The 72,089-nt window shown below is 43.4% G+C and overlaps 2 protein-coding genes and 1 pseudogene across 4 annotated transcripts; all 3 read right to left on the reverse strand.

The window, feature by feature from the left end:
- Positions 1-610: 610 nt before the first annotated feature.
- Positions 611-7,261, reverse strand: LOC118362621 (guanine nucleotide exchange factor C9orf72-like; annotated as a pseudogene).
- Positions 7,262-14,661: 7,400 nt separating this feature from the next.
- LOC118362622 (leucine-rich repeat and immunoglobulin-like domain-containing nogo receptor-interacting protein 2) lies at positions 14,662-56,504 on the reverse strand. Of its 3 annotated transcripts, none has more exons than XM_035743115.2 (2): positions 56,025-56,504; positions 14,662-17,836 (listed from the first exon to the last, which is right to left on the reverse strand). In XM_035743115.2, the coding sequence occupies exon 2, from the start codon at positions 17,763-17,765 to the stop codon at positions 15,930-15,932; it is 1,836 nt and encodes a 611-aa protein (XP_035599008.1). In that variant the 5' UTR covers positions 17,766-17,836; positions 56,025-56,504; the 3' UTR covers positions 14,662-15,929. The 3 variants fall into 3 exon arrangements, with proteins under 3 accessions (XP_035599008.1, XP_052342300.1, XP_035599009.1); XM_052486340.1 differs by lacking the exon at positions 56,025-56,504 and adding an exon at positions 55,679-55,726; XM_035743116.2 differs by lacking the exon at positions 56,025-56,504 and adding an exon at positions 55,571-55,641.
- Positions 56,505-60,293: 3,789 nt separating this feature from the next.
- Positions 60,294-66,997, reverse strand: LOC118362624 (eukaryotic translation initiation factor 4E-like). Its single transcript, XM_035743117.2, has 7 exons — positions 66,844-66,997; positions 65,968-66,074; positions 62,906-63,001; positions 62,668-62,731; positions 62,366-62,479; positions 62,060-62,199; positions 60,294-61,832 (listed from the first exon to the last, which is right to left on the reverse strand). Exons 1-7 carry the CDS (start codon positions 66,859-66,861, stop codon positions 61,718-61,720), a joined length of 654 nt encoding a protein of 217 aa, XP_035599010.1. The 5' UTR covers positions 66,862-66,997; the 3' UTR covers positions 60,294-61,717.
- Positions 66,998-72,089: the final 5,092 nt, after the last annotated feature.

Here is a 72,089-nt window from a genome sequence, read left to right on the forward strand (position 1 = left end):
GCTTTCCACTCTTGGTGAAGCATCACGTTTTAAGTGCAAGCTTTCAGCTTGCGTGTGTATTTAGTTGTATACCACAGTTGAAATTCTGTTACCCTGTTAGGGACTCATCTGGACTAAGATAAATGGTGAGTTTTCTCACTCTGTTGTCTGAAAGACCTCTTTGTTACAGCCTCTCTCATAGGCTGTTTGGCAACCTTTTAGAAAATGAAAGAACGTTGGATTACCTTGGTTCTGTGTAAAGTAATGGGTCGCCAAGCTTTCATGACGTTCCTCCCACCTCTATACTTCAATTGAAGTAATAGTAAGTCACGCCACACCACTTTTTCAGTGACAGTTTATGTGGGTACAGTAAAGGTGTGACTGTATACATATTTATCTCAAACACATTGCGTGACAGGAAGGAGTTCACATGACTTGTTTGGCAACCCGTTACTCTACTCAGAGAACCAAGGTAATCCAAAATTCTCTTTCATTTTCGTAAAAGGTTGCTAAACAGCCTATGGGAGGGGCTGTACCAAATAGGTCATTCAGACAACACTGGGAAATTTCAAGGCACATTCTGGAAGACTAGTAAATGTGTGTAAACTAATTGTAGTAAATATGCATACCATTTTGTATTGACAAATGTTTTTATCATCATGGATGCATTTACAAATGTTAGAGAATAACGCTGCATCAGCATGAAGGCAAGTGGGGTTAATAACATTATGGTTTCACTAGTATATACCATTAACCACATCTACCAAATGAAAGCTAGTGAGAAAATACTGTAAGATAAGGCCACTGTGAGATGAGTCAAAGTTGCCACATGAAAGCCTTACACACATTACGATACATTTAGTATCATGTCAAACGGTAATTATGACAATTAAATTCTATACACATGATGTACATGTCAAACTTAAACAAATCTGTCTCTAGTCAACAATCAGCATGAATGCTCAGACATACAGTGGGTAATACATGGTTCATAACCTGCACTTGGCTGTTGTGGTCATTCAGTCATAGATAGAGGAAGTACCAATTGTTGTACAATCAGTGTGCTATTATTGATATAGATGGTATCCAAACAATTAAGTTTCACAAATAAAGTGGAGTCCCATCAAGGGCTTGTTGTACAACACAGACATGGAAGACACTAGACTCATGCTTTGAATAAAACAATGAAGATCAGCAATAAAGGACAGCAGCACAAAGTTTTTGGACTTTAAATGGGCATCTGATATTCTGGTTGTCATACTGTATTTTTAACACTTCTACCCTCTTTAGTGGACAAAACATGTAACCTAGTGAAGGCAGCTTTTGGACAAGTCATATGTCAATTTCTTTCCCATTTCTTAAAAGCTGATAAACATGTCATGAGAGTAAGAGTCAAAAGCTCATGAGCACATCTCACTCCTGTACACTGGTGTAGAATTGCTTCCCAAATACAAAGGAGTGCAGTCCAGCCCTTTGCTTTTCAGCCAACGCCATGATGATATTCAGGTCGCCTTCCACCATCAGGCCGAGGTCGGTCTTCAAGCTGCGCAAGGATCGGAAAGGCTTCTTTCCCTTTTGCCTGTGGGTGAGGAATTCAAACTGTTATCAAAAGTTGTACTACATGGTGTGCTGCTGTGCTGTGGCAAAAGTCATTAAAACCAATTACATCTGCTTCCATGGTGAGAGGTAACTCATGGTGAGAGGTAACTCACGTCTCATCTTCAATGTATTTGAGTAGTGTGAGCGCCTTCCTGTGAAGGATCAGCAAGAACTGGGCCAAGTAAGTACTTCGCAGATTGAGACCTGGCTTCAGCATGAACACCTGGGAACAAAACAGAATTAACTAATACAGTTGGCCCTGATAAGCCATTAACGGCTGACAAATGACAACATTTTTCAAACCACAAATATTGTTGCTTACTTTGTGCCGGTGTCTTACCTCATCTATAAATGACTTTACCAGGGTGTCTTTATGCATAACATCCTGAAAAACATTTCTGAGGAAAGAGTGGAGCTTTTAGTGGTCAAAAAACAGAATAACATCCATATCTTTCATTAATGTAAATGTAAACAAGACAAATTCAAATTTGATACATTTCAAATCAATCAAGCAATGAGTTATGCAGCACAATAAACATTGCCAATTCCAATCTAATTGGAAGAACAGAACAGGAGAGAAGAGAGCATACAGGTCGGGGGTGAAGGACTCTTCGGTGTGGATGCCGGTGTCAGTGGCGATGTCCTCTTCGCTGGCTGCCTTCCAGAGCGCGTTGAGCTCTGAGCGCATGTAGCGCCGCTGAATGTGTGTGTGCTCGTGGCAGGGCGGCATCTGCTTCACCGTGTTGATGTCCACGTCGATGTGCGTGGTCGGGTAGGGTGAGTACAGCACCTGGCGGAAGGGCAAGACAAAACTGCCCATGGAGTCCTGGGTGGGAGAAAGGAGTGGGAGAGTAATGAGGGGGATCACAATGCCAAAGTGGCAGTCTGTTCTAAAGGTATGAGCGTTTGTTCATTTTTTGAGGCCTTGGTTTGAATAAAGACTATTCATTTGCATTACATTTACATGCACTTACAATGGGTTAATATCGATGTGAGTAAAACAAGGCTTTAATGTATCTCTCATTGAACCGAAGCTCATTATTAGTTTATTATTTGAAACAGGTGTGTTAGTGCTGGGCTGGCACACCCAGTAGGAAAACTGTAATTTAGAGTGGCGTTGTTGGGTACCTTGAGGCCTTGTACAAACAGTCCTGTGTCATACTTGAAAGTAGAGTCAGCTTTACAGAACCGAGAGCACTTCCTCTCAGCAGGGGTGAGGAAGAGGCACAGCGTGAACACTACCTAGAGCGCAAGAAAACATATGAATGAATATCAATGTGGAATACCTCTCAACAACATCTGCATTTCCGAGGGAGAGAGAGGATTTGGAGGTGTGTGTGAACCGGTATTGTGGGATTTTGTATGCTGTATTATTTTAGATACACAATAACATATGCAGTCACATCTGTGTGTAGAACATTAATGTTGATACAGCTAGTGTGTGGATGAGTGTGAATACATATGCTGATACATCAGCCAGTGTATGCATGTGCTTAGCACAGAGTATTGGCAGCCTGTAAGTACCTTGTTGACTTTGTCTGGGTTGCTTCCGACCACCATGGAGCAGCCACAAGTTTAGAGATGAGAACTGACTGCCCTGAGAGACGGAGGCAAATTTCATTTGGTGTATTATTTATTAATGACAAGGATGAGAGATGGTCACTTGATATTAATTTAGTATAATGAGAACATGAGCAAGATTAAAATGTAATGAAATGTGTCCGTGTGTGTGTGTGTGTGTTTGTATTACTATCCTTGTGGGTACGAGAAATCCCCAAAAGTCCAGGGACATTTCCCAGATTCTCAAAAATACAAAGGCTTTTTTAGGTTTGGGGGTTAGGTTAAGGGTTACATTCGGGTTAGGAGGTTTAGGATTTTGAATGGAAATGAATGTTATGTCCCCACAAAGATAGTAAAAGATTTGCTGTGTGTGTCTGTCATTCAATATCGGTCTCTAAATATCCAAATGAGAGGATTAATCAAATACATCTCATGACACAAAAGTGTTTCCTGACTACTGCAAGAACACTCAAAAGCTGAGTAAATAAATTGTGACTTGCAGTGCATTTGTCATCTCCACAGGCAGCTAAGATAATTGTTCCGACAGATCTGTCAGGGGTGCATAACTGCACTCCACTGATAACTATGACCTAATCACAAATATAGTGTGCAAGGTAAGGAATGTGTACCCAATGGACCAACCCAGCTTGGACAAAAAAGCAGAGGAAAGGTGCTAAACTGAGGGAGAGTGAAACATTCTTCAACCCTGTGACTATCCCAGAAAATAAAACCACAGGAGCACTCAGTTGTTTCTTGATAGTGGGCAAGTAAGATTACTCATAATTTTTGGTTAAATATGGTGAAATAATAGTTTTGGCCACTGCAAAAATACCAGGTAGACAACTCGCAAGCAGATGCTTCCAATTTTCATAATTACATTTCTATACCAGGTAGGCCTAGGACTGAATCCCAGACAGAGTTTCCTAAAAGTGTTTACTTGTGCAGGAAATCTTCATGATAGCCGTCTCCGATGTCATCGTCATTTAAGATGGTGTCCTTGATCTAGCAATCAGGGAACAAACACGGTTCTTGGTGAAATAATCAACACGAAGGACAAGATACATTTTTTTTAAAAATTATACCTACTATAGCGAGACATACAGTAAATTAAAGTGGAATAGTGAGTTAACAATTTGTCTCATTGATGAACATCAAAATGTTAATTAAAGCTTCAGTCAAGCCTCAGTGGTTAGAACTTTAAGCTTTTTTCACATAGATGAATGATATGGAGGCTTTGAAGTTTTTAGTTTCCTTTTCAACATTATTTTGGGGGGGTGTAACGAAAGCAGTGTGAGACTTTTTTAAAAATCAGTGAAACTAGTTCGATGTCATTCTTGGATGTAATAATGTGACAATAGTGATAATAGTCTCCTTCTCGTGGACGTAACTGTTTAAGAAAAGTTCCTACATAAATGGGTGTGCATAGTTCTACTGTAGTATTTGCAAAGTACTGTTTTGCATGATGAAAGTGTTGCCCAATGTGCATGATCGCTTCAGATACTCACGTCTATGTCCTCTGGGACACTGTGTGTCTTCATGGATGACAGCAGCTCCATGATGGGGACAATCTCTGATGACAGCACAGAAATTATGTTGTAGCCCTGTACATCAATTACAAAAAAAGGCATGGCATGCTTCATGATTCAGGTGTTAGTGCTGACTTACTTGATTTCAACCATTTCGCTCTTTGGGGAGCATAGATCATTCACGTACTGGGTTAGAACAAGAACATCAATTTCCCTAGGAATGGATTGAGAAACACTGCCTTAAGGGGATGGCTTAGTGTGAGGCAGATTTGGAACATGGCGTCTGAATATACTTGCCTTCTGCATCCAGATGCGTCCCTTGCGGATTATGTGTTTGAGCCGATCCACACAGACAGTGTGCAAGGGCAGGTAGAAGGCCAGCTCTGTTTGCGGCAGGATGATGGACAGGGCACAGGTGTTCTTGTCACCCTTCAGCTCGCCGTCGAAGATGAGCGAGATGATGATGACACCCTCTTCAGCTAGGACGAAGAATTTGACGTCCACGGCGCCGCACTCTGTGCTGCGCAGAATCTCCCCGTTCAGTGTGTGATTGGCCAGGAAGGTGACTTCGCCATCGCTCAGCAACAGTGGTTGCTCGCACCTGGGAGCCCAGATGTGACACACCCGCAGGCCCAGGATGTTGTCCCAGTAGGCAAAGGTGGCAGCGAAGATAGGGCATTCTCCTTTAACAGTCACCTCTGTCTTAGGGCGACTGAGGTGGGCCTGAAGACATGTTACTGTAACTATTACTGTTCCTGGGAGGGGGGGTCAAGAAGAAGACTAGACAGGAGGAACATAGTGTGACCAGGCCTAAGACTGGTTGGTAGAATTATGTAGCTCTTTATTGTTCAACCTGCGTTATAGGAAGATAAAATAAACATGTTAGAATATAGTATCACCTATAATACTGCACTCTAGCACCTTCACAAATACAAATCAATCACCATCACAAAACACTTTTGAAATCTATTTTGACGGTTTAGGGTTACTGTCTACAGCGTTCAAGGTTCATGTTTTTCAGGAGTTTAATAAATGTGAAACAAACAACGTACTACACATCCTGACATGCCGCATGTCTGAATACATTCTTCTTCTGAGGTTTGACAGCAGTTGGCATCCAATACATGTTGCATTACCACCACCTACTAGACTGGAGTATAACTCCCTTGAACTTCACTGAAGAAAAAATAAATAAAACAAATACCCTACCATCTAACACTACACTCAAATAAATACTCCTCTATTTAGTCCTACTTCAGGCCAACATCCTAAAAGGATGGGACACCACCACTCAACACACCCTGTAACTCTGACATCAAGACTCGCACACACAAATACCTCTCTGCAGCTGCCACCACAACCTCTTATCTGAGGCTACATTCCATCCTTGCAGTACAGTTGATAACCATTACTATAAAAGACAAAAATCCAATCTTACTGAAGCAAATATCACTTGTTGGTTCATCCCTCTGTATTGGTACAGACAGACTACTCACACCACTCCTCTCAGGATCCCTTGACCCATCATCTACCTTCTTCACTGCCTCAGCATGACAACTTCTGCATTACACTAACTTTGGAAACCTCAACCTGCCTCTCTAGCACTGGACATTTCTGATCCTCAGCCCCATGGGCACCCCTACAATTAACACAGACCACTACTTCCCCCAATGCTACACATTCCTTTGTTTTATGCCCTTCTGCACACTTCTCACACCTAGGAACCTGCCTCCTACACACTGCTGCCAGATGCCCATAAGCTTGACACCTGTAACAACAATGTATTCGGCAAAAGAGGTCGTACAAGATAACTTATATCCTAACATCACTTTGTTGGGCAAATAATGACTTATGATTCACTGCCCACGCCACCCTGCCTTCCTTGCACCAAACGAAGAGCATCACAAACACCGGGAATCTTCCCCTTCAGTTGGTCAGTAATCACTCCTTTCAATGGCGCCCTTTTCTTGAGAGCAAAACAATTCACATCTCTTGCCCCTATTCGTTTAACATGGAGCGCCTGGTTCCTCTGACCAGCAGAAACACAAACAATTATCACAAGACCACTTCTGGTTACCCTCACCGATTCCACAGCACCAATGTCGGTTTTCACCCACCCTGAAGCCACAAATGGATCAGCCAAAAGGCAAGAGTCGACTTTTACCAAAAATGTCACTCCTACTGTCACTATCATCTTTATCCCGACCTTCGGTGCAAGCCTCGGGCTCCGAGAACTTCACCACACCCTCATTCATTTACATTTCTCACCCTGCTTACACTTTCTAACATTATTTTTTAACAAACCATCTCCATTTTTTAACAGACTCAAGCTCACTCTCTTATCCCTCTCGCTCTTAGACCTCCTCTGCATCCTCATTTCCCTCCATTCCACCTCCGTATTCCAAGTCTCCTTGTGATAATATTACACTTCTTCTGACATACATCTTCTTCTTCATCTTCTTCTTCTTGCCTTGTCAAGGGACGCCATTTAACCGGCTGCCACAATCAGTATGAACCCCTCGGGATGTAGAGCTCAACAGTGCATCCCACCTGTAGCCATTTCGTCATGTTCAATTATATCTACATTTGAGAGAGGAGTTACTCACCAAAGTCTCATCGTATTTCAATTGTAGCTCCCATGAAGAGCCAGAGAAGGTTTAGCGTTGAAAAAACAACATAATAATCACTTCCTCATTTGTCAATACTACGTAATTTGCCGTGATGGCACACTGCCCTCTGGCGAAATATTAAGGTATCTAAAAGAGATTATGTCATTTCCCCTGCAAAACAAAATAATAATACAAATTAGGTGGTTCATATATCTTTCTGTTTATATTTACTTTTACTTGACTCTTGACTTGCACCTGCTTTACAAACAAACATCACTGCATGAGCAACAGGTATCTGGGTTGCGTTGAGTGAAGCAGGGAGGATTTTTTGTTGTTGAAGGAAGGTCAATGAATTATACCTCCAGCTAGGCCCATTTAAAATTAACTTTTTAATTCCCTTTTAGCCATGTAGGATAATCTTACCCTCACCAATCCATTAGGGGTGGAAATGTGCAACTGACCATATGTTTATATACTGTCTAGGGTAGCAACTCATCCACTCCTCTTCCCAGGGCCTCTTTACCACCCTCTCCTTGTAACGAAGTACAGTACTCACTGTAGATCATCAACAATTTCTCTTTAAATTATTGGGATTGGATTACATCAAACAATATTGGATCATGGAATCCTTGGTTATGTTATGAAATTGTCAGATAAAAGTGTAAAAAGAGTCAGGCTGTGAAAATAAGCTGTTATAAGCACAAATCACATCAACAATCTTTTTCAAGTGATGATAGGACATTTTACTCAGGCTTCTCAAGAGGGTTCAACTGCCATATTTCAAAGAAGAAACTGTGGGTGCTGGGCACAATAATAACCCAGAGCCCTTTTACTCTCATTCCAAATGAGGCACACACACAATCATCTCTGTAATGGTTGGAAACAGAGAACTTCAAAGAATCCAGTCTCAGCTGGCTTAAATCCCTTTTTGACAGCTGCACTTCGACGCCATACAGAAAAACTAACATGCCAATAAACTGTGGATTTTGGATAAGACTATCAGACTGACAATGATCAGAGAAAGACACAGAGCAGGCCATCTCTTAGGCATCATCTTGGGTTAGAGTATTTGAAAGACCAATAACAACACCCATGAATGGACAGATGATGAATGGTTGCATTTATTCTGTGCTTGTCACTATGTCTCAATTTGTATACCATTGGGAAATGTATTCCATTGCTAGCCTGAGCCACTGATCCCAGCATCTGTCTGATTTAGCCAGGGGGGTCTCGCATCCAAACACCGACTAGGCCCAGCCCTGCTTTAGCTTCAGGCATAAAGGCAGCCAGGGTGGTATGTCTGCTGTTGTGGAGGCTGCTGAGAGGAGGACAACATGGAAATCATGTGTTTGATGTATTTGATACCATTTCACTTATTCCGCTGCAGCCATTACCACGAGCCCGTCATCCTCAATTAAGGTGCTACCAACCTCCTGTGGTCTGCTGTTGTATTCAATAAAAACCTCATCCCACACAGAAAAACAATTTAATTGCTAACGTTTGCCTAGGACTTGAGGTAATAGGAGTTTAACGCTAAAACTTTCCATTACTGATAACTGGTGCCTTACTTTTCCATTTAGTCAGTAATTGTGTTTCGTCCTCAAGGCCATGGTCATTCATTCTCACTAATTAGCCATGACCCCCTAAGCACCGCTATGACCTCTCCATCAGCTAAAGTGCTTGACTTCTGCCTCACTGCCTTGACCGTTGTCTGACATACAACCACTAACCAAAATGAAGGAATAGCTGTTTTGTGTCTTCAAAATATGCTCTAAGTTATAGGCCCTGGTATTGCAACCAAAATATACTGATTTCATAAAACTGAATACCTTTGTGTTTTAGCAACAGGAATCATGTATTGAAAAGGCTACACCAGCTCAAGCAAGCATCAATAGAATGGAACTTTTTAAAGCACACTTTTAAGATATATCTAAGGAGAATAAAAGACGGAATTAATCAGAACCTATCATCGTGGTTGTCTTCCTTTATGATTTAGTGTCTGCTGTAGGGGAAAGGGGTGGAAAGTCACACTAGCTAATTAATCATTCATACATTAAAATTGTAGACTGTCTAACTGCAGCAGATGTCAAATAAATTAATGAATTAATAATATATTGATAACAAATGAATAACTATGTTAATTTCGTACTCATCTCCAGTCTCTCTCTCGCCCTTTGTCCTTTTAAGTAAAATACACTGAGTGTACAAAATATTATGAACACATGCTCTTTCCATGACATAGACTGACCAGGGGAATAAAATAAAATAAAATAAAACTTTATTTGTCCCACGTGCCGAATTCAACAAGTCTAGACCTTACCGTGAAATGCTTACTTACAAGCCCTTAACCAACAGTGCAGTTCAAGAAGAGTTAAGAAAATATTTACCAAATAAACTAAAGTAAAACATTTTTCAAAAAGTAACACAATAAAATAGCAATAACAAGGCTATATACAGGGGGCACCGGTACTGAGTCAGTGTGCAGGGGTACAGGTTAGTTGAGGTCATTTGTACATGTAGGCAGGGGTGAAGTGATAGATAATAAACAGCGAGTAGCAGCAGTGTACAAAACAAATGGAGGGGGGGGTGTCAATGTAAATAGTCCGGTGGCCAGTTGATTAATTGTTCAGCAGTCTTATGGCTTGGGGGTAGAAGCTGTTAAGGAGCCTTTTTGTCCTAGACTTGGCGCTCCGGTACCACTTGCCGTGCGGTAGCAGAGAAAACAGTCTATGACTTGGATGACTGGAATCTCTGACAATTTTATGGGCTTTCCTCTGACACCGCCTATTATATAGGTCCTGGATGGCAGGAAGCTTGGCCCCGGTGATGTACTAGTCAGTACACACTACCCTCTGTAGCGCCTTATGGTCAGATGCCGAGCAGTTGCCATACCAGGCAGTGATGCAACTGGTCAGGATGCTCTCGATGGTGTAGCTGTAGAACTTTTTGAGGATCTGAGGACCCATGACAAACCTTTCGAGTCTGCTGAGGCGGAAAAGGTTTTGTCAAGCCCTCTTCACAACGGTCTTGGTGTGGTTGGACCATGATAGCTTGTTGGTGATGTGGACATCAAAGAACTTGAAACTCTCGACACGCTCCACTACAGCCCCGTCAATGTTAATGGGGGTTGTTTGGTCCACCTTTTCCTGTAGTCCACGATCAGCTCCTTTGTCTTGCTCACAATGAGGGAGAGGTTGTTGTCCTGGCACCACACTGCCAGTTCTCTGACCTCCCAGGGTCCTTAGCTTAGTGATGAGCTTCGTGGGCACTATGGTGTTGAATGCTAAGCTGTAGTAAATTAACAGCTTTCTCACATTGGTCTTACTTTTGTCCAGGTGGGAAAGGGCAGTGTGGATCGTGATTGAGATTGCCTCATCTGTGGATCTGTTGGGGCGGTATGCGAATTGGAGTGGGTCCATGGTATCTGGGAAGATGCTGTTGATGTGAGCCATGACCAGCCTTTCAAAGCACTTCATGGTTATCGACGTCAGTGCTACAGGGGGGTAATCATTTAAGCAGGTTACCTTCGCTTCCTTGGGCATAGGGACTATGGTGGTCTGCTTGAAACATGTAGGTATTACAGACTTGGTCAGGGAGAGGTGGAAAATGTCAGTGAAGACACTTGCCAGTTGGATCGCGTGTGCTTTGAGTACACGTCCTGGTAATCCTTCTGGCCCCATGGCTTTGTGAATGTTGACCTGTTTAAAGGTCTTGCTCACATCGGCTACCGAGAGAGTTACCACACAGTCGTCCAGAACAGCTGGTGCTCTCGTGCATGCTTCAGTGTTGCTTGCCTCAAAGCGAGCATAAAAGACATTTAGCTCGTCTGGTAGGCTTGCGTCACTGCCCTCAAACTCTGGGTTTCCCTTTGTAGTCCGTAATAGTTTTCGAGCCCTGCCACATCCTACGAGCGTCAGAGCCGGTGTAGTAGGATTCAATCTTAATCCTGTATTGAAGCTTTGCTTGTTTGATGGTTCGTTTGAGGGCATAGCGAGATTTCTTAAAAGCGTCTGGATTAGTGTCCCACTCCTTGAAAGTGGCAGCTCTAGCCTTTAGCACGATGCGGTTGTTGCCTGTAATCCATGGCTTCTGGTTGGGATGTATACGTACGGTCACTGTGGGGACGATGTCAGCGATGCACTTATTGATGAAACCAATGACTAAGGTGGTATACTCCTCAATGCCATTGGATGAATCCCGCAACATATTCCAGTCCGTTCTAGCAAAACAGTCCTGTAGCGTAGCATCCAAGTCATCTGACCACTTCCGTATTGAGCGAGTCACTGGTACTCCCTGCTTTAATTTTTGCTTGTAAGCAGGAATCAGGAGGATAGAATTATGGTCAGATTTGCCAAATGGAGGGCAGAGGAGAGCTTTGTATGCATCTCTGTGTGTGGAGTAAAAGTGTTGTTGTTTTTCTTTTGTCTGCACACGTGACATGCTGGTAAAAAAATTGGTAAAACTGATTTAAGTTTGCCTGCATTAAAGTCCTCGGCCACTAGGAGCGCCGCTTCTGGATGAGCATTTTCTTGTGTTTTATAGAGTTGGTTGAGTGCGGTCTTAGTGCCAGCATCGGTCTGTTGCGGTAAATAGATGACTACGAATAATATAGATGAGAACTCTCTTGGTAGATAGTGTGGTCTACAGCTTATCATAAGGTACTTTACCTCAGGTGAGCAATACCTTGAGACTTCTTTAAAATTAGACATTGCACACCAGCTGTTATTGACAAATAGATACACACACCCACCCCTCGTCTTACCAGACGTAGCTTCTCTGTTCTGCCGGTGCATGGAAAATCCTGCCAGATCTATATTATCCGTGTCGTCGTTCAGCCACGACTCTGTGAAACATAAGATATTAGTTTTTAATGTCCCGTTGGTAGGATAATCTTAATCGTAGGTCATTAATTGTATTTTCCAATGATTGCACATTAGCCAATAGAATGGATGGCAGTGGGAGTTTACTCGATCGCCTAAGAATTCTCAGAAGGCAGCCCAACCTCTGCCTCCTTTTTCGCCTTCTTTTCTTCAAGCAAATGACGGGGATTTGGGCCTGTTCCCGGGAAAGCAGTATATCCTTCATGTCGGACTCGGTAAAGGAAAAAGCTTCTTCCAGTTCGAGGTGAGAATTCGCTGTTCTGATGTCCAGAATTAATTTTCTTTCATAAGAGACGGTAGCAGCAACATTATGTACAAGCTAAGTTAAAAAAATAAGTTACAAACAACGCAAAAAACAAAATAGCACAGTTGGTTAGGAGCATCTTAACATAATCCAGGTGAGAGCTATTATCCCTGATTTATATAACTTGTTCACTTCAATCGATGCAGATGAGGGGGAGGAGACATGTTAAAGAAGAATTTTTAAGCCATGAGACAATTGAGACATGGATTGTGTATGTGTGCCATTCAGAGGGTGAATGGGCAAGACAGATGTTTTAAGTGCCTTTGAACAGAGTATGGTAGTCGGTGCCAAGCGCACCTGTTGGTGTCAAGAACTGCAACGCTGCTGGGTTTTTCACACACAACAGTTTTCTGTGTGTATCAAGAATGATCCACCACCCAAAGGACATCCAGCCAACATGACACAACTGTGGGAAGTCAACATGCGCCAGCATCGCTGTGGAACGCTTTGGACACCTTGTAAAGTCTATGCCCAAATTAAGGCTGGTATGAGGGCAAAAGGGGGGTTGGGGTGCAACTCAATATTAGGAAGGTTTTCTTAATGTTTTGTACCCTCAGTGTATATCCAATTGATCTAATAGCTATCGCTCTATGATGCCTATCTAAATACGGCCCGTTGTTCAGTTGCCTACAGGATTGTGTTCTCACACGGCCAGGGCGTGTTCATCCCTAAGATGATTGTAGTCCCCTGCAACACCATAGCTTTACGGCTAGCCCTACCATCCACAGGTAGCTAGTGGCACCTTAATTGGGGAGGACGGGCTCATAGTAATGGCTGGAACATTGATACCATTCCATTCATTATTATGAATCGTCCTCCCCTCAGTAGCCTCCCGTGCTACCATCTCTACCTCTCTCTACCCCCCCTCTCTCTCTCTGTCTCTCCTCTCTCTCAGTATTCATAGTGACACTCAATGGGGTCCTAAAGTCTCGGAGCCCAAGGTAATTAGTGAGGGGGAAATCATCCTGATTTAATGTGCTCAAGGTGTAAGAACCCGGGCTTGATGACGTCATAGTGGACTCTCCCTCCAGTGCTTTCCTCGGATGTGAATCCATATTCTGATATAACAACGTCAATGTATGATGCGATGCGCTTCGATCTTTTTATTTCTCTCATCTTTCACAGTGTGCGTCTTACTGACACTTGCCTTGTTTTAATGGTGAATTGCAAAGGGAAGCAGTGAGGTTAGTGGTCTAGACCCGTGTGAGGTTAAGCAGGATGCTCAAGCTAATGGTGTGCTTGGGGCCTCATTCTAAGTAGAGATGAGGATGTAATTCTTCCTGGCTGCTGTGCGATTATCAGAATGGATGCCATTTGTGTTGTAGGGGATATTATTTGGTCTGTCTCTTTATAGAAACATTTTAAGAAGCGGTTGGAACGTTTCCCTGCATTATTTTCAATTAAATTTATTTTACTGCTGGCACAATATGTTTGCTATAATCCATGTAGAGACACCAAGTTTAATTACAGGCATAAAATAAAGCTAATAACATAATGTTTCCTCTCCAGATCACAAAGCAGAGCATCTCAAATGATTCACAGATGCTTAGGCGCCTGTGTTAGCACCAATCATTAAAGCACTGATTAGTAAATCCTCTTCATCTAAGAGAAATGGCCTACGGATAGGAGACAGTCATATCATCCATGTGATATTTCTCCCTATTCTTTACTGGAGCACTCTGTGGAGAAACAACCGCAACACAAGTGATAAAAATCAGATAGGTGGGACTTTGATCTTGTCTTCTTGAATATTCCCTGTGTGCATTCTCCAAAGATAGATCAACTTTTAACCATTAACGTGATAGCATCAAGTGCTTTAACAGATCTCTGTAAAGAGAAGGGAGCTGAATGAAAACGTCAGCAGGAGCTGCATTTATCTGAGTTTCAGGAGACGGAGAGATTCAGGGTCGTTGGGTATATTCGGTGTGGTTTTAGAAGAGCGCTGAATTAAACATCTGGTGGGAAAACAATATATACCCATTTGTCATCTTTCCTTGGCCTGCGTCATAGGACCACTACAACAAACTATCTATACCCTTGCAACAACACACCACGTGTTAGTTTCTAGTTTACATTTAGCGAAGGAGTCTGCACATCTTTGGTTCGCTATTACACTATCATACAGTTTAGGCCTATGACGTCAAGTAAAAATGAAAGTACTGATATGTCTTGGAAATGACAAAATATTAATGACCACATGAAGCTGTATGATTACGATTTATTTCCGTTTGAAAATATACCCATAAATTTATCATATGAAAACATTTAAACAACCTTTAACATTGTATCACAACTGGATCACACATGTTGACACCTAAATCCCCGCTTTTACAAAGAGTTGCCCTTAATGTTATTCTTTTAATACACATTTATTTTCAACAGTTAAAACATTTCCACAAAAACACCACAACTTTCAAATGCCATCAATGAAATACCCAGAAACCCATTTTAACCCAAGAGAGGCCTCAGGACATGCCAGCTTGAAGCATTGGGGCCAAAGAAAATGAGAGGGGATACAATACAACCCATAACTCACCAGGCTGAGATTTGTCCTGTTCAAAGGGGACATTGGCCAGTAAATCTTTGCTAGTGTCTAGTCTAGTCACTGACTGTTTATTTTACATTACATCAGGGGATTTTGCTGGCAGGAAAATCTGCAATTGATTTATAATGTAATAAAAGGGGATTTAACATAAGATATTTATCTTCTGTGTTTTTTTCCAAGCAATAACCAAAATTTTCAGCTGCTACTATTTCTTCAGCAGGAAGATACCTTGAGTTCTTCTAGTCACTAGAATCTAGTGCTTTTAGCTGAAATCCCACTTGAAGTTGTAAATATCGTGTGTATACATTTTTCTTGAGTTGAAGCTCGAGTTGCCAAAATCCCGCTATGCATATCTTGAGGTGGTACAAAGAGGAACAATGGCCTACTTGAAAATATTTATGAAGCAGGTCTCTTGGATATTGTTCGTAGTGATTTGCATGTGCATACAAACATACGTAACACTACATTTTACTCAACAAACACACCTGCTGCTTAGATGGTTATTAGACACAATTTTCTCCAGACATGACAGAGCAATGACAGCTCCACTGTCATCTCAACTTCTCCCTTGTCACTCCCAGAGACTTCCTTTCTCACCTTGGTGTCACGCCGAGTCTACAACATCATTAGTCATCACATCACCAGCGTAGCACAGGCTCTGCGCTGTATCACTGCCTCGCTCTCATTGATATGTGGGCTATATAGTATTATATCCAGTGTATTGTATGATAACATCATTTTATATAAACAATACCACAGTATCATAGATCACTATTATATCAACATGTCCACTGAATCACTAGATCACCTTCATACACCACTATATCGGTACATCACTTTCATTTTCACAACTCCACTGTATCAAAGAAAACTTTAAAAATGATATGCACTGTATTTTGTTTGTTACTATCATATGTGTTTGTAAATTTAAATCATTTTCATGTTGACTCGTCTGGGCCCGCTTGTTTCATTTGCCTCCGCTGCTGTCCCATTCGATTTGCGGGGAACGTACTCAATGTCGAAGTTGCTCTTGTGCCTTCCCTTCCCACGACTCCATGCAAACAGGAGGAGGAAACAGAAGATGACCACGCCCAGGAAAGACAGGCAGCCCATGGCTGTGGAGATGATGATGGTCTTCAGGTCTATGGGGTTTGTCATATTGTACAGGAGGGTGCCGTTGGCCCAGGTCCCGTTGGAGTCCGCCAGGAGTCCGCTCTTGTTGGTGTAGAGCGATCTATCGCTGATGCCCAGGCTCTTCACAGCCAGCGAGGCTGACATGCTGGCATTGCCCGCCGCATTACTGGCCACACACAGGTACACACCATTGTCGTGCAGCTCCGCAGCCTTAATCTCCAGGGTGCCGTTGGTATGGACTGTCACCCTCCCGGTGCTTTTGGCTGTGACATAGCGTCTGTGTGGCGTCACCCAGGCCATGGATGGCCGTGGAGCCCCGTCTGCTATGCAGTTGAGCCAGACAGGCTGCCCCTCTTCTGTCAGCAGCAGCTGGGTGGTGTTGGGCCCGATCCGTGGCTTGGTGCAGGTCACATACCGTGACACCAGCGGCTCCTTGAGGTCCCGCAAGGGTTTCCCACGGATGCGCTCAGGGGCACTGCACTCGGGCTGGGGGTCAGGGAGCTGCAGCAAGGGTGGCTTCCGGCCACTCAGCAGCCATAGGAGCCGGCAGTCGCACACCAGAGGGTTCCCCCCCATAAGCAGCGTATGCAGGCTGTCAGGGGAAGCAAACACAGCTTGCTCCACAGAGTCCAGCTGGTTGTGCGACACATCCAACATGCGCAGGTTTGGTAGTGCCAGGAAGGCCAGGGGTTCAATGTAAGCCAGCTGAGCCCCTCGCAGGTGCAACTCCTGCAGTCGCGGAAGCTTGTCTAGCACCCCTTGCTGGATGTGCTGGATGCGGCAGAAGGATAAGTTTAGGTGCGTGAGGTAGGGCAGGTTGCGTAGAGCAGGGCCGGGAAAAGAGGACAGGTTAGTGTTGGTGACGGTGAGTGTGGTGAGGTTGAGACCGTGTAGCGACAGAGCGGGGAAGACTTCCAGCCAGGGCCAGTAGTCAATCTCCAGGTGGCGAAGGTGGGGAAGTCTTTTGAAGGAGTAGGGCTTCAGGGCACCAATGCCCAGGTGGCGCAGGCGGAGTTCCACCAGGCTGTGTAGGTGCCCCAGGGCATCAGTGGGCACAACAGTCAGGTTGCAGCGCTCCAGGGTGAGGCTCTGTAGGCCCAGCAGGCCAGTAAAGGCCCTCTGGGAGATGAACACCAGCTCATTGTCACCTACCTCCAGAGACATCAGCCTCCGAAGGTCCTGGAAGCCGTGGTCCAGCAGCACCACCAACCGGTTGTGGCTGAGGTCCAGACTGGTGAGGTTGGCCAGGCCAGAGAGCACACCGGCGGGGACCAGCTGGAGGAGGTTGCTGTGGAAGTTCAGCGAGCGCAGGGAAAGCTGAAATTTGAAGGAACCCGGTTCGACCACGCCTATCAGGTTATCGCTGAGGTCTAGATCCTCGAGCTGTAGAAAGGAGGAGAAGTTGTCCGGTGTAATGCTCCGCAGTTTGTTCTTGCTCAGATCCAGAAGCCGAGTCTCAATGGGGATGCCCTCGGGGATGGTAGGCAGTCTTTTGCGGTGGCAGCTGACTGACTTGGTCTGGGCGGAGCAGTCGCAGCGAGCGGGGCAACCCAGGACGCAGCTAACCAGCAAGAGCAGTACAGCCCCGCCCAGAAGAGGGTAGCAGTGGTACAGGGCAGAGCGCCGCATGACTTTTACCCACGCTGCCCTCTGTCACGGCACAGCTTGGTATCCATGCAGACCACCATCACGGTACAGCCCTGCAGCACAAAAACACACACAAAGAGCAGCACATTAGAATATCTAATATTAATTTTCATGCAAAATAGCACTGTTTTTTTATAAAAAAAAGCTTTACTGCCAACAAAGCTTTCCCCCTGCTGCTTTCTTTCCCGCCACCTTCCGTCACTCTTCATCTTTTTCCCATCTCTTGCTCTCACTCCATCCTTTCTAACACTTTCTTTCCTATCACACTATCAACACTTTTTTCCTTTATCAACAGATTTTTGTCAAATGAAATTCAAATCAAGTGCATTGACACAAAGCAATATGCTTAATTGAAAAATGTGCTATGACGTTCAGCTGCATCAGAATAGGACATGGTATCTGTCATGTAACAAAAAAACAGGAGCACATTGTTACAATGCTTGTGGCCAGGACTGACCCTGGTCGCACCTCAGAGACGAGGCAGAGACCCTATTGGATATGCAAGGAGGCGGGAGACGGGAGTTGAACCAGGGGCTGCTCTGTTCCCACAGGAAGAAAATAGAAGGATAGGGAAGAAAATGCCTCCTGGTCAACAGGTTGTTGGCATAGTAGAAGGTCTGAGACGTTTGCCTGAATGCATCTGTTGTGTATTCTATAAACCTTGCCTATTATGGATCCTACTCCGGTTATTATGTCCTGTTACAATTGAAAAATAATAAACTAACACAAAACCATGTCGAGGTGAGCAGATGGTAAGCACAAAGACAGACATACGTGCACATTTCCGCTGAGGTGAGTGACACATTCACTGAAAAGATGGGGTGAGTACGCACATACGCACGTCATGCACACACGCAAAAACACACACAGCACTCATCCCTCTCCCCGACTCTGAAGAGCTGCACTCTGGTGTCTTCACTACCATCTTTCTCTCTTTCCCACCCTTTCGCTCTCCCTTATTATATATCTCGTTCTCTTCAGTATCTATCTGTCTTTCTGTCTCTCTTTCTCTCTTTGCTTCTGCTACTCTACTGTTCTCTTGTCCTCTGGTCCTCCCTTCTCACACATCTTCCTCACACCTTTTCTCTCTCTCGCCGTCATTGCCCTGGAAGAAGCCCCATTCTCTATATTCTCCCATCCCCACGGGCTGTGTTTTATCGATTGTGACACAGACACATCAGATACCAGGAATGTAGCCTTTTACAAAGAGCAGGCCGTTGCCATAGCAACCACAAACCCTCCCTCCCATCCGCTCTATGTGGTCTGCCAATCAAATTAATGAAAAAAAGAGGACTCGTTTTTTAATATTCTCAAGGTCTGCGCAAAACATGCATTGAATATATTTACAATCTCTGCTTCATTAACACGCAAGCGTCGAGGTTACAGTGTCTCGAAACTGTCAGCCTGCTTGGTTATTTGTCGAGCTGTCTGATTGCCTACCCGTCTGCTGGTCTGTTAAGTATCTCTGGGTATCTATCTGCCTTTCTTCAAGCCTGTCTGGGTCTGGGTCTTCTTATCCCTCTGCCTTTACCTATCGGGTGTCTGTCTGTCTGTCTGTCTGTCTGTCTGTCTGTCTGTCTGTCTGTCTGTCTGTCTGTCTGTCTGTCTGTCTGTCTGTCTAAATGTCTGTCTAAATGTCTGTCTAAATGTCTGTCTAAATGTCTGTCTAAATGTCTGTCTGTCTAAATGTCTGTCTGTCTAAATGTCTGTCTAAATGTCTAAATGTCTGTCTAAATGTCTGTCTGTCTAAATATCTAAATGTCTGTCTGTTTCTGTATGTGAGTGTGTGTCTGTTTGTGTGCCAATCAGTCTTTCCGACAATCTGTCAGTGAGACTAAGTCTGTGTCTGTATCTGTTTCTATCAGTCTATCAAGTTACCTGTCTATCTGTCTCTCTGCTGGTGTATCTATTGGTCTGTACAGTATGTCAATTAGTCAGTCTTTCTGACAGGATGCCAGTGTGCTTGGTCTGGTCTGGCACATCCTTACTCCCTTGAAACTATGCCAGAATGTTTGTTGCCACTTTGGACCACTAGAATTGTTGGACAATGGAGAACAACCCTGAGAAGTCTGGATAAGAAGAGAAGGGTGAGGGGTCATTCAGAAGTGCAGACCTACAGGGTATAGAGCTTTTTAGGATAAGAGACGCAGTTGGATTTGATATGCAGTTAAACTGTAGAAAATCTGACAGGCGAATGAGAGCCTAGGGTAGACGCATGAGTCACGGTGGGAGAGAGGAAGAGAGAGAGAGACAAAATAAACAGGAAATATAAGAAATTATGAAAAAAGCCTGTGCTAGATTGGGTAAAAGACAAATTTGCCTGCTGAGTTTGTAGTTTATACCAGCAACACAAGTTCAAATAAAAGGAGACTTTTAAACTTTTAAAATTATACTATATGAGTGCACACTCAATGACTGTGTTATTGTTCAGAGAGACAACTCATGTTCACTTAGTTTAATCTTACATATTCACTTGCTTTACTTTCAATTGTTACATTTTTCAGTATTCATACAAACTCAATATAAGACATACTGAATATGTATAAAGAGATATATGAATACTGTGTATTAATATACTGTGTTCTTCACATACTGTAGTTCATTGTAATATATCTACTACTATACATTACCTTTTTGTTACACTGCTTATACACACTGTGTGTTTATATACTGGATTCTTGACATAGCTCACTGTAATATATATATACAGTAGCATTCCAAAGTTTGGACCACCTACTCATTCAAGGGTTTTTCTTTTTTTTTAGATTGTAGAATAATAGTGAAGACATCAAAACTATGAAATAACACATATGGAATTATGTGGTAACCAAAAAAGTGTTAAAAAAATCAAAATATATTTTATATTTGAGATTCTTCAAAGGAGCCACACTGTACCTTATAACGACAGCTTTGCACACTCGTGGCATTGAAGGTAGACCTTGAAATACATCCACAGGTACACCTTCAATTGACTCAAAACATGTCAATTGGCCTATCAGAAGCTTCTAAAGCCATGACATAATTTTCTGGAATTTTCCAAGCTGTTTAAATGCACAGTCAACTTAGTTTGTAAAGTTCTGACCCACTGGAATTGTGATACAGTGAATTATAAGTGAAATAATCTGTCTGTAGACAATCGTTGGAAAAATTACTTGTGTCATGCACAAAGTAGATGTCCTAACCGACTTGCCAAAACTATGGTTTGTTAACAAGACATTTGTGGAATGGTTGAAAAACAAGTTTTAATGACTCCAACTTAAGTGTATGTAAACTTCCGACTTTAACTGTATATATACAGTCATTTTTGTAATATGTAATTTTTCCAACAATTGTTCTTAAAATTCTTAAAATAAAGTGGTGATCCTAACTGACCTAAGACAGGGCATTTGTACTAGGATTAAATGTCAGGAATTGTGAAAAACAGAGTTTAAATGTATTTGGCTAAGGTGTATGTAAACATCTGACTTCAACTGTATATATACTGCTGTAGTATCATTCTTACTATATACACTGCTCAAAAACATAAAGGGAACACTTAAACAACACAATGTAACTCCAAGTCAATCACACTTCTGTGAAATCAAACTGTCCACTTAGGAAGCAACACTGATTTACAATAAATTTCACATGCTGTTGTGCAAATGGAATAGACAACAGGTGGAAATTATAGGCAATTAGCAAGACACCCCCAATAAGGAGTGGTCCTGCAGGTGGTGACCACAGACCACTTCTCAGTTCCTATGCTTCATGGCTGATGTTTTGGTCACTTTTGAATGCTGGCGGTGCTTTCAATCTAGTGGTAGCATGAGACGGAGTCTACAACCCACACAAGTGGCTCAGGGAGTGCAGCTCATCCAGGATGGCACATCAATGCAAGCTGTGGCAAGAAGGTTTGCTGTGTCTGTCAGAGTAGTGTCCAGAGCATGGAGGCGCTACCAGGAGACAGGCCAGTACATCAGGAGACGTGGAGGAGGCCGTAGGAGGGCAACAACCCAGCAGCAGGATCGCTACCTCAGCCTTTGTGCAAGGAGGAGCAGGAGGAGCACTGCCAGAGCCCTGCAAAATTACCTCCAGCAGGCCACAAATGTGCATGTGTCTGCTCAAACGGTCAGAAACAGACCCCATGAGGGTGGTATGAGGGCCCGACGTCCACAGGTGGGGGTTGTGCTTACAGCCCAACACCGTGCAGGACGTTTGGCATTTGCCAGAGAACAACAAGATTGGCAAATTCGGCACTGGCGCCCTGTGCTCTTCACAGATGAAAGCAGGTTCACACTGAGCGCATGTGACAGACGTGACAGAGTCTGGAGACGCCGTGGAGAACGTTCTGCTGCCTGCAACATCCTCCAGCATGACCGGTTTGGCGGTGGGTCAGTCATGGTATGGAGTGGCATTTCTTTGGGGGGCCGCACAGTCCTCCATGTGCACGCCAGAGGTAGCCTGACTGCCATTAGGTACCGAGATGAGATCCTCAGACCCCTTGTGAGACCATATGCTGGTGCGGTTGGCCCTGGGTTACTCCTAATGCAAGACAATGCTAGACCTCATGTGGCTGGAGTGTGTCAGCAGTTCCTGCAAGAGGAAGGCATTGATGCTATGGACTGGCCCGCCCGTTCCCCAGACCTGAATCCAATTGAGCACATCTGGGACATCATGTCTCGCTCCATCCACCAACGCCACGTTGCACCACAGACTGTCCAGGAGTTGGCGGATGCTTTAGTCCAGGTCTGGGAGGAGATCCCTCAGGAGACCATCCGCCACCTCATCAGGAGCATGCCCAGGCGTTGTAGGGAGGTCATACAGGCACGTGGAGGCCACACACACTACTGAGCCTCATTTTGACTTGTTTTAAGGACATTACATCAAAGTTGGATCAGCCTGTAATGTGGTTTTCCACTTAATTTTATTTTGAGTGTGACTCCAAATCCAGACCTCCATGGGTTGATAAATTTGATTTCCATTGATCAGTTTTGTGTGATTTTGTTGTCACAGCACATTCAACTATGTAAAGAAAATAAATAATAATATTTAATAATATTTAATAAGAATATTTCATTCATTCAGATCATTCAGATCTAGGATGTGTTATTTTAGTGTTCCCTTTATTTTTTTGAGCAGTGTATGTTGGTGTATATACGCATAGATTGTATTTGGATGACTGGCACAGTGTTATTTGGTTTGCTAACTGGATTTGATCTGACATTCTTGATGTCTCGTTTCTCGATTTTTATTATTTATTATTGTGTACTTGTTTGACATTTTACTACGCTGTTAGGAGCTAGTAACACAAGCGTTTCGCACCCGCTATAACATCTGCTAAATGGTGTATGTGACCAATACATTTTGACTTGATTTGATTTACTCTCAGAACCGCCTCTCCATTTTCTGTTGTTATCAATCCATATCCACTCAATTCCAGATCAGTTACATGACCAGCCAATTAGTGGTTGTGTTTTCTCTTTTTCTGACACAAGTGTACAATGCATGAGAGCACAGGGAGATCCCAATTATTTAATTAGAATGAATGTTCACCAGCCATGTTTAATTATTGATTTACAAGCCATTATTTTGGAATTGTCACGCCCTGATCTGTTTCCCCTGTCCTTGTGATTGTCTCCACTTATTTTCCCCAGGGTATTTATCCCTGTTGTTTCCTGTCTCTCTGTGCCAGTTCGTCTTGTGTGTTCAAGACAACCAGCATGTTTTTCTTGTGCTCCTGATTTTTCTATTCTCTTTTTGCTAGTCCTCCCGGTTTTGACCCCTGTTTCTGGACTGCCTGACCATTCTGTCTGGCTTGACCTCGAACCTGCCTGCCGCTTTGTACCTCCTGGACTCTGAACTGGTTTTGACCTTTCACCTGTCCACGACCATTCCCTTGCCTACCCTTTTGGATTATAATACATATCAAAGACTCAAACCATCTGCCTTCCGTGTCTGCATCTGGGTCTCGCCTTGTACCCGTATAGATGTAACTTGCGTGCCTCGGACTTGCTGGAGGGTATTTATTAGACCCATGTTCTGCCTTGCATGATATATGCAGCAATGTGGTATTATCATGCACAGTAGGGCGATTTCCTGCTTACAGAGAACCACAATAATACAATTTAAAGACTGACACTGTTGGCGCTTCACATTGTGGGCATGCCTCCAGAGAGGGCGCAAATCGGGAAGAGCCAATAGTGACAGTCTTGGCAGATTTTAAGTTTGTTTTTGTTGCTCATCCCGTTAAATGATGATGTCATATTGCTAAGTGTGTCTTTGATACTAGTATTACAGACAGAAGTGTGGTGCATGTTTCATCTATGATGTTATTCTACCCACTCTGTCATTGATGTAAATAAATGTACACACAAGCATTGGGAGAATTGCATTCTCTACAGACAGAAGCACTTCTTTGTTGCATTTACAAAAAGTGAAGTCCAAAGTACATTTCATGGCCAAAAGTATGTGGACTCCAGCTCATCAAACATCTCATTCCAAAATCATGGGCATTAATATGTAGTTGTTCCCCTCTTTGCTGCTATAATAGCCTCCACTCTTCTTGGAAGGCTTTCCGCTAGATGCTGGAACATTGCTGCGGGGACTTGTTTCCATACAGCCACAAGAGCATTAGTTTGGCCGGGCACAAATGTTGGGCGTTTAGGCCTGGCTGGCAGTCGGCGATCCAATTCATCCAAAAGGTGTTTGATGGGGTTGAGGTCAGGGCTCTGCGCAGTCCAGTCAAGTTCTTCCACACCAATCTCGACAAACCATTTCTGTATGGACCGCTGTATGGACCTCGCTATGTGGCAACTCTGTTGGCATCCACCAAACCCATAAATGTCTGTCGGCCTGCCAGATGCTTAAGCGGGATTCATCACTCCAGAAAACGCGTTTACACTGCTCCAGAGTCCAATGGCGGAGAGCTTTATACCACTCCAGCCGACACTTAGCATTGTGCATGGTGATCTTAGGCTTGTGTTTAGCTGCTCAGCCATGGAAACCCATTTCATAAAGCTCCTGACGAACAGTTCTTGTGCTGATGTTGCTTCCAGAGGCAGTTTGGAACACGTTAGTGAGTGTTGCAACCGAGGACAGATGATTTTTACGACGCCACGTGCTTCAGCACTCTGCAGTCTAGTTCTGTGAGCATGTGCGGCCTACTACTTCACAGATGAGCTATTGTTGACCCTAGATGTTTCCACTTCACAATAACAGCACTTACAGTGACCAGGGCAGCTTTAGAATAGAATAAATTTGACGAACTTCTATGACTTCTTTGGACACTGTACCTCCAAACGAGCTTCAATGCCATATAACACTCCTTCTGTGGCCTCCAACTGTCCTTAAATGCTCTTGAACCAATCGCTGCCCGCACCCACCCGCCCGACTCGCATCACTACTCTGGACGGTTCTGACGTAGAATATGTGGACAACTACAAATACCTAGGTGTAAACTCTCCTTCCAGACTCACATTAAGCATCTCCAATCCAAAGTTAAATCTAAAATCGGCTTCCTATTTCGCAACAAAGCATCCTTCACTCATGCTGCCAAACATACCCTTGTAAAACTGACTATCCTACCGACCCTTGACTTCGGCGATGTGATTTACAAAATAGCCTCCAACACTCTACTCAGCAAATTGGATGCAGTCTATCACAGTGCCATCCGTTTTGTCACCAAAGCCCCATATACTACCACCACTGCGACCTGTATGCTCTCGTTGGCTGGTCCTCACTGCATATTTGTTGCCAAACCCACAGGCTCCATGTCATCTATAAGTATTTGCTTGGTAAAGCTCCACCTTATCTCAGCTCACTGGCCACCATAGCAACACTCACCCGTAGCACGCGCTCCAGCAGGTATATTTCACTGGTCACCCCCAAAGCCAACACCTCCTTTAGCCACCTTTCCTTCCAGTTCTCTGCTGCCAATGACTGAAACGAATTGCAAAAATCCCTGAAGTTGGAGACTTATATCTCCCTCACTAACTTTAAGCGTCAGCTGTCAGAGCAGCTTATCGATTGCTGCAACTGGACACAGCTCATCTGTAAATAGCCCATCCAACCAACTACCTACCTCATCCCCATATTTGTTTTGTTTTTCTGCTCTTTTGCACACTAGTAATTCTACTTGCACAACCTCGTTTGCACATATATCACTCCAGTGTAAATTGCTAAATTGTAATTACTTCGCCACTATTGGCGTATTTATTGCCTTACCTCCTTACTTCATTTGCACACACTGTATACAGATTTTTCTATTGTGTTATTGACTGTCCGATTGTTTATCCCATGTGTAACTCTGTGTTGTTTTTGTCTCACTGCTTTGTTTTATCTTGACCAGGTCGCAGTTGTAATGAGAACTTGTTCTCAACTGGCCTACCTGGTTAAATAAAGGTGAAATAAATAAAAATGACAGTGCCACGTTGAAAGTCACTTAGCTCTTCAGTAAGGCCATTCTACTGCCAATGTTTGTCTATGGAGATTGCATGGCTGTGCGCTCGATTCTATACACCTGTCAGCAACGGGTGTGGCTGAAATAGCCAAATTCACCAATTTGAAGTGGTGTCCACATACTTTTGTATATTTAGTGTGTATAGTTTTGGTCTGGACTGTAGTTATGAAAAGCTTTTATATTTGGTTAAACCCCTGCTTTCGCTATTTATTTTCTTACATTTGCCCCACAATTATTGTGGTCACATACTACAGAGCACACAATATTTATGCACAGTCAAGTCTCAGAATGAGATGATTGCACATGAGAGAATTCACATGTATGCATTTAGCGCAGCGACTTGAGCAGAACCCATTACATGTTCTGCATGATAACACACATTTGCCTTGCTGACTTGGAGTGAGACGTCATTGGGTTAGACATAATAATATTTTGTGTTCACTTACTGTATAATAGAGATGAACTGCACACATTTACTAACCAATTACTGAGCATTTAGATTAATTTAACAACTGTGATTTAACTGTTCAACTGTAATTTAACAACTGTTTTAGATCATTTAATGTGTTTTAACTGTTTATTAGAATGGTCACCAATATAGTGGAACCTACTATCCATGCAATATATATTCTGCAGAGACAATGCAAGCATAAAAAACCCAGATTGTACAGTATATATAGGTATTTGTGCTTGTGTATGAGACCACATTCCAGACATCAAATCAAATCCAATTTTTATTTGTCACATGCGCCGAATACAACAGGTGTAGGTAGACCTTACCGTGAAATGCTTACTTACAAGCCCTTAACCAACAATGCAGTTCAAGAAATAGAGTTATGAAAATATTTACTAAATAAACTAAAGTGATTTATTTGATACAACAAAATGACATAAGAATGATGAGGCTATATACAGGGGTACCGGTACCGAGTCAATGTGCGGGATACAGCGAGTAGCAGCAGTGGAAAAACCTATGGGGGACAGTGGGGACAGGGGGTCAATGTAAAATAGTCCGGGTGGCCATTTGATTAGTTGTTCAGCAGTTTTATGGCTTGGGGGAAGAAGCTGTTAAGGAGCATTTTGGTCCTAGACTTGACGCTCCGGTACCGTGCAGTAGGAGAGAGAGAACAGACTTGCGTGACTGGAGTCTTTGACAATTATTTGAGCCTTCCTCTGACAGCGCCTAGTATATACTGTAGGTTCTGGAAACTTGTTCCCAGTGATGTACTGGGCCGTACACACTCCCTTGTGTAGCGCCTTACGGTCAGATGTTTAGGAGTTGCCATACCAGGCTTGGGGGTAGATCGTCCAGTTTGTTTTCCAATGATTGCACATTGGCCAATAATACGTAGGGAAGTGGTGGTTTACCAATTCGTCGGCAAATTCTTACAAGGCACCCCGCCCTCCTCCCCCTTTTCCTACATCTTTTCTTCACGCTGTGACGGGGATTTGGGCCTTGTCTTGACAAAGCAGTATATCCTTTGCGTCGGGCTCATTAAACATCTTCGTCCAGTTCGAGGTGAGTAATCGCTGTTCTGATGTCCAGAAGCTTTTTTCGGTTATAAGAGATGGTAGCAGCAACATTATGTACAAAATGAGTTACAAACAACGCGAAGAAACAAACAAAATAGGACAGTTGGTTAGGATCCTGTAAAATGGCAGCCATACCCTCCGGCGCCATTATACCAAAATATGATTGCTTCGGAAATTGCAAACAGCAATTTAATGTCCTGCAGAGTGCAAATGTCATCCAGGTTATCATGAGGCTGTTGAGATTTCGCAGTTGATCTGTACGCTTCTGTGCTAATTAGTGTTTGTGCATTCTGAACTTGGCCAATTAAACAGCTCCTTTCTGCACCACTAGACCTGCATGCTCTCAAGCACTGTTGTAGACTCAGCAGTCTCTCTCTCTCTCTTTCTCTCTCTCATACAGCACTGTGGGTTACAAGGTCTGTTGCAGATGGCTTACAGTGCCCCTAGTTTTTGGATTCAAAGACACAAACCAAATATTTGTCTGTTGTTGTTTTCCTTAGGGGATGGGTGATCAAGGGTTATGAGCAAATGGACTTAAAAGGGAATTTTATGCTCAAAAGCAAAGCATTACACATACACAAGCACTGCAAAATATTCACAAGTGCTCATAGATGTTTAAGTCTAGTCTACCAGCACAGGTCGACATGGAGCATGTCCTACTCACCTGATGCAAGCCTGATGCAAGTAATTATATGATGCAGTAGACCATGAGTCACTGGCTTACTGGGGCTCTCTCATGCCGTCCCTGCAGGGGGTGCATCACCTGAGTGGGTTGATTCACTGTTGTGGTCATCCTGTCTGGGTTGGCGCCCCCCCCCCCCCTTGGGTTGTGCCGTGGCGGAGATCTTTGTGGGCTATACTCAGCCTTGTCTCAGGATGGTAAGTTGGTGGTTGAAGATATCCCTCTAGTGGTGTGGGGGCTGTGCTTTGGCAAAGTGGGTGGGGTTATATCCTTCCTGTTTGGCCCTGTCCGGGGGTGTCCTCAGATGGGGCCACAGTGTCTCCTGACCCCTCCTGTCTCAGCCTCCAGTATTTATGCTGCAGTAGTTTGTGTCGGGGGCTAGGGTCAGTTTGTTATATCTGGAGTACTTCTCCTGTCCTATTCGGTGTCCTGTGTGAATCTAAGTGTGCGTTCTCTAATTCTCTCCTTCTTTCTTTCTCTCTCTCGGAGGACCTGAGCCCTAGGACCATGCCCCAGGACTACCTGACATGATGACTCCTTGCTGTCCCCAGTCCACCTGGCCATGCTGCTGCTCCAGTTTCAACTGACCTGAGCCCTAGGACCATGCCCCAGGACTACCTGACATGATAACTCCTTGCTGTCCCCAGTCCACCTGGCCATGCTGCTGCTCCAGTTTCAACTGACCTGAGCCCTAGGACCATGCCCCAGGACTACCTGACATGATGACTCCTTGCTGTCCCCAGTCCACCTGACTGTGCTGCTGCTCCAGTTTCAACTGTTCTGCCTTGTTATTATTCGACCATGCTGGTCATTTATGAACATTTGAACATCTTGGCCATGTTCTGTTATAATCTCCACCCGGCACAGCCAGAAGAGGACTGGCCACCCCACATAGCCTGGTTCCTCTCTAGGTTTCTTCCTAGGTTTTGGCCTTTCTAGGGAGTTTTTCCTAGCCACCGTGCTTCTACACCTGCATTGCTTGCTGTTTGGGGTTTTAGGCTGGGTTTCTGTACAGCACTTTGAGATATCAGCTGATGTACGAAGGGCTATATAAATACATTTGATTTGATTTGATTTGACCATACAGGGTGCTTGCATGATAGTTTTGCTATTTATATTCTCTTGAGAGAGCAGTTACAATAATGATACAAATAAATCAGGCTGCGTGTAATGTATGGTTGAAAAGATGGTGTTTTTATTTCAATGGTAGCTTAGGTTCCAGCAACAGAGATCATCCGATTTTCACTGGTGTGTCGACTGGCACTATATTTTCCCACCAATCTTGTCCGGGTGTTCTGTTGAATGCCACATTTTTTTCACATCCAGCTTGTTGCTTTTAAATCAAGTGTTACTTGAAGGACACTCTGCGTATTAGGTTTCTCTCTAATTTTAGTCTCAGAAGGTAGAACTCATCCATTTTTCATGTTGTATACCGTCACTGTTTCATAGAGCTCACTTTCTTTCTAACCCACTTGAGGCTCATCTTTAAATAGATGCCACACCCAAAGTTTCACCAGCTTTCTAAAACCACACAGAGTATTGATTCATACAGAGACCGTTAACAGAGGTACAGTATGTAGCATGAAACATTATTATAATGGATTTAAAAGTCCTATAAAATGTAACTTGATGTTCAGGGGAGTCATGCACTCCAAAGGGGGCACAAAGTATGTGAGATTGGCTGGGGGCGGTCCGGAAGGGGGCCATAAATTAGAGAATGTTGCATTATTCAATTACCCGGAACAGATTTTTCATGCAATCTAGAGACATAATCATTATGCTTAATTCTATGTGAAAAAATATTTATATTTTTCTACATTCGGAATCTACGCATACCTCTTGAGCTGTCTGTATCCTCCTGACTGGTGGTTCTTAAACATTTATATATAAGTCAAAAGTTTGGACACCATCTACTCATTCAAAGGTTTTTCTTAATTTTTTACTATTTTCTACATTACATAATAATAGTGAAGACATCAAAACTATAAAATAACAAATATAGAATCATGTAGTAACCAAAAAAGTGTTAAACAAATCAAAATATTTTTTATATTTGAGATTCTTCAAAGTAGCCACCCTTTGCCTTGTTGACAGCTTTGCACACTCTTGGTATTCTCTTAACCAGCTTCATGAGGTAGTCACCTGGAGTGCCTTGTTAAGTTCATTTGTGGAATTTCTTTCCTTCTTAATGCGTTTGAGCCAACCAGTTGTATTGTGACAAGGTAGGGTGGTATACAGAAGATAGCCCTATCCCACTGTTTGTTGGTGACACTGTTAGTGATTTATTTAGAATTCAAGGCAGACTTAACCAGCATGGCTACCACAGCGTTCTGCAGCGATACGGCATCCCATCTGGTTTGCACTTTGTGGGACTATCATTTAATGTTCAAGAGGACAATGACCCAACACAGCATCATGTTGTGGGGGTGCTTTGCTGCAAAAGGGACAGGTGCACGTTAACAAAATAGATGGCGTCATGAGAAAGGAAAATTACGTGGATATATTGAAGCAACATCTCAAGACATCAGTCAAGAAGTCAAAGCTTGGTCGCAAATGGGTCTTCCAAATGGACAATGACCCCAAGCATACTTCCAAAGTTGTGGCAAAATGGCTTAAGGACAACAAAGTCAAGGTATTGGAGTGGCCATCACAAAGCCCTGAAATCAATCCTATGGAAAATTTGTGTGCAGACCTGAAAAAGCATGTGTGAGCAAGGAGGCCTACAAACCTGACTCAGTTACACCAGCTCTGTCAGGAGGAATGGGACAAAATTCACCCAATTTATTGTGGGAAGCTTGTGGAATGCTACCCGAAATGTTTGACCCAAGTTAAACAATTTGAAGGCAATCCTACCAAATACTAATTGAGTGTATGTTAACTTCTGACCCCCTGGGAATGTGATGAAAGAAATTAAAGCTGAAATAAATCATTCTCTCTACTATTATTCTGACATTTCACATTCTTAAAATAAAGTGGTGATCCTAACTGACCTAAGACAGGGCATTTTTACTAGGATTAAATGTCAGGAATTGTGAAAAACAGAGTTTAAATGTATTTGGCTAAGGTGTATGTAAGCTTCCGACTTCAACTGTATATGTTTCTCTGCATCTCTGGGTAAAGATTGAAAGGAATGTGAGTCTTATTTAGTACATTTAGTTACTGGTGCTTTTATAATGTCTACCAACCTTGCCAGCAGGCATGCCAGCTAAGATAGTTAGACAAGCTAGCTACTCTAGCTTGACAACCTGAAATTGCTTCTTTATAGCTAGTTATGAGTTGGGGAAATTGGGAAACTATCTGTGTTAGCTAAGTCTCCTTCATAAAAGTGCTAGGTGGCTATTACAGAGAAAGAACAACAATTAATTAAAACATTTAACAGGACAAATCTGAGGGGACACGTGCCCCTGTGCCCCCTATGGGTATGAATATTGCCATTTGCAGCCCGAAACAGCAGTGAAATATTGTAATATGTAATATGCTTCCTTAAAGGCTTTGTGTCTGTAACTGTCAACATAAACTGACAGAGAAAGATGACAGATAGGGATCCTTTCAAAGGTCAAGTGTTAACATACATCTATTCAGAGGCTATAAAAATAAAAAAGGAGGGGAAAAACCTCTTTAAAGCGCACTCTCTCCTTGTTGTCAACATTTTTATGGTTCCCACTAAGCCCTGGGGAGACATTTGTAATACATGCGTGGAAGGCTGTTGCAATTATGTGGTGACATATTGATCCAAACTATTGACCACCAAAGTTCGGTGTTATGAGATTCAACAGTGGATTCGTTGGATTTCAAAGGAAATGAGAACAAGGGAAATATATCATGGCTTGTTCATCCAATATGAATTGTTCCAAGAACTCCTCATGCAAGATGCTCGACTGTGAACGTCTTCAGTGCAGTGCCTCTATGTTATTTCAAATCATGTAACATTGGTTGAATAACATATGATGATGAAAGAAGTTACTTTTATGGTGAATGTAGATTTAATGAAAATATGAATAAATACAGTGCTTAACAACAGTGCATTCGGAAAGTATTCAGACCCACATTCCACATTTTGTTACGTTACAGCCTTATTCTAAAATGTATTAAATAGTCAATCTGCACACAATACCCCATAATGACAAAGCAGAAACAGGTTTTTAGAATTATTTGCAAATTTATATTTTTTTAAATTTGAGGCACCTTTGGCAGCAATTACAGCCTCAAGTCTTCTTAGGTATGACGCTACAAGCGTGGCACACCTGTATTTGGGGAGTGTCTCCCATTTTATCTGCAGATCCTCTCAAGCCCTGTCAGGTTGGATGGGGAAAGTCGCTGCACAACTATTTTTTAGGTCTCTCCAGAAATGTTAGATTGGATTCAAGACGGGCTCTGGCTGGACCACTCAGGGACATTCAGAGACTTGTCCTTGAAGCCACTCCTGCGTTGTCTTGGCTGTGTGCTCCCCACAGCATGATGCTGCCTCCACCATGCTTCACCGTAGGGATGGTTTTGGCCAGGTGATGAGCAGTGCCTGGTTTCCTCCAGACGTAACGCTTGGCATTCAGGCCAAAAAGTTCAATCTTGGTTTCATCAGACCAGAGAATCTTGCTTCTTATGGTCTGAGAGTCCTTTATGTGCCTTTTGGCAAACTCCAAGCGGGCTGTCATGTGCCTTTTACTGATGAGTGGCTTCTGTCCGGCCACTCTACCATAAAGGTCTGATTAGTGGAGTAATGCAGAGATGGTTGTCCTTCTGGAAGGTTCTCCCATCTCCACAGATGAACTCTAGAGCTCTGTCAGAGTGAACATCGGGTTTTTGGTCACCTCCGTGACCAAGACCTTTCTTCCCTGATTGCTCAGTTTGGCCGGGCGGCCAGCTCTAGGAAGAGTCTTGGTTGTTCCAAACTTCTTCCATTGAAGAATGATGGAGGCCACTGTGTTCTTCGGGACCTTCAATGCTGCAGAAATGTTTCGGTAGCCTTCCCCAGATCTATGCCTCAACACAATCCTGTCTCGGAGCTCTACGGACAATTCCTTCGGCCTCATGGCTTGGTTTTTGCTCTGACATTCACTGTCACCTGTGGACCTTATATAGACAGTTCTGTGCCTTTCCAAATCATGTTCAGTATGGGGTATTGTGTGTAGATTGATGAGGGGGAAATGTTTTATTATTTTTAGAATAATGCTGTAATGTAAAATAATGTGGAAAAAGTGAAGAGATCTGAATACTTTCCAAATGCACCTTAAATACATCCATTAATGTATTATTTTATTTAGCCTATTTCATTGTCAAGGAGGCTTGCATGCTATCCACAATACACTGGCATTCTTGCATGTCATCCATGGAAAATCCATAGATCTTCATTTTTTGATATGCTGACAACCCTCCTTTGAATTATCACAATGGCTGCCAGAGAACAACAGGAAGTCCTTTGGAGCGACTGGCCCTGGTTCCCGGCATGCTCATGTTTTATTCCTGAAGAGTTCCATCAGACTTGTGCCAAGGGATTAAGCAGTCCTCACTGGCACTGAATCGTATCGAAGGATTAGCACTCTCCCCTGTCACCAAATCATACCAAGGGATTAGCAGCTTGTACTGTCACAGAATTTGGCCTGACTGGCTTCAATTATTATTCTCTGTGTGAAAACCACGTTGACATGGGGAGTAGGATGGGGAGTAGTAAGACAACCACTTCTGTTGTTTCTCTGTCACTGCTCGGCAGGTTAGCCTAATACCCAACGTTGGAATAAATGTTTCAGTTCCACTTCACTTGAAGTGAATGAATGCCCACATTATTCTATTATGTCATTTGGCACAATATGATTTAGCCCTACTGTAAGTTATTGGCCTACGGGTGTGACTGACGTCAAACTGAAGCAAGACATTTAAATAAAGAATGGAACATCTCTATACCCTTTTCTCACTATAGTGCCAACCTGACTTGTACAGTTCTGGCTCAGATCTGTTCTTTCCATATTGCCCTTTTCAGTATGGTTCATAAACTATTACTATATCTGTCACTCTGAAACTGTGCCTTAAGGTAAAGAAAAAGCAACAATTACCATTGATCCAGATTTCTACCAAAAAGCTAAAAAAAAAAAAAACAAGCCTTGATTCACTATGCCTGATGATTTACTTTTTGGTTTACAGTAGGTGTGCTGTCTAACTTTAATTTAATTTGATCAAATTAGTATGCCTCACTGCTTGCCAGAGATATCTGGTATTTACAAGGTGTAGATTGCATGGTGTATATAGGATGAATGTATAATTAGAATTAACTGTGGTGGCCATCTCGCTCGATATATACAGTATTTGTGGTAATCTTATAAAGTAATCCAGTGCCTATTCAGTTCTTCCCAATTAAGTTTTGGAAGATAGTAAATTAAGTCATGTAGATTATTCTTTAAAAAGTTGTCTAGGGCCTGTTTAGCTGAGTTTCTCAACTCCATGATATACAGTATACCATCTCAATTGATCCGGAATGATTGGATTCCTTGACAAAGATGAGCAAAAAAGACTGTATAAAATAAATAATACAAATACTGGGCTATTGTATATTGTATGCTTCAAACAATCTATCTAGGAGTGAAAATTATGATTATTTAATACTCCAGCACCCTCCCCTTGCGAGGATAACAACACTGAGCCTTTTTCTCAAATGTTTTATGAGATTGAAAAACACACTGGGAGGGATCTTAGACCATTCCTCCATACATAATCTTTCCAGATCCTTGATATCCTTCGTCTGCCCTTATGGATTGCCCTCTTAAATTCAAACCACAGGTTTTCAATGGTGGTTCAAGTCCGTAGATTGAGATGGTCATTGCAAAATGTTGATTTTGTGGTCCATTAACCATTTCTTTGTGGATGTAGATGTATGCTTGGGGTCATTGTCTTGCTGGAAGAATCAGTTGCGGCCAAGTTTCAGCCTCCTGGCAGAAGCAACCAGGTTTTTGGCTAAAATGTTCTGGTACTTTGTAAAGTACATTTTGCTGTTGACCTTAACAAGGGCCCCAGGAACAGTTGAAATAAAATATCTCCAAAACATCAAAGATCCACCACCATATTTCACAGTAGGGATGAGGTATTTTCTGCATATGCATCATTCTTTCGAAGGCCAAACCATGCACTGGTGTGTGTGACCAAAAAGCTCTATTTTCATGTCATCTGACCATAGCACTGCCTGGTTTTTGCTCAACGTCATTGGCACTATGCACTGAAGCAATGGTCATATGACACGAAAATAGAGGTCTTTGGCCATGCACACCAGCAGTGCGTTTGGCCTTCAAAAGAACAATGCATATGCAGAAAATCCCTCATCCCTTCTGTAAAATATGGTGGTGGATCTTTGACGTAATTTTTATGGGCATACAATATAGTTCAGTATACACTACCATTCAAAAGTTTGGGGTCACTTAGAAATGTTCTTGTCTTCCATGATAACATTCATTAAATTAATTGAAAATTAATAGGAAATATAGTCAAGACGTTGACAAGGATATAAATAATGATTTTTAATTGAAATAATAATAGTGTCCTTCAAACTTTGCTTTCGTCAAATAATCTTCCATGTGTTGCAATTATAGCCTTGTAGACCTTTGGCATTCTACTTGTCAATTTGTTGAAGTAATCTGAAGAGATTTCACCCCATGCTTCCTGAAGCACCTCCCACAAATTGGATTGGCTTGATGGGCACTTCTTACGTACTATACGGTCAAGCTGCTCTCACAACAGCTCAATAGGGTTGAGATCCAGTGACTGTGATGGCCACTCCATTATAGACAGAATACCAGCTGACTACTTCTTCCCTAAATAGTTCTTGCATAGTTTGGAGCTGTGCTATGGGTCATTGTCCTGTTGTAGGAGGAAATTGGCTCCAATTAAGCGCCATCCACAGGGTATGGCATGGTGTTACAAAATGGAGGGATAGCTTTCCTTCTTCAAGATCCCTTTTACCCTGTACAAATCTCCCACTTTACCACCACCAAAGCACCCCCAGACCATCACATTGCCTCCACCATGCTTGACAGATGGCATCAAGCACTCCTCCAGCATCTTTAAAATGTTCTGCGTCTCACGAATGTTCTTCTTTGTGCTCCGAACACCTCAAACACTTTTTTCCAATCTTCCTCTGTCCAGTGTCTGTGTTCTTTTGCCCATCTTAATATTTTCTTTTTATTGGCCAGTCTGAAATATGGCTTTTTCTTTGCAACTCTGCCTAGAAGGCCAGCATCCCGGAGTCGCCTCTTCACTGTTGACGTTGAGGCTGGTGTTTTGCGGGTACTATTTCATGAAGCTGCCAGTTGAGGACTTGTGAGGCATCTGTTTCTCAAACTAGACACTCTAATGTACTTGTCTTCTTGCTCAGTTGTGAACCGGGGCCTCCCACTCCTCTTTCTATTCTGGTTAGAGACTGTTTGCACTGTTCTGTGAAGGGAGTAGTACACAGCGTTATACGAAATCGTCAGTTTCTTGGCAATTTCTCGCGTGGAATAGCCTTAGTTTCTCAGAACAAGAATAGACTGAATAGTTTCAGAAGAAAGTTCTTTGTTTCTGTACATTTTGAGTCTGTAATCGAACGCACAAATGCTGATGCTCCAAATACTCAACTAGTCCAAAGAAGACCAGTTTTATTGCTTCTTTAATCAGGACAACAGTTTTCAGCTGTGCTAACATAATTGCAAAAGGGTTTTCTAATGATTAGCCTTTTAAATTGATAAACTTAGATTAGCTAACACAACGTGCCATTGGAACACAGGAGTGATGGTTGCGGATAATGGGCCTCTGTACGCCTATGTAGATATTCCATTAAAAATCACCCGTTGTCACGCCCTGACCTTAGAGAGCCTTTTTATGTCTCTATTTGGTTTGGTCAGGGTGTGATTTGGGGTGGGCATTCTATGTTTTGTTATCTAGGATTTTTGTGTTTATATGTTTTGGCCGGGTATGGTTCTCAATCAGGGGCAGCTGTCTATCGTTGTCTCTGATTGGGAACCATACTTAGGTAGCCCGTTTTCCCTCCTTTCTTTGTGGGAAGTTGACTTTGTTTAGTGCACATTGCCTTTAGCTTCACGGTTTGTTTGTAGTGTTTATTGTTTTTGTCGGCGTCATCTTAAATAAAGAATATGTACTCTCACCACGCTGCACCTTGGTCCTCTTCCTTCAACAGCCGTGACACCCATTTCCAGCTACAATAGTCATTTACAACATGAATAATGTCTACACTGTATTTCTGATCAATTTTATGTTATTTTAATGGACAAAAAAATAGCTTTTCTTTCAAAAACAAGGGCATTTCTAAGTGACCCCAAACTTTTGAATGGTAGTGTATGCATTACTTATTTTATACTGTTTTGTTTTGCTCATCTTTATCAAGGAATCCAATCATTTCGGACCCGACTATGTTTGTCCTGTGTAAAGGCAGGTCTTGCTTTGTTTGCTAAATCCATACTTGTTAATAAAACTTTCTTCGCAACGACAAACAGCTACTCAATGTACTTGAGGGGATCCAGTGGTGAGGAGTCCGAGGGGCGTAGCAGTATATTTTTATATTTTATTTTACCTTTATTTAACTTTGCAAGTCAGTTAAGAATGATTCTTTTCAATGACGGCCTAGGAACAGTGGATTTACTGCCTTGTTAAGGGGCAGAACGACATATTATTTTTACCTTATCAGCTCGGGGATTCAATCTTGCAACCTTTCAGTTACTGTAACCATTAGGCTACCTGCCACCCCGTCTAAGGTACTGTATCACAGTGCTAGACCTGGGTTCGATCCCGGGCTGTATCTTGCACAATTTGTTAGGGGAGGGTTTGGTCAGGGTAGACTGTCATTGTAAATGAGAAGTTGTTCTTATGACTTGCCTAGTTAAATTAAATAAACAAATGTATCTCAACTCCTTTGAGATCGTGGAGTAGAGAAACTCCGCTAGGGCATGTTATGATTTTATATCACGTTTGTCATCGTTTGCATTGACTCAGTTGTTTCAGACTCCATAGAATCTTGCTAAATGTGAATGATCTAAGAATGAGCCTTTGAAAATTGAAAGAGGTGTGTACATTTAAGAAAAAGGGTTTGAAACTTAACATGCTGAGTTGTAATATGATACAAGCTGCCCCGACTATCATCTATCGCTTAATTATTATGACAGTGTTATGTGGGCTTTATAACACACAAGTAAAGTGTTTTGATATGTTCAAATAAAGCCTTTTTTCTCTCTTTTTCATTTCTTTCTTTCTAGGGCAAGGAGCTTGCTATGGCAGGATAGTGGGTTCGATTCAATGGACTGTAAAAAATAAAATAAAAAACTATAATGTATGTATACATGAGTGAAGGTCACTTTAGATAAAAGCATCTGCTAAAATGGAAATAATTATTAATAGTATTATGCAGTGCATTCAGAAAGTATTCAGACCCCTTCCCTTTTTCCACAATTTGTTACATTACAGCCTTATTCTAAAATGGATTCAATATTTTTTTCCCCTCATCAATCTACATTTACATTACATTTACATTACATTTAAGTCATTTAGCAGACGCTCTTATCCAGAGCGACTTACAAATTGGTGCATTCACCTTATGACATCCAGTGGAACAGCCACTTTACAATAGTGCATCTAAATCTTTTAAGGGGGGTGAGAAGGATTATTTTATCCTATCCTAGGTATTCCTTAAAGAGGTGGGGTTTCAGGTGTCTCCGGAAGGTGGTGATTGACTCCGCTGTCCTGGCGTCGTGAGGGAGTTTGTTCCACCATTGGGGAGCCAGAGCAGCGAACAGTTTTGACTGGGCTGAGCGGGAACTGTACTTCCTCAGTGGTAGGGAGGCGAGCAGGCCAGAGGTGGATGAACGCAGTGCCCTTGTTTGGGTGTAGGGCCTGATCAGAGCCTGGAGGTACTGAGGTGCCGTTCCCCTCACAGCTCCGTAGGCAAGCACCATGGTCTTGTAGCGGATGCGAGCTTCAACTGGAAGCCAGTGGAGAGAGCGGAGGAGCGGGGTGACGTGAGAGAACTTGGGAAGGTTGAACACCAGACGGGCTGCGGCGTTCTGGATGAGTTGTAGGGGTTTAATGGCACAGGCAGGGAGCCCAGCCAACAGCGAGTTGCAGTAATCCAGACGGGAGATGACAAGTGCCTGGATTAGGACATGCGCCGCTTCCTGTGTGAGGCAGGGTCGTACTCTGCGGATGTTGTAGAGCATGAACCTACAGGAACGGGCCACCGCCTTGATGTTAGTTGAGAACGACAGGGTGTTGTCCAGGATCACGCCAAGGTTCTTAGCGCTCTGGGAGGAGGACACAATGGAGTTGTCAACCGTGATAGCGAGATCATGGAACGGGCAGTCCTTCCCCGGAAGGAAGAGCAGCTCAGTCTTGCCGAGGTTCAGCTTGAGGTGGTGATCCGTCATCCACACTGATATGTCTGCCAGACATGCAGAGATGCGATTCGCCACCTGGTCATCAGAAGGGGGAAAGGAGAAGATTAATTGTGTGTCGTCTGCATAGCAATGATAGGAGAGACCATGTGAGGTTATGACAGAGCCAAGTGACTTGGTGTATAGCGAGAATAGGAGAGGGCCTAGAACAGAGCCCTGGGGGACACCAGTGGTGAGAGCGCGTGGTGAGGAGACAGATTCTCGCCACGCCACCTGGTAGGAGCGACCTGTCAGGTAGGACGCAATCCAAGCGTGGGCCGCGCCGGAGATGCCCAACTCGGAGAGGGTGGAGAGGAGGATCTGATGGTTCACAGTATCGAAGGCAGCCGATAGGTCTAGAAGGATGAGAGCAGAGGAGAGAGAGTTAGCTTTAGCAGTGCGGAGCGCCTCCGTGATACAGAGAAGAGCAGTCTCAGTTGAATGACTAGTCTTGACTGATTTGGATCAAGAAGGTCATTCTGAGAGAGATAGCGAGAGAGCTGGCCAAGGACGGCACGTTCAAGAGTTTTGGAGAGAAAAGAAAGAAGGGATACTGGTCTGTAGTTGTTGACATCGGAGGGATCGAGTGTAGATTTTTTTTCAGAAGGGGTGCAACTCTCGCTCTCTTGAAGACGGAAGGGACGTAGCCAGCGGTCAGGGATGAGTTGATGAGCGAGGTGAGGTAAGGGAGAAGGTCTCCGGAAATGGTCTGGAGAAGAGAGGAGGGGATAGGGTCGAGCGGGCAGGTTGTTGGGCGGCCGGCCGTCACAAAACGCGAGATTTCATCTGAAGAGAGAGGGGAGAAAGAGGTCAGAGCACAGGGTAGGGCAGTGTGAGCAGAACCAGCGGTGTCGTTTGACTTAGCAAACGAGGATCGGATGTCGTCGACCTTCTTTTCAAAATGGTTGACGAAGTCATCTGCAGAGAGGGAGGAGGGGGGGAGGATTCAGGAGGGAGGAGAAGGTGGCAAAGAGCTTCCTAGGGTTAGAGGCAGATGCTTGGAATTTAGAGTGGTAGAAAGTGGCTTTAGCAGCAGAGACAGAGGAGGAAAATGTAGAGAGGAGGGAGTGAAAGGATGCCAGGTCCGCAGGGAGGCGAGTTTTCCTCCATTTCCGCTCGGCTGCCCGGAGCAGCAATCTACACACGATACCCCATAACGACAAAGCAAAAACAGGTTTATAGACATTTTTGCAGATTTATAAAAAATACTAAACAAAAATACCTTATTTGCATAAGTATTTAGACCCTTTGTTATGAGACTCGAAATTAAGCTCTGGTGCATGCTGTTTCCATTGATCAACTTGATTGGAGTCCACCTGTGGTAAATTCAATTTGGAAAAGCACACCTGTCTATATAAGGTCCCACAGTTGATAGTGCATGTCAGAGCAAAAACCAGGCCATTAGGTCGAAGGAATTGTCCGTAGAACTCAGAGACAGGATTGTGTCAAGGCACAGATCTGGGGAAGGGTACCAAAATAATTCTGCAGCTTTGAAGACCCCCAAGAATACAGTGGCCAGTGGTGGAAAAGTACCCAATTGTCATACTTGAGTAAAGTAAGGATACCGTAATAGAAAATGACTCAAGGAAAAATGAAAGTCACCAAGTAAAACACTACCTGATTAAAAAATCAAAAAGTACTAAAAATAATAGAACATCATGAAACATATAAGAATTTATTTATAAATGCCTGGATTTTTTTCAATTTCGATAATTATCTTATATATTATTATATATTATAATATATATTATATATATTATATATTATAAAATAATGTATAGCAACCCCAGGTGTGAAATAGTAAATCACGGCTACTTCTCAGAGAGTTTTGAATTGTCAAGTTAAACAAGGGTGTCTGCTGTCACCATATCTATTTGTTACGGCCATGGAAATGCTAGCTATTAAATTCAGATCCAATAACAACATTAGAGAATTAGAAATTCAAGGCTTAAAAACAAAGGTGTCCATGTATGCCGATGACTCAAGTTTTATGTTAAGTCCGCAAGCTAGATCCCTGCAATGTCTCATTAAAGATCTAGATAACTTTTCTGTACTCTCTGGCCTAAACCTAATTATGATAAGTGTACAATATTACGTATTGGATTTTTTAGCAGCTTACCTATAAAATGGGCAGATGATGAAGTAGACATACTCGGTATTCATATCACAAAAGAGATAAATAAGCTCTCCACAATGAATTTCAATAGAAAACTTGTAAAAATAGACAAGATCCTGCAACCATGGAGAGGTAAATACCTGTCTATTTATGGAAAAATTGCCCTGATTAACTCCTTAGTCATGTCTCAGTTTACTCACTTACTTATGGCGCTCACTTACTTATGGGTTGAGATTATTAAATATAAAAGCACTAAACCTCTCACTAAAAGCTTCACTCATTCAAAAGTTTTATTTGAACCCTAAATGGTTCTCAAGTAGATTAATAAGAAAAGCTCATCCATTGTTTAAAAAGTGCCTTTTTGCCTTTGTGCAGATTGCCATGTCTCATTTTCGATTAATTGAAAATTATACTTTTTTCAAAGTATCGGTCTTTTTCAAACAAGCATTGCAGAGCTGGCTATAATTTCAATTTCATCCCCCTGAAAAGTTGTAATATTTGTTCTCACAAATATTATGGCTGAACTCAAATGTACTGGTTGTTAAAATACCTGTATTTATGGGAAAGATGTTTTGAAAAGGGTATTCTGTTCCCTAATGATATAGGAAATTGTAATGGTAGAGTTATGTCCTTCATGGAGTTATCAGAATTGTAAGGGAAGGTCTGCTCAATCCAAGAGTACAACCAATTGATTACAGCATTTCCCCAAAAATGGAGGAGGCGGGTAGCAGCGGGAAGAGGTAGGGAACTGGTCTGTCTGCCCAATATAAAGGATCAAAACTGGCGGAGGAATAAAAATAGCATAAATAGGAAAGTATACCAGCTTCATTTGAGGACCAGGATGTTGACAACTGTGCCATACATATTGCAAAATAGTTGGAAAGAGATTTGTGATGTACCAATTCCATGGTACAGGGTGTCTGAGTTCATATATAAAACAACACAAGATTCAAGACTTCGTGCTTTTCAGCTACAATTATTATATAGAATTCTCGCCAACAAAATGTTGAATATTTGGGGCATAAAATCATCGAAGCTCTGCAGATTTTGATGTGAAGATACAGAATCAATAGACCATTTATTTTGGTATTGCCCTCAGGTAGCCTCTTTCTGGTCACAGGTTCAGGAGTGGCTGAAAATGCACAGAATTGATCTAAAATTGACCCTAGAAATAGTACTGTTAGGAGATCTGGAGAGACCGTGTCAGTCAATTACTAATATACTAATACTCTTAATAAAAGTATTTATCTTCAACACGCTGTAGATTCTATTCGATTAGATAGATTGAAATTACAAATGAAGCATGTGTTTAGTATATCCGCCATATCAGAGGCAGTACGGATGACCAGGAATGTTCTCTTGATAAGTGTGAGAATTAGACAATTTTCGTAAGTAACGAGTACTTTTGGATGTCAGTAGTAAAAAGTACATAATTTTCTTTTGGAATGTAGTGAAGTAAACGTAAAAGTTGTCAAAAATATAAATAGTAAAGTACAGATACCCCAAAAAATGACTTAAGTAGTACTATAAAGTATTTTTTACTTAAGTACCTTACGCCACTGACAGCGGCCTCCATCAATGGAACAAGTTTAGATCCACCAAGACTCTTTCTAGAGCTAGCCACCAGGCTAAACTGAGCAATCAAGGGAGAAGGGCCTTGGTCAGGTAGGTGACCAAGAACTTGATGGTCACTCTGAAATAGTTCCTCTGTGGAGATGGGAGAACCTTCCAGAAGTACAACCATCTCTGCAGCACTCCACCAATCAGGCCTTTATGCTAGAGTGGCCAGACGGAAGCCACTACTCAGTAAAAGGCCCATGACAGCTCACTTGCAGGTGGCCAAAAGGTACCTGAAGACTCTCAGACCATGACAAACAAGATTCTCTGGTCTGATGAAACCAAGATTGAACTCTTTGTCCTGAATACCAAGCGTTATTTCTGGAGGAAACCTGGCACAATCCGGATGGTGAAGCATGGTGGTGGCAGCATCATGATATGGGGATGTTTTTCAGAGGCAGGGACTGGAAGACAAGTAAGGATCGAGGGAAAGATGAACGGAGCAAAGTACAGAGTGATCCTTGATGAAAACCTGCTCCAGAGGGCTCACGACCTCAGACTTGGGTGAATCCTAAGCACACAGCCAAGACAACACAGGAGTGGCTTCAGGAAAAGTCTCTGACTGTCCTTGAGTGGCCCAGCCAGAGCCCGGACATGAATCCGAATTAACATCTCTGGAGAGACCTGAAAATAGCTGTGTAGTGACGCTCCCCATCCAACCTGACGGAGCTTGTGTCACGGCTGGCTGAAGGACTGGACCAAGGTGCAGCATGGTAAGCGTACATTTTTTTTTGTTAAAAATGATGCCGACAAAACAAAGAACAAAAAAACTAACCGTGAAGCTTTGGGCTATGTGCCCTGAACAAAAAACAGGTGGGGGAAAAGGGTACCTAAGTATGGTTCTCAATCAGAGACAACGACAGACAGCTGTCCCTGATTGAGAACCATACCAGGCCAAGACATAGAAATACAAAACATAGAAAAAATGACATAGAATGCCCACCCTAGTCACACCCTGGCCTAACCAAAATAGAGAATAAAAAGCCTCTCTATGGCCAGGGCGTGACAGTACCCCCAAAGGGTCCGGCCGCAAAACCTGACTCTGAAGGGGAGGGTCCGGGTGGGCCTTCTTACAGCGGTGGCTCGGGTGCAGTCCTGGGCCCTCGCAGCGGGCCCAGGACTGAAGACCCTTGTAGAGGGCGCCACTGGACTGAGGGGCGCCTCTGGACTGAGGGGCTGCGGCTCTGGCAGCTTCGGACAGGAGGGCGGCTCTGGCAGCTCCGGACAGGAGGGCGGCTCTGGCAGCTCCGGACAGGAGGGCGGCTCTGGCAGCTCCGGACAGGAGTGTGGGAGACTCTGGCAGCTCCGGACAGGCGGGCGGGAGACTCTGGCAGCTCCGGACAGGCGGGCGGGAGACTCTGGCAGCTCCGGACAGGCGGGCGAGACTCTGGCAGCTCTGGACAGGTGGGAGACTCTGGCAGCTCCGGACAGGCGGGAGACTCTGGCAGCTCCGGACAGGCGGGAGACTCTGGCAGCGCTGGACAGGCGGGAGCACCTGGAGGGAGGAGACGGAGAGACAGCCTGGTGCGTGGGACGTAGTGGAGGCACCAGATACACAGGGCCGTGGAGGCGCACTGGCGGTCTTGAGTGCAGAGCTGGCCCCACCCGTTCTGGCTGGAAGCCAGCTTCCCCCCGGCAAATGCGGGACGCTGGTACCGAGCATACCGGCCTGTGAATACTCCACCTCGGTACTGTACACATCACCCCATAGCACGGGGCCTGACCAGTCCCATGCTCGCCACGGTAAGCACAGGGAGTTGGCTCAGGTCTGCTTCTTGACTCTGCCACACTCCCCGTGTGCCTCCGCCCAAAAATTTGGGGCTTCCTCTCGGGCTTCCTTGCCAGCCGTGTTCCCACATACCTCTGGTTCCTCTCTCCAGCTGCCTCTGCTCTCCTAGCTGCCTCCACCTGTTCCCACGGAAGGCGATCCATTCCCGCCAGGATCTCCTCCCATGTGTAGACTCCCTTGCCGTCCAGAACGTCCTCCCATGTCCAGGAGTCCACCTTACCATGCTGCTTGGTCCATTGGTGGTGGGAAGTTCTGTCACGGCTGGCTGAAGGACTGGACCAAGGTGCAGCATGGTAAGCGTACATTTTCTTTATTTAAAAATGACGCTGACAAAACAAAGAACAAAAAACAAACCGTGAAGCTTTGGGCCATGTGCCCTGAACAAAGTCAAAGTTAACTTCCCACAAAACAGGTGGGGGAAAAGGGTACCTAAGTAGGGTTATCAATCAGAGACAACGATAGACAGCTGTCCCTGATTGAGAACCATACCAGGCCAAGACATAGAAATACAAAACATAGAAAAAAGGACATAGAATGTCCACCCTAGTCACACCCTGGCCTAACCAAAATAGAGAATAAAAAGCCTCTCTATGGCCAGGGCGTGACAGCTTGAGAGGATCTGCAGAGAAGAATGGTAGAAACTCTCCAAACACAAGTTTGCCAAGCTTGTAGCGCCACACCCAAGAAGACTTGAGGCTGTAATCGCTGCCAAATGTGCTTCAACAAAGTACTGAGTGAAGGGTCTGAACATTTCTAAAAACGTGTTTTTGTTTTGTCATTATAGGGAATTGTGTGTAGATTGATGAGGAAAATAAACAATGTAATCAATTTTAGAATAAGGGTATAACATAACAAAATTATGAAAAAGTCAAGGGGTCTAAATACTTTTCAAATGCACTGAATATACTGTTATATCACTACCACCCCCAAGTTAAATGTAATTTACAAGGGTGTGCTGGGTACTAGAAGCCTATAGATTGAAGGAGAGGGGAGAGTGCTTTTACACCTGCATTGTTTGCTGTTTGGGGTTTTAGGCTGGGTTTCTGTACAGCACTTTGAGATATCAGCTGATGTACGAAGGGCTATATAAATAAATTTGATTTGATTTGATTTGATTTGAGTCACACTTAACATGTAGTGGATACTTCTCAGATCCTGGTATGCTAATTAATCCCCAAAGTAGCTGACAATCCCAGTGACAAGGAATGCTAAAACATTTCACAAGATTAGGGAGAAGAAACACACTTGCAACACTCCTGCTTCAAATTCTCAATGTCCCAACAGCGGCCACGCTCATAGCTCAGTCACTCATTCCTGCAATGCAATGCTCATAAATATTTGTTCTGCCAAAACTCACTCTCTGAACACTCTCTCATTATTCTCCCAGTACTTGCTTATCAAATACTCACTTTCCACCGATGTGCTCTACCCTACATTGTCCCCTAAGCCCGTTCTGTCTCCCAACAGTAATTCAGTCACAACACTCCAACATTTCACTTTCATGCCATGGACCTGAATATTACCTCAGATGAATCAGCTTGGAGAATTATGAGAAACATTGAATATTTATTTTGTTTGCAGAAAGTTTGAGGAATTACCTCTATAGGGCAGCACCTACATTATAGTAAACCGTGGGGATGTGCAACAGCGATCTTGCCTCTGAGCAAAACGTGGTTGAGTCAAATTTGTTTCCTTGCTATCACAACTTACTTTATCAACCTAAACACAATCGATCAAAGTACACTGTAGAAAATGAGATGTTGAATCTACTTGAAAAAAATAAGGCAATAATTTATACACAATATTACTAAGTACATGTCATTTCCTATGTTTTTGAGTAAAAACACAATAAGTTATTCAAATGTAAATAATCAAAGTAAATCCAGGGAAATAAAATTAGCCCTAAAAATAAGTGTTTTTTACTGATAATATAACATACAGTATATGTGTTTTACTTCATCTCTCTGATTAGTTACTTTCTGTGATTGTATCTTAATCTTTAACATGGTTTAAAGTTAAATGTAACTAAATGTAATCGTAAATGTAATCTATGTCATCCCCAAAAGTTCTTATTTATCATGTAATGCTGCAAACTCCAAGAAAGGTTAAAATCGCAGCCTTTCTGGTAGATAGTTATAAATTCCTGAGGTGTAGTCACTTTTGAGGACACCAACTCAGGTACAAAGTAGAAATATTATAAAAATATGAAATATTTTATATTATGTATTTCCTATTCAACAAAACTGTGTGACTAAGGCTTGAAATTACATATATTCTTTTCTAAATATAGTATAATAAAATTATAAAAATACTAATTACAATATTTCACCTTCCTTATAACTGTAAAATACACATTTGTATGTTTAGTGTTAGAGAAAATGAAGGTTTTTCTCTTGATCAGAACGCCTGCCCCCATCGCAGTGAACGTCTCACAGAGCTTTAGCTTGGCTTTCTGCACCTGTTAGGAACTCGCCTTTCATATCATATTAGTCTTGTCCATCTATGACAAACAGAAAGTGTTTTTACATTTATTTTAATCTATTTTTATTATTTTAGATAAATGCCGATAAATCTATCTCTAAATGTGCTACCGTGATGAAATTCCTTGAGGATGTGGGGGCCTCAAGGGGAGAAATTATTTACAGATTTTATTTGTATTTTTTTGTTTTATTATTAATACAAGGTAATAATTATGCCCAGCTCATGAGGCTCATTGATGATGCTATTGCCTCTTCTGCCTAATGGTAACTTTGCCAGTGACTGTCATTAAGACTAATGATTGTGGAAATAGGTGGTCTTATCATTGAACGTTCACTTGCCTGACGGTTTTGATATCCGTTCATCATGATCCATTACACCTCATGGCACAACAAGCTGCCTAATACTAATATATACCGTGCGTTCGAAAAGTATGTAGACCCCTTGACTTTTTCTAAATGTTGTTACTTTACAGCCTTATTGTAAATGGATTAAATAAAAACAATTCCTCATCAATCAACACACTATACCCCGAAATAACATAGCGAAAACAGGTTTTTAGAAATGTTTGCAAATGTATTAAACTTAGCTCAGGTGCATTCTGTTGCCATTGATCATGCTTGAGATGTTTCTACAACTTGATTGGAGTCCACCTGTGGTAAATTCAATTGATTGGACATGATTTGGATAGGCACACACCTGTCTATATAAGGTCCCACAGTTGACAGTGCATGTCAGAGCAAAAACCAAGCCATTAGGTTGAAGGAATTGTCCGTAGAGCTCCGAGACAGGATTGTGTCGATGCACAGATCTGGGGAAGGGTACAAAAACATTTCTGCAGCATTGAAGGTCCCCAAGAACACAGTGGCCTCCATTATTCTTCAATTGAAGATGTTTGGAACCACCAAGACTTCCTAGAGATTGCCGCCTGGCCAAACTGAGCAATCGGGGGAGAAGGGTATTGGATATGGAGGGGACCAAGAACCCAATGGTCATTCTGACAGAGCTTCAGAGTTCCTCTGTGGAGATAGGAGAACCTTCCAGAAGGACAACCATCTCTGCATCACTCCACCAATCAGACCTTTATGGTAGAGTGGCCAGCCAGAAGCCACTCCTCAGTAAAAGGCACATGACAGCCCGTGAGGAGTTTGCCAAAAGTCACCAAAAGGACTCTCAGACCATGTGAAACAAGATTCTTTGGTCTGATGAAACCAAGATTTAACTCTTTGGCCTGAATGCCAAGTGTCACGACTGGAGGAAACCTGGCACCATCCTTACGGTGAAGTATGGTGGTGGCAGCATCATGCTGTGGGGATATTTTTCAGCGGGAGGGACTGCGAAACTAGTCAGGATCGAGGGAAAGATGAACGGAGCAAAGTACAGAGTGATCCTTAATGAAAACCTGCTCCAGAAGGCTCAGGACCTCAGACTGGGGCAAAGGTTCACCCTCCAACAGGACAACCACCCTAAGCACACAGCCAAGACAACGCAGGAGTGGTTTTGAGACAAGTCACTGAATGTCTTTAAGTGGCCCAGCCGGAGCCTGGACTTGAACACGATCTAACATCTCTGGAAAGACCTGAAAATAGCTATGCAGCGACCCATCTAACCAGAAATGATGTGTAATGGATCATCATGCCTTCATTTCTCAGAACAAGAATAGACTGAGTTTCAGAAGAAAGTTGTTTGTTTCTGGCCATTTTGAGCCTGTAATCGAACCCACAAATGCTGATGCTCCAGATACTCAACCGGTCTAAAGAAGGCCAATGTTATTGCTTCTTTAATCAGGACAATAGTTTTCAGCTGTGCTAACATAATTGCAAAAGGGTTTTCTAATGCTCAATTAGCCTTTTAAAATTATAAAGTTGGATTAGCTAACACAACGTGCGATTGGAACACAGGAGTGAGGGTTGCTGATAATGGGGATCTGTACGCCTATGTAGATATTCCATAAAAGAATCTGCCATTTCCAGGTACAATAGTCATTTACAACATTAACAGTGTCTACACTGTATTTCTGATCAATTTTATGTTATTTTAATGGACAAAAAAGTGCTTTTCTTTCATAAACATGGACATTTCTAAGTGACCCCAAACTTTTGAACGGTAGTGTATACTTGTCTTTCTTCAAACGTGTACACTGAGTGTAAAAATCATTACGAACACCTGCTCTTTCCATGACATAGACTGACCAGATGAATCCAGGTGAAAGCTGTGATCCCTTATTAATGTCACTTTAATGTACGGAGAAAACAGATTAAAGAACGATTTTTAAGTCTTAAGACAACTGAGACATGGATTGTGTATGTGTGCCATTCGGAGGGTGAATGGGCAATATAGAACATTTAAGTGCCTTTGAACGGAATATGGTAGTAGGTGCCAGGCACACCGGTTTTTGTCAAGAACTGCAACGCTTCTGGGTTTTTCACGCTCAACAGTTTCTTGTGTGTACCAAGAATGGTCCACCACCCAAAGAACATTGAACTGTGGGAAGCATTGGAGTCAACATGCCTCAGTATCCCTGTGGAACGCTTTAGACACCTTGTAGAGTGCATGCCCCGACAAATTAGGGCTGTTCTGAGGGCAAAAGGGGTATTAGGAAAGTGTTCTTAATGTTTTGTACACTCAATGTATACAACATTGTGTAAAATAATCATAACATCTACAAATGTTGAATTAACCACAATACTCTAAAAACAGAGCCATGGTTGATAATGTATTCAAAGTGTGTTACACACAGGTGGTTCAAAGAAAAGTGTCAACAGTAATTATTTCCTGATATAGCCCGCGGATCAAATAAACAGTAAGTAAACCAAAAGAGGTCACAGCCATTATAGGGCATGTGAAGTCTCTGGTGCAAACTAGTGTCATCATTCATTTTTAATGTCATAACATTAGTCCTATTTTTATGTGCTGTCTGTATAGCTAAATCTGTCTATCGTTGCCAAGCCATGCATGTTACTTGGGTGTAACAGTCAACAAACATGGCTGGGAGGAGTACAAAACAGATCTGAAGCTATAAAGGAACAGCCTCAAGATGAAGTTTACATTTCATGACAACATTCCAGTACCTGGGATGTCATGAGCCTCTGGAAGCACCCTCCAGAAAGTCTGTCATTTTATGAGTTCTTATACAATACTGTATTGCACTGGAAAATATCTTCCATGTACAGTTGTGAGTGTGTGTGTATGTGTGTGTGTGTTTCTGGGGTGGGTATTCTGTACCAATTCAGGCTTCATGGCAGTCCAATTGATGCCAGTGGTACGATGGGTAGCGTACCTGTCTGTGTGAAACAAAATAGGTCCTTTGTGCGTACAAATATGCCCTTGCTCTTGTGAATTATCTGCACAAGAGTGTTTCTGAGTCACCGCAGACAGGAAAACCTTGAGTTTGTTGAAACGAACGCCTACAGAAGACTACATCTGCAATTCTAATTATCCCAGACTGAGGACACTACAGAGGAGCCTCGTCTTCCTGTCAGAACTACAAACCCAGTCGCCAATAACAACCAAACACCCCAGCTTGCCTCAGAGGAAGATGAGTGGCACAACTACGTTCAGAGAACTGTGCTACGTAGCACACCATCCATATTCAGTGTACGAGAGAGGGAAATGCTCAAGTGCCACTCCCTTGTGTTCAGCTCATATCCTTGGTCTGATGTGGCTGTAAACTTTTATCAAAACAAAGCTTTATAAACTGCTTCCCTTGAATAAATGGCTGCAAAGAGTGGAACAACAAACTATATGAGAGCTAAATGAGAGAACAATATGCCCATTGCCCCTCAAGAGAGATAGTTCTCTTCTCCTCACCGCTCCTCTCTGATTCAGGGGAGAAAACATGTCTTTGTGAGAGGTATTGACATGGTGAAAGCAGTGAACCTTTTGTTCAAACAGCTAACACAGCTCAGACACCCATACATACCCCACAAGACATACTACCAGAGGTCTCTTCATAGTCCCCAAGTCCAGAACAGACTATGGGAAACACGCAGTATTACATAGAACCATGACTACATGCAACTCTCTTCCACATCAAGAAACTCAAGTGAGCAGTAAAATCCGATTTTAAAAACAGATAAAACAACACCTCATGGCACCACACGAACTGTGAAGAGACATACACACAAACACTCATACACACTTTATCACACTCACTCTACACACACACACAATGTAATATTGTATTATTGTAGTATTGTACAAGTTCAATTGTAAATGTGTAATAATAGAGTAATAATGTAAACTGAACCAAAATATAAATACAACACGTAAAGTGTTGGTCCCATGTTTCATGAGCTGAAATACAAGATCCCAGAAATGTTCCATCTTCACAAAAAGCTTATTTTTCTCAAATTTTGTGCACAAATTTGTTTACATCCCTGTTAGTGAGCATTTCTCCCTTGCCAAGATAATACACCTGACAGGTGTGGCATATCAAGAATTTGAATAAACAGCATGATCATTACACGGTCATTACACGATCATTGCACCTTGTGCTGGGGACAATAAATGGCCACTCTAAAATGTGCATTGTTTTGTCACACAACACAATGCCACAGATGTCTCAAGTTTTGAGGGAGCGTGCAATTGGCATGCTGACTGCAGAAATGTCCACTCGAGCTGATACCAGAACATTATATGTTCATTTCTCTACCATAAGCTGCCTCCAATGTTGTTTTATAGAATTTGGCAGTACATCCAACCAGCCTCACAACCACAGACCACGTGTAACCACGGCAGCCCATGAACTCCACATCATGCTTCTTCACCTTCAGGATTGTCTGAGAACAGCCACCCATACACCTGATGAAACTGTTGGTTTGCACAAGCAAATAATTTATGCCAATACCAGAAACCGTCTCAGGGAAACTTATCTGTGTGCTCGTTGTCCTCACCAGGGTCTTGACCTGACTGTAGTTCGGCATCGTAGCAGACTTCATTGAGAAAATGCTCACCATCGATGGCCACTGGCATGCTGGAGAACTGTGCTCTTCATGGATTAATCCAGGTTTCAACTGTACTGGGCAGATAGCAGACAGTGTGAACAAAGCGGCCAGCAACATACCACCCTGCATCCCAATGTTGGCTTGCTTCTGAAGCTAAGCAGGGCTGGTCCTGGTCAGTACCTGGATGGGAGACCAGATGCTGCTGGAAGTGGTGTTGGAAGGCCAGTTGGAAGCACTATTTCCTCTAGTTTAAATAAAATATACCAATTCAGTAATTGGGGACATTGCCCTGTGTAGAGTGCTGTCTTTTTGATGGGATGTTAAGTAGGTGTTCAGACTCTCTGTAATCACTAAAGATCCCTTGGCAGTTATTGTAAGAGTAGGGGTGTTAACCATGGTGTGTCCCGGCTAAATTCCCATTCTGAAACTCATACCATGATGGCCAACTAATCATCCCCAACTTACAATTGGCTCAATCATTTCCACTTTAACTATATGGTTATGGTATGGGCAGGCATAAGCTAAGAACACAATTGCATTTTATCGATGGCAATTTGAATGCACAGAAATACTGTGATGAGATCCTGAAGCCCATTGTTGTGCCATTCATCTGCCGCCATCACCCCGTGTTGCAAGGAACTGTACACAATTCCTAGAAACTGAAAATGTCCCTGTTCATCCATGGCCTGCATACTCACCAGACATGTCACCCATTGAGCATGTTTGGGATGCTCTTGATCGAAGTATACGACAGAGTGTTCCAGCTCCCGCAAATATCCAGCAACTTCGCACAGCCATTGAAGAGTAGTGGGACAACATTCCACAGGCCACAATCAACAGCCTGATCAACGCTATGCGAAGGAGGTGTGTCGCACTGCACGAGGCAAATAAATGGTGGTCACATCAGATACTGCCTGATTTTCTGATCCACAGACCTCATTTCTTAAGGTATCTTTTATTTATTTAAATAGGCAAGTCAGTTAAGAACAAATTCTTATTTACAACAACGGCCTACCCCAGCGACATCAGGCCAATTGTGCACCGCCTTACAGGACTCCCAATCACGGCCGGTTGTGAAACAGCCTGGAATCAAACCAGGTTCTGTAGTGCTGCCTTTAGCGCTGAGATATAGTGCCTTAGACCACTCAGGAGCCCAAGTGACTGTGACCAACATATGCATATATGTATTCCCAGTATTGCCATGCCCTACGGGGGCTTCTAGGTATTATATTTATATGTTGGTGTGTGTATGGTTCCCAATTGGAGGCAGCTGATAATCGTTACCTCTAATTGGGGATCATATTAGTGTGTCCTTTTTCCCCACCTGCTATGGGGGATATTGTTTTGTATGAGTGCCTATGTGCGCTACGTATTTCACGATCGTTATATCTTTGTTGTTTTGGAAGTTTCGCTATCATTAAAATGTGGAACTCTACTCACGCTGTGCATTGGTCCAATTATTCATACGACGGTCGTGACAAGTATTGTGAAATCCATAGATTAGGGCCTAATGAATTTATTTAAATTGACTGATTTCCTTACAACTGTAACTCAGTAAGATCTTCGAAATGATTGCATCTTGCGTTTATGTTTTTGTTCAGTGTAATGTCCTGTAAGATGTATTGTTTTATTTATCATGTAGGCTACAGTTTTGTTGTGATGTAATTGTTTTATTTCTGTTTGTACCCCAGCAAGAATAGCTGCTGCCATGGCGTTACCACAGGTTGCCATGGTAACACCTCACACACTCTCTCATATCCCTGCGCGGGCAGCGGTAACGCCTCTTTACTGGAAACTGGGCTCCTCTTCCCTCCATTAGCAGCTCCAACAGACAGACAGACAGACAGAATAGACAGACAGTAGGTCCAGCCTGGAGACCTCTTCAGTAGCATAGCTCATGTATAATTCAGAAGGATTTGCTCATGTTTAAGGACAGGGGAGATGTGTGTATTAAGTTATGGGTTTCGTGAGCACTCGTCTGCATGATGGGCTACGGCCACACAATATCTCACCTTATCTGCACGCTTTCTAAAGTGCACTCATCCACATAGAATAAATTCATACGCTAACCTCACCTCATCAGGACAGCTCAGTGGGTAACCGACTCCCTCATCTATAAGTCACATCCATACATTTCACCTCTTCCGCAATTTTCATTAATTGCATGTTTCATCCATGTTTCTCAACAAAGCAGTTCATATCATCCACATACTTCATTCATTCATCCCATCCCATCCAGTTCATCTCAACCTTAATGTAGTTTTCATACACACACACCTCATCCACCTCCATAGACCTCATCCATGTCGTCAACCTCATCCAAAGACTTCATCAATTTATTCCGTCCATACAGTACTCCTCATCCATTAATTTCCTCCTCAATCTTATCCCCACTATTACTCACTTATACACTGATCTATAATGTGATTATAACAGTTACATATCTATAAGTCACATCCATACATTTCACCTCTTCCGCAATTTTCATTAATTGCATGTTTCATCCATGTTTCTCAACAAAGCAGTTCATATCATCCACATACTTCATTCATTCATCCCATCCCATCCCATCCAGTTCATCTCAACCTCAATGTACTTTTCATACACACACACCTCATCCACCTCCATAGACCTCATCCATGTCGTCAACCTCATCCAAAGACTTCATCAATTTATTCCGTCCATACAGTACTCCTCATCCATTAATTTCCTCCTCAATCTTATCCCCACTATTACTCACTTATACACTGATCTATAATGTGATTATAACAGTTACATATCCACAAAACTCACCTCATCAACAGAGCTATCCGCTCTGTCAACCTCAACCACACTTCCATCCAGACTCCCCAAATCCACTGATAATCTCACACACAGCATCCACCTAGTTTATATACGTACCTCATCCACTCATTTCACTTCACCCAGACAGTTCCCACTCGCCCCTATATCACTTATCCACATAACCCATGCACAACAGAATAGGACTACACCTTTTCAGGAGGGTTTTCAACAAGACAATTATGAAATCTCCTACCCTCACTCTCTCCTTCTGAAAGAGTGCCTATGCGCAATAGAAGACAGACTTTGGAGAAAGGATCATTTCAGTCAAATCTTCCCTGTATTAGAAATGTCAGATTTGAAACATGAGTACAGTTGGTAAGAATTCTCCCCTCTGGAAAAAAAGACAATTCCTTAATAATATGGCATATTCTCAGTGACAGGTATATTTTGAGGTGATTCTTACCTTTAAGTGCTGCTCCTCATTACAAAATCCATACTCCAGATTAGCTCACTGAGGGTCACGCAGCCAAGCTGACACACGCACACAGACTTACTCTAACACGCACACACAGCTTCCGAGTGCCCGCTCAATCCGCTTTGTGTCAGCCCCTTCTACTCTGCCCTTCATGCGAACAATATACTTTCATCTCACTATCTATTTGATTACTGTGCATTTCCTCCCCACGGTCACACTCCTAATTTCTCCCACTATTCTAATGAGCCATCTCGAAAGCCCTGTGAAAACACTGGAACAGACTGAGGGAGGGATGAGCTGAGATGAGAAAGAGAGAACGGGAAAAAGAGAAATAAAGAAAGGCTCTTCATTGGTGTGAGCTCCTTTGTCAAGGCGCGGCAGCGGTTCAGTTATCCCCCTTGCTCTTCTGATCCTCCCCCCTCTTCACTGTACTCTTGCTCATCACCTGTGATCAGCCCTAGCCCTACCTCAGCGCTCTGAATGGGTGAAGAAAAACCTACAGGGAGGGCTTTTACTCCTCCCCTCTCCATTTCATAGCCTCTCTCTCTCTCCCTCTAAGCTTCTCTCTGACACATCTGCTCAAAAAGGTTTTTATACCTCTCCCTGGCTTTCTCTTTCACCCCTCTCCATCTCGCTCTCTTTAATTCAATTTCTCTCTTTCCTTCCTATTTTCGGACACATCCTCCTCTAAATATATCTCTGGAGACTGGTATGTGCACGGTACAAAGAGGAGTCATGATTGCTGTGGTAATAGAGGGAGTAGGTGAAATAGGGGTGGAAAGGCTGTGCTATTGATTCTGCTTGCTTCATTAGCATGTACCTGTGGGGTTAGCATCTCTAAGGGTTAGCTACCCTACTGTAGCTAGCCCTCTGCTTCTCCCCGCGGTGACAGACCGCCTTTGCTGCCTCCCTCTGAGCCAGCTGACACAGAGGACTGAAGAGGGAGACTAAAATAGATGCAGCATCCCACTGCTCTAGACTTAAGGAAATGGCAGAACTATGACATGACATCCATGCTGCTTTGTGTAGGAAGCATAACACATCAATGTTACTCCATAATGTGCAGTGGGAAACATCTAAGCTGTTCCATAATTCAGGCACAAGCATTTCTATAATTAGTGTACAACCTCTATTGTTTTCAATAATTAAATGTAAATACCATCTAGTATTTTCAAGTAAACAACATATTCTGATTTGCAATTCTATACAAAATGGCATAACATATCAATGCAGGTCTACATTTAGCAGTTCAACAAATGTACCATTTCAGGAAATAACATCCATGCTACAACATAATAAGCAGTATAATTAAATCCAGTCGTAATGGAATCCAGAGCATAAATCATCCATTAGATTACTGAACAGTGCCCTGGTGTTGCCATATCAATGGGGGTCGTCCAACCAACTGAGCAGTTCTAATAATGCCCACAGTAAACTAGTGCTGCACTAGTAATGAACCTAATAAACCTAAATGGTGAGCCCTATCCCCTATGGTCCCCATTAGGATTGCAGATGTTAGTTATTTTTCCCACACTTCTCTTTTGGCTCATGCACCCTCTAACCAGAGCCATACATCTGCCTCTACCTTTTGGATAGAGTACACTTCACCACTGGTGTGCTTTGCCAAAGAGCTCTATTTTCATGTCATCTGATCATAGTACTGGTTCCAATTCAAGTGCCAATGCCGTTTATCAAACTCCAAACGATGCAAAGGTCAGATGACATGAAAATAAAGCTATTTTGCCATGCACACCAGTAGTGGATTTGGTGTTGAAAAACAGAAGCATATGCAGAAAAGTACCTCACACCTACAGTAAAATTTACCACAAATTCAACATTTTGCTATGGCCATCTCAGTCTTCCGACTTGAACCACTTTGAAAACCTGTGGTTTGAATTGAAGAGGGGAGTCCATAAACGCAGATGAAGGTAGTCAAGATTCTGGAAAGATTCTGTATGGAGGAATGGTCTAAGATCCCTCCCAACATGTTCTCCAATCTCATAAAACATTTTAGAAAAAGGCTCAGTGTTGTTATCCTCGCAAGGGGAGGGTGCTGGAGTATTGAAAGTGGTGGCAATCATTTTGACCCCTATCTTTTTTCATTTTTTAAATGTATTACTTGTTAAACAAAATGTCTTTCTCTGAGCAATTGTATTAGTATAAAATAATAGAATTTCACAATAATTAAAAAAAATAATAATAAAGCTCAGTATTTGTATTATTTATTTTATACAGTCTCTTTTGCTCTTCTTTATCAAGGCTGCCAGTAAATATGGACCTGACTGTAATTCTATACCAAACGCATTTAACTAAATCCTTCGCACCTTGGAACACAACCGTACAAAGTCCTTAAGTGGTTCTCTGATTATCCTTTTCATTCCCATAATCCCATACAACAAATTCTCCCATTGATCCTGACGGGAGTGAAATGAAAGCCCCGACCAGACCCTCTGGAAATTGATCACCTGTCATCCTCTCCACTATAGCCTACAATACAAGGACAGAAAGGAATAGATACGTAAACTCTTTAAACAGGACTTTGTCTCCTGTGTGTATGCTAACATCTGCAGTCCGGAGAGCCAATGCCATAGCACTATGATGTATTAAATGTTTATGTACTGCTTTGGAATGCTGTATATGAGTAATAAATGACTTATTATCCTGGTGATCCCTTGAAATTAAATGTTTTGCAAATGATAGTCTTATATTCAGCTGGCCCCTCCACCGATTTTGTGTTAAATGCTCTACAACAAAGCTTTCTTAGTGTCTAAACAAGTTCTCTGCCCTTAACCTTCTTCTGAACACCTCTAAAACAAATGTCATGTGGTTTGGTAAGAAGAATGCCCCTCTCCCCACAGATGTGATGACTACCTCTGAGGGTTTAGAGCTTGATGTAGTCATCTCATACAAGTACTTGGGAGTATGGCTAGACGGTTCACTGTCCTTCTCTCAGCACATATAAAAGCTACAGGCTAAAGTTAAATCCAGACTTGGTTTCCCCTATTGTAATCGCTCCTCTTTCACGCAGCTACCAAACTAACCCTGATTCAGATGCCCATCCTACCCATGCTAGATTATGGAGACGTAATTTTTAGATCAGCAGGTAAGGGTGCTCTCGATCGGCTAGATGTTCTTTACCATTCGGCCATCAGATTTGCCACTAATGCTCCTTATAGGACACATCACTGCACTCTATACTCCTCTGTAAACTGGTCATCTCTGTATACCAGTCGCAAGACCTACTGTTTGATGCTTATTTATAAAACCCTCTTAGGTCGCACTCCCCCCTATCTGAGATATTTACTGCAGCCCTCATCCTCCACATACATCACCTGTTCTGCCAGACACATTCTGTTAAAAGGTCCCCAAAGCACAAACATCCCTGGGTTGCTTGTCTTTTCAGTTCGCTGCAGCTAGCGACTGGAACGAGCTGCAAGAATCACTCAAACTGGACAGTTTTATCTCAATCTCTTCATTCAAAGACTCAATCATGGACACTCTTACTGACAGTTGTGGCTGCTTTGCGTGATGTATTGTTGTCTCTACCTTCTGCCCTTTGTGCTGTTGACTGTGCCCAATAATGTTTGTACCATGTTGTGCTGCTGCCATGTTGCGTTGCTACCATGTTGTTGTCATGTTGTGTTGATGCTACGTTGTTGTCTTAGGTCTCTCTTGTCGTGATGTGTGTTTTGTCCTATATTTTATTTTTAATCCCAGTCTCCGTCCCCGCAGGAGGCCTTTTGGCAGGCCGTCATTGTAAATAAGAATGTCTTCTAAATAAAGGTTCAATAAAACTTGAAAAATGAAGCACTCCTTACGTAGGTACCCCTGAAATAAAGTTTTACTGTTAAGGGTTTGTTTTTGTTGGACTTCTTTATGTCTGATTCAATGTCTACATTTCAAAATAACACCTCTGGAAAAGACCCACTGTGCATGCAATTTTCTAAATTGTAGCCTTGCCCATATGATTAGCCCATATGATTAGCAACCTTGGCAGAAAGCCAAAAAGTCACCTGTTATCACTAGCTCTGGCATTCATTTATTAGATCTAGTTGTATGCAGTGGATCTAGTTGATGCTGGTCTGCAGAGAACTGAAAATCAAGGTCCCATACTGATTGATCAAATAAGCACCTATACAAAGATTGGTTGTACATAGCACCCTCTAGATGGAAGTAAAGGAGATGAAACTTGGTGACTTCATTCAGATGAGTGAATTACTGACCTTAACAGTAAAGCAATTTTCTAATACTTCAAACTGAAGTGCAAAGCTCAGTTTATTTATGAATTGGGAATAAAATACCCAAATGCATTTCATAATGTATGAATGTTGAACAGCAGTTATGAAAGTAACTGGTAGCACTTGTGTTTGGCCAAAAGAATGAAACATGCCTGGCATAATGGCAACTCATACTTTCATGAGCCATGAAATGGTAAGTATTTGAGCACTCTAATTTGGTGTCATGACATTGTCATGGGTTGTAGGCTTTCATGAAATGCCACAACCGGTGATACTGTAGGTGTAGCTACTATAATATTGCTTTATACATTATTCAGCTCTACATTAAGTCTCTAGGGGTGACAGGGGCAGACCAACTAGCTATGGCAATACAAGTGGCATAGAAAGTTAGATTGTTTCCTGGGGTTGAAATGGTATATTATTAGGCCCATATTATATAATTTAAAATGATCTGAAGTCACAGAAAAACATTATTTAAAGACTAATTCGTGCTGTGCAGGCAGAAGCTCAAAACCAATCACCAAGTCAAATATCAAACCATTTCCAACAAGGAATGTACAAATTACAAGTTGCAAAAAGTATTCCATAATATAAAAACAGCTTCGACCGAATTGCAAAACCAAAGTTTTAATCATGTAGTTAACAAAGACTAATTGAGTCATGAAATTATCAGAAAGGCTTGATTACATGCGCTTGAGGTTCAAAGGAGAAGTTGTTGTTTTTTTACAACCAAATCCCTATTTTTGATGTAAATGGCATGTTATAGAAGGGCCCCTAAACTACACAAGGATGAAGAAGTGATTTGCTGGTTAGGGTAAGTTTCTCAAAAACAAGTGAAATCACAAAAAAATGATATTCTATAACATGTCATTTAGCATTAAAAAAAAGAAAAATTACAAAAAACAAATCACCTTTAAGGCCATAGCACAGAACAAGTTTTAAAAAATGCTAAAAAGCAAATTGGTATAATAAATTAAAAAAGTGTAACATCATTAAGGATTACAGCAATTACAATGCTGTATACAAGGGCACTGAGAAATGTTTTATTTTTGCATTTCAAATGAATTCCCTGCCATTAAATAAATCAAAAAAATTATTTTCTTTATAAGAACACTCAGAACATCTTACATTTCCTACTATGAACAGTCTTCATTTGTATTTTGAGGTTTGCATGTTCACCTGCATGGCTATGACATGTGAATTAATAGCATTGGCAGGTGTGTGTGTGTGTGTGCGTGGGGGGGGGGGGTTCCAGAGAAAGTAGTGTGTCCTGTTAATAAAGTTTTTCCTGTGTTCACAGGTCTAGGGCTGTTTCTGTCGAAGCTTTGGTATATAGTCATGAATTTTTCCCAGATTCCGTCACGCAGCCATTGCTATATTAAGTAAATATAACCTACCCACAATGAAAAGTAGACCAAACAAAACAAGGCACAGGGTTCATTTTCAGACAACAAACTTGTTTTTGGTGGTGGAGCCGCTCTTTGTGGCGGTGTCAGAGTGGGACTGGTAGCCAATGGTCATCTTCATGGGGATTCCCAAGCGCTCCTTATAGACTCTCCTGTTGACACACACAGGGCAATGAGACGGGAGGTGGTAGAAAAATACATTTAAAAAATGTATTGATCTTAGTAATTTAACCAGAGGCAAAATTATTTTGAAATACTAAGACTATACACTCTTTAGTAAGTCAATACATTTTCCTCGGGAATCTGTTTTATAAAGTAAGAGCAAAGTTGGAACGCTAACTACACTAAGAAACATTGACTTCAAATTGATCCAACTTACCCTATGTGTGTTACAGCTTCCCTGTTGTCGAAGTCTGCGGTCCAAATGGCGATTTTGTCTCCTTTAGTGCGAATATTGACTACTGCGCCACACACTTCGTCACTATAGTCATCGAAAGCCTCCCCAACGAGGCAGAGAAGCTGGACAGGTGATGTGCCCGGAAAAAATATGGAACCATACATTAACATTTCAGTGGCATCACAGAATTCCTTAATCCAGCTACACAGGTAGAAGCTTGAGGCTGTATTTCATTCCAAAAAGTCCACGCACACACACACACTGAGACATATACCGACACTAACTCACTGTTTCTAGCCAGAAGCGGTCCAGGTCTTGTCTCCTCTGCTGCTTGTTGAGCGTGATCAGCCAACGCCCTCCTTGCTTGTTTCGCTCATCCTCCCACATGGGCTCAATGCCATCCTGTCACACCAGAGGAGAGAGACCGCTTTACTTGGTTTAAAACCACAGGAGAAAATGCCATGGCTGAATAGTCCTGAACAATTTCCTTCCAGGCACACTTTACAATTAGGCTTAGTTGCAAAGATACCATGAAGTTACATGGAATAAAATGGCTTCCTTGTTCACTTTTTGAAATGCCACAAACCTACCTTAAAGAGGGAGTAGTCGCATCCAGATATCAGATTGCTTGACAACTGAATATGATTATACAGACTGAAATGACAAGATAATTTTCTTAGTACAACACACACAATTGCAGTATATTGGAAAGGAACTGAAAGCGATCAAGATGATGAAAGACATGTTGGTATAATCTCCAATTAACCTTTTCATACTCATTCAATCCATGTCATCAAAAAAACTAACTTTAGTCTTATTGATACTTACGCCCAGAAATCTTCAACCGTGTCAAACTTCGAGATGAGGCGGAGGTTTGCCTGCCATGTTTTGGTCTTATCATTTTTGAAGAACCAGAGAGACCATCTGTTGGGGCAAAACAGAAATGGGATTTACATAAAGTAAACACTGACTAATTAAACGGCTGGTAAACAAACGTAATCAACAGCCCATAAGCCTCAAAGCAAATTAGGAAGTTATGGATGATGGGGGAAGGGGGGATTGACACATGGTTCACTGCTTTGTGCCATATTCATTCAATGTCAAATCCTTAGGCAGCTCAATTGAGCTTGACTGCAGTTACAAAGTGAAATGCATAGTTGGTAATCACAGACAGACCCAGCTTGTGTTATGAACACTTATTAGCTATAACAATAAAGTGAGTCGCACACTGTATATACAGTACCAGTCAAAACTGTGGACCCACCTACTCATTCATTGGTTTTTCTTTATTTAGACTATTTTCTACATTGTAGAATAAGAGTGAAGACATCAAAACTATGAAGTAACACATAAGGAATCATGTAGTACCTAAAAAAAAGTGTTAAACAAATCAAAATATATTTTAGATTCTTCAAAGTAGCCCCCCTTTGCCTTGATGACAGATTTGCACACATTTTTGGCATTCTCTCAACCAGCTTAATGAGGAATGCTTTTCCAACAGTCTTGGAGTTCCCACATATGAGGAGTATTTATTGGCTGCTTTTCCTTCACTCTGCAGTCCAACTCATCCCAAAACCATCTCAATTGGGTAGAGGTCGGGTGATTGTGGAGGCCAGGTCATCTGATGCAGCACTCCAATCACTCTCCTTCTTGGTCAAATAGCCCTTACACAGCCTGGAGGTGTGTTGGGTCATTGTCCTGTTGAAAAACAAATGATAGTCCCACTAAGCCCAAACCAGATGGGATGCTGTATCGCTGCAGGAGCCATGCTGGTTAAGTGTGCCTTGAATTCTGAATTCTAAATAAAATAACTGATTGTCACCAGCAAAGCACCCCCATACCTCTTCTTCCATCATCTGTTCATCCATGTACTCTTCATCTCACAAAGACACGGTGGTTGGAACCAAAAATCGAAAATTTGGACTCATCAGACCAAATGACAGATTTCCACCTGTCTAATGTCGATTACTAGTGTTTCTTGATCGAAGCAAGTCTCTGGTGTCCTTTAGTAGTGGTTTCTTTGCAGCAATTAAACCATGAAGGCTTGATTCACAGAAGTCTCCTCTGAAAAGTTTATGTTGAGATGTGTCTGTTACTTGAACTCTGAAGCATTTATTTGACTGCATCTGAGGTGCAGTTAACTCTAATGAACTTATCCTCTGCAGCAGAGGTAACTCTGGGTCTTCCTTTCCTGTGGCGGTCCTCATGACAGCCAGTTTCATCATAGTGCTTGATGGTTTTTGTGATTGCTCTTGAAGAAACGTTAAAAGTTCTTGAAATGTTCCACATTGGCTGACCTTCATGTCTTAGTCATGATGGACTGTGGTTTCTCTTTGCTTATTTGAGCTGTTCTTGTCATAATATGGACTTGGTCATTTACCAAATAGGGCTATATTCTGTATACCACCCGTACCTTGTCACAACAACTGTTTGACTCAAACGCATTGAGGAAAGAAATTCCACAAATTAACAAGGCACCGATTAATCAGAATGGCCAATGAATTAAGGCCAATTTCAAGTTTTCATAACAATTGGAAATGGGTATTTTTGGACACCGATTTGGCCATTTTTTAAAACTCCTTTATTTAACTAGGGAAGTCAGTTAAGAACACATTTTTATTTTCAATGATGGGCTAGGAACGGTGGGTTAACTGCCTCATTCAGGGGCAGAACAACAGATTTTCACATTGTCAGCTCGGGGGATGCAATCTTGCAACCTTACAGTTAACTAGTCCAACGAATCTAGCCACCTGCCTCTCTCTCGTTGCACTCCACAAAAAGTCTGCTTGTTACGCAAATGCAGTAAGCCAAGTTAAGTTGCTAGCTAGCATTAAACATATCTTATAAAAAACAATGAATCATAATCACTAGTTAACTACACATGGTTGATGATATTACTAGTTTATCTAGCGTGTCCTGCGTTGCAGATAATCTGACTGAGCATACAAGCATACAAGTATCTGACTGAGCGGTGGTAGGCAGCAGCAGGCTCGTAAGCATTCATTCAAACAGCACTTTCGTGCGTTTTGCCAGCAGCTCTTCGTTGTGCGTTGAGTATTGCGCTGTTTATGACTTCAAGTCTATCAACTCCGAGATGAGGCTGGTGTAACCGATGGGAAATGGCTAGCTAGTTAGCGTGGTGCGTGCTAATAGCGTTTCAAACGTCACTCGCTCTGAGACTTGGAGTGGTTGTTCCCCTTGCTTTGCATGGGTAACGCTGCTTCGAGGGTGGCTGTTGTCGTTGTGTTCCTGGTTTGAGCCCAGGGAGGAGCGAGGAGAGGGACGGAAACTATACTGTTACACTGGCAATACTAAAGTGCCTATAAGAACATCCAATAGTCAAAGGTTAATGAAATACAAATGGTATAGAGGGAAATAGTCCTATAACTCCTATAATAACTACAACCCAAAATTTCTTACCTCTGAATTATTGAAGACTCATGTTAAAAGGAACCATCAGCTTTCATATGTTCTCATGTTCTGAGCAAGGAACTTAAATGTCAGCTTTCTTACATGGCACATATTGCACTTTTACTTTCTTCTCCAACACTTTGTTTTTGCATTATTTAAACCAAATTGAACATGTTTCATTATTTATTTGAGGCTAAATTGATTTTATTTACGTACTATATTAAGTTAAAATAAGTGTTAATTCAGTATTGTTGTAATTGTCATTATTATAAATAAATAAAGATTTGCGGATTAATCGGCATCGGCTTTTTTGGTCCTCCAATAATCGGTATCGGCGTTGAAAAATCATTTCTGGTCGACCTCTAGTGGCTACTTTGAAGAATCTCAAATATATTACAAAGTTTCACAGGACAACTTTCCTGAACACAGAGTAGCAGCCTGTAATAGTCATCAAAGAGCAGTAGCCTGGGTCAACTTACTTGTTCTGTAGGGGGTGTTTGATGTAGCTCTCAGGGCTCACGATCTCCTGACCAGTCTCTGCTTCTGCTCCTTCTTCAGCATGTTGGGGTGGATTTATATTTATTTCCTAGTGGAAAACAACTTGAAATTAGTAAGTATGACCTTGCAGGACTGCCATGTCTTGGGTCATTGGTAAGTTTGATTGTTTTCGTTTTTATATACAACGCTGGGTTGAACGTGAGTATAGGCAATGACATCGGACTTTAGTTTTTTGCAACATAATTTCCAGACACTATTTACATAGGCTAGATGGTCCAACAGTATTTCAAATCAATGAAATAAACATTTTACTTTCATCTATGGTGTAAATACTGTTGTGCGTAAATGTATTGCACCAGCCATAATGATTGGGCAAGTTGGTGAACTGTCTGGCAGCTAGCTAGCCTAAAGTGGAAGCAACAGACTAGTCCAAGAAAGCCCAAGCTGACAACTAGCTAATTATACCATTTAAGTGCACTTTTTTTCATTAAAACACATTTGTTTGACAAAATAAATCATGTTGGAAATGTACTACTAACATGTAGGTACGCGCAAATGCCCGACCGAGCGAATTTAACAGCTGTGACAACATTTACCGAACTTGTTGTTAGTTAGCTACAGTAGGCGATTCACATAGCTAGTGTATATTCCCCTCTCAGTTGTCTTTGCACTGCTTGGGTCGTGGCACAAAAAGTTTCTACAAGGGCAAGAATATCCGAAAATACAACCATGTAAACATGCATTTCCTTCGAATTTATTAGATTCGAGCTATTAATATTACATTCTGAATAACAATGTATATTGGACAACGGATTCCAATAACGTTATAAAATATTTTCTTCGGTAAAGGTACTCACCGGTTCCGCGGTCGCCATTTTATGAGTCTCGGTGTAGAACGCTGAAATTCATTGGACCAGAGAGGAAGAGAGAGGGATAACGGTCGTCACTAGTTACCACAGCCACAAAGTAATAAACCCCGCCCATTTCTTAGATGTATGTTCTTAAAACGTGATTTTAAACCTAACCCTAACCACACTGATAACCGTGTGCCTAACCCTAACCTTAAACTAAGGCCAAAAATTATTTTTGATTGTCTACTATATAGCTTTGTGGCTGTGGTAACTAGATATACCTAAATCTGTCTTCTCCAGCAGGTGGCTTTTTTTTTGCTCACCAAGGGACGAGTTTTTTTTATTGAAGTTGATGAGTGTCGAATTTGGTAAACACAATTTTAATGGTTTATTTGCTACGTGTGGCTTATTTGATCAATAGAAGTTGAGTAATTATTAGGTTGTGACGAGTGTACTGATAAAAGTAGTACACGTGACACCCCAGCAACTGAGAAAATAACACTTTATATCGTATGTAGCGACCCGCACAGACAGCTGTGTGTTATGTGTTAGGCTAGGAGGTGGTTGTGTTGTACTGACCAGTACCCGGTGTTCGCGGGGTCCGACATGTCAATCAACCTGCTATCTGCCAATCACGGGAATGCCTGGAATGTTCTGATGCCGGGCATCCTGGTGGTTGGTGGAGGGGGTGGAGCATTGGAAGTTAAGACCAGGTTCAGCCTTTGTTCTCTCTCTCTTACATCTGGGCTTCACAAGAGAAGGTCACGATTGGCTTGGGGGTTATCTGTCATCTATTTGGCGTGTGCTACGGCCCAAACAGTAGCCTGTGTAAAGTTGGTTTAATAAACCGTCAATTCGCAAACTCAAGCCTCTGTCTGGACAATTGTTCATTTATGATCTAGTCAGGTCATTACATTGGTGTCAGAAGTAAAAACGTTGATACAAGTTAGCCAGCTAGCTAGCTGACTTATGTGGCTAGCTACCGTAGGTGAGAACAGGGATTGAAAATGCTTCGAGGGAATCCGAAAGTGAAGGTGGAGGTAGGGGACGATTATGGCCAAGGAGGTGCGTGTGAATGGACGTTGGCGGTTCTGTCTGAGGAGATCGCCAGGGCGTCGGAGCGCAGAGGCCGCTTGAGGGAGGACGTTAGAGCGATGGCGGCTGAAGCGGGCATGAGTGCTTCGTCGACTGTATTTCGCGCGGATTCTGGTGGGCGGACCGAAGTGGCGACGTCGACGCGGCGTGACGAGGAATCTGGGGCTCAGGATGTAAACAAACATGGCGGCGCCCAGTTCCCGGCTGCGTCCGTATCTGTTAAGACCCCGAAGTATTCCGGTAAGGCGGATTGGGAAGCTTTTCATGCTCAGTTTGAACTGTTAGCTCATTTTAGGGGGTGGTCGGATGAAGAAAGGGCACTGCAGTTGGCTTTATGCCTCACGGATGAAGCTCTGGCCTGTTTGATATTGATTAGCCCCGAGGACAGGCATGATTATGGTGCTTTAGTGGGAGCACTGAGGAGGCGCTATGGACAGTGTGTACAGCCCGGGCTACTGCGCTCCGAACTGAGTAATAGACGCAGGCAGCCTGGAGAGCCTCTACGGGTGCTAGCTAATGACATTGAGAGCCTCTCTCGGCGGGCATATGCTCACATGCCCCCCTCCGTGCAGAGCGAGCTAGCACGGGACCAGTTCATACAGGCGCTCTCTCCTACGGAGCTGCGCATACAGACCCAGCTGGCTCATCCTGAGTCATTGCAGACAGCCTTGGAGATGGCTTTGGAGAGGGAGCTGGTGTGGGCTGGGGCTTCAGCTGGGGCTTTGGTGGGGGTGCAGGGAGACACACCCTCTGTGAGAGCTGGGGGGCAGAGCAGCCCGGAGCCGGAAAAGCCTGTTTGGGTGGCCTAAATGACAAAACTCATTCGGGCTGTGTCGCTACAGGCGGCACGAAACACAAGCCCTGGTCCCAGGGTCTGCTGGGGTTGTGGCCAGCCAGGCCATCTGCGCCGAGATTGCCCCATGTCCCCCAGAGCTCAGGGAAACGGCTCGGGGTCCGCATAGACCGGGTAGTGCGGACCCCTGGCTTTCTATCCCAACCACCATCATCTTCAGGAGGAGCCCACCGGCACAGACGGGGAAGCAAGGCTCCACTTCCCCCAGAAGCAGACGAGGGCAAGCGGATGGAGCCTGTTGTTGTGGTGGGCCGGACCTGTGTTGGGGACTTTTGTCATGTCCCTGTCACTGTGGAGGGGGTGCCCTGCTCCGCCCTGGTGGACACTGGGTCCACAGTAACCCTGGTGAGGCCAGATATTGTGCCAGGTTGGACTCAGTGTGAGCCTACAACTGTGCAGCTCCGCACAGTCACAGGTGAGCTGGCACCCATGAAAGGGAAGGGAATAATGACTCTGACAGTAGGGGCAGGACTGTGCGTCATCCTGTGTGGGTGGCGGCTGTGCAGGACCCTTGTATCCTGGGGTTGGACTTTCTTAGGAGCACAGGCTGCCAGTTAGACCTAAATAGGGGCACACTGAGCTTCCAGGGAGGGACGGAAGTCACCATGGCCCTCCCTAATGTCACATTCACTCAACCCAACAAACCCTTTACTCCAACAGTTAAAGCAGCAGAGACTCATGGCTGCGCCCCTCCCCCACAGCTGTGTGTGACTTTTCCCCAGTCCCCCTGTCACCTACGGCGGTGTGTTACATTCCCCCAGCTACCTCCATGACACAGCCCTCTGTGAGCCCGGGCCGCACCCCCCCAGCCCAGCTACCCCAGATGGGAGAGGAGAGGACACTTTCTGCAGTGAGGGAGATATGGGGGAGGAACTGTGTTGGTCTTGACCCCGAGCAGCAGGAACGGTTGTGGCAGTTGCTGTTTGAATTCAGAGACAGCTTTGCGTTGAGTGAGGAAGAGGTGGGTCAGACTCATCTGGTGCAGCATGAGATCGACACAGGTGATGCTCGACCCATCAAGATGCGTCCCCGCCGTATCCCGCTGGCACGCCAGGAGGCGGCAGACAAGTCTGTGTTGGAGATGCAGCGGGCAGACTTCATTGAGCCCTCAGACAGCCCCTGGGCGGCGCCAGTCGTCATGGTTCCGAAGAAGGGGGGCAAGCTGAGGTTCTGTGCGGACTACAGGCGGCTGAATGAGGTAACCAGGAAGGACTCATACCCCATACCATGTATCGATGAGTCGCTGGACCTGGTTAGGGGGTCCTCCTGGTTCTCCTCACTAGACCTCCGCAGTGGCTACTGGCAGGTGCCCCTCTCCCCAGAGGCCAGAGCCAAAACTGCGTTCTCCACTAACAGAGGACACTGGCAGTCCAAGGTCCTGTGCTTTGGCCTGTGCAACGCTCCAGCTACTTTTGAGCGTTTGATGGACAGGGTGCTGGATGGCATCCCCCGACAGCAGTGTCTGGTATACCTCGATGACATCCTGGCCCATGGCAGCTCCTTCCAGTCAACCCTGGGGGCGCTACGGCGTGTGCTGGTGAGGGTGGCTGCCGCAGGTCTGAAGCTCCACCCCGAGAAGTGCCACTTCATGAGGAGAGAGGTGTCCTTCTTGGGCCACCGAGTGGGGAAGGAGGGGATCAGCACCATGGAGGACAAGGTAGGGGCTGTCAGAGACTGGCCCACCCCCACCGACCAGCGTCAGCTGAAGAGCTTCCTGGGCCTGGCCTCGTACTACAGGAGGTTTGTACGGGGCTTCTCAAGCGTTGCTGCTCCACTGAACCGCCTGCTGCCGAAGGACAAGGCTTTCACTTGGACAGTGGAGTGTGAGGAGGCGTTCAACACCCTCAAACGTGCACTGATCGAGGCCCCGTGCTCGCCCCCTGACCTCACCTTGCCCTTTATCCTGGACACAGACACGAGCAATGTGGGCATGGGTGGGGTGCTGGCCCAGGTGGGGCCAGAGGGGAGAGAGTGGTGGCGTACTTCAGCAAAACATTTGACAAACATGAGCGCCGCTACTGTGTCACCCGGCGGGAGCTCTTGGCTGTTGTGGCTTCCGTCAAACACTTCAAGTACTACCTGGGTGGTCTGCCCTTTACTGTAAGGACTGACCACTCTGCTCTCCAGTGGCTCATGTCTTTCAGAGAGCCAGAGGGGCAGGTGGCACGCTGGTTGGAGGAGCTTCAGCCGTATGACTTCACGGTGGTGCACAGGGCAGGGGCACGCCACTCCAACGCCGACGCCATGTCCCGTCGGCCCTGTACTGCAGACGGCTGCCGCCACTGTGAACGGAGAGAGGAACGGGAGAGAGAGCTGCGGGCAGAGGAGGGTGTCTGTGCCACAGTGTGTCGGGCGAGCGGGCCTGTCTGCTGTGAGCTGCAGACTGTCGACGTGGCTGAATGGCGGCAGCAGCAGGGACGGGACACAGACCTACAGCCAGTGCTACAGTGGGTAGAGGCGCAGGTGAGGCCACCATGGGAAGAGGTGACAGCGCTCTCACTCGCGACCAAAGGGTTGTGGTCGAAGTTTGAGAGACTGCGGCTGGCTGATGGCGTGCTACAGCGGGCATGGAAGGAGTCAGCTACGGGAGAGGAGAGGTGGCAGGTGGTGGTCCCAAAAGCATTGCGGGAGGCTGTGCTCCAGAGTACTCATGGGGGGGTGGGGACTGGACACTTTGGGGTCACAAAAACACTGCGCTGTCTCCGTCAGGGCTTCTACTGGGGGCAGCACAAGAGGGATGTGGAGGACTTTTGTCGCCGCTGTGACAACTGCACAGCGAGAAAGGGCCCCCCAGGCCGCTCTCATGCTCAGCTCCAACAATTCCCAGTGGGGGCTCCCATGGAGAGGGTGGGAGTGGATGTAGTTGGGCCGTTCCCCACCACAGACAGTGGAAACCGCTGGGTGCTCACGGCCATGGACTATTTCACAAAATGGCCCGAGGCCTATGCTCTGCCTGACCAGGAGGCAGAGACCATCGTCGACGCCCTGACAGCGGGGATGTTCAGCAGGTTTGGAGCTGCAGAGTCCATCCACAGCGACCAAGGCAGAAACTTTGAGTCCCGTGTGTTCGCCACCATGTGTGAGAGGCTGGGTATGCACAAGACCCGCACTACTCCTCTCCATCCTCAAAGTGATGGCCTTGTGGAGCGCTTCAACAAAACGCTTGGACAGCAGCTGGCCATCGTCTCTTCCAAACACCAGCGTGACTGGGACAAGCACCTGCCTATGGTCCTCATGGCATGCCGCTCCGCTGTCCAAGACTCCACCTCCTGCACGCCTGCCCTCCTCATGCTGGGGAGAGAGA

Source organism: Oncorhynchus keta, chromosome 29 (assembly GCF_023373465.1).
Source record: "Oncorhynchus keta strain PuntledgeMale-10-30-2019 chromosome 29, Oket_V2, whole genome shotgun sequence".
Classification (NCBI taxonomy): Eukaryota; Metazoa; Chordata; class Actinopteri; order Salmoniformes; family Salmonidae; genus Oncorhynchus; species Oncorhynchus keta.

Excerpts from the sequence above, each read along its gene's own strand:
- LOC118362622 (XM_035743115.2), bottom strand. The coding sequence starts at position 17,765 with ATGCGGCGCTCTGCCCTGTACCACTGCTACCCTCTTCTGGGCGGGGCT.
- LOC118362624 (XM_035743117.2), bottom strand. Across the intron at positions 62,732-62,905 it reads ACGGTTGAAGATTTCTGGGC|TCTGTATAATCATATTCAGT; the intron begins GTAAGTATCAAT and ends TTGTCATTTCAG. Across the intron at positions 61,833-62,059 it reads GAAGCTGTAACACACATAGG|GAGAGTCTATAAGGAGCGCT; the intron begins GTAAGTTGGATC and ends GTGTGTCAACAG.